Source organism: Gymnoscopelus microlampas (assembly GCF_963454915.1).
Source record: "Gymnoscopelus microlampas genome assembly, chromosome: 11".
NCBI lineage: Eukaryota > Metazoa > Chordata > Actinopteri > Myctophiformes > Myctophidae > Gymnoscopelus > Gymnoscopelus microlampas.
In genome coordinates, this window is record NC_139948.1 from 4660276 (window position 1) to 4729575 (window position 69300).

Consider the following 69300-nt stretch of genomic DNA (forward strand, 5'->3'; position numbering starts at 1 on the left):
CCTATAGTATATCTGTGGGAGAGAATATACACAGGGGAGTACACCATACAACCACACAGGCCCTGTAAACCAGGCCAAGGGGCTGTGACACTGGCATTCTCCAGTCTGATTTAATAAACTTATTGCCTAGATATATCAGGGACTAATGAAGATGTAGGCATTTCTTGTGTTATTTTACATTTTAGCCATTATACATTTTACCTGACTGGGGTTAATGTGCTGTGTAGTGGTATCTGTGTGTATTATTACACTAAATCTTACTGGGGTTAAAACAGGGACTAAGATCATTGATCTGTCTATCCCACTGTTTAAGGATTTTTCTTACAGTTAGTAGGGTTCACTGATGGCTGATCTTCCCAAGGAACCTGGATACTATCGCACCGTATTCCCAATTCTTTAGCTTTTTCGTTCATAAAATATTTCATGCTTTCAAACGCTTCCAGCTGACACCCAACTGGTGCAGGCTTTGATTCAACTTTTAGGGGTGTATATCTAATGCATAATATTCCCTTTGGACCAACCACATTCCAGTCAATACTATTCCAGTTATCCTTTTTTACCTCCTTTTTGGTTGCATTTACTTGCAGGCCCCCCTTTTTATTGGCTGTGGCATGCGTGTGTGTGCGCACACTACGACAATTTCTTAGTACATGTCCCATTTTGTGACAGTTCCAGCAGCAGATTTGTGTCTTAATTTTGGTTTGCGACATTGAATCTGTCCTTTTCCAAGATTTGCTGCACTACTACTACTTATCCAACAAGAAGGAAATGAAAACTTGTATACACACATAAAATTTACAACTGAGCACTTATGGTATTACTGTTAGCCGACTGGGCTATTAATAAAGACCTTGAAACTTTGTCTGTGCTCCCGTCTTCCCCTAGCCTGATTATCAGACTGAAGCTGCGTGGAGCTTCAGTCTGAAATTGTCTCCAGTGTCAGGGATTACAAGGGGGAGGGTATTAGAAATTCCCTAAACCAATCCTAAGGGATCCCCACGCCCACCTCCGCCTCTCATTGGACAACGCATTTTGTACCGGAGAAGTCTTAGGCTCACATTTACAACTCCAGACCAAGAGGCAGTCCTCTCAGAGAGTGGGCGGGGTCTATGGTATGGAACCAGGCTAGTCTTCCCCTCCTTTGTCCCACTCTGTCTCCAGGCTATTTTTATCTTCTTGCCTGCGTTTAAAGTGGACACCCTTGGAGAGATTTACACAAATGTATACATTACAGCCGTTAATTATTGCACCTCATCTCTTATTTCTTTTACACAGTTGGACGCCATGAATTCACACGTTGAAAAGACGTTATGTATTGTCATGATTCCATTGAACATTTGTATCTTTTTGTTAGTGTTATTGTCTGGCATTACAACCAGTTGTACCCTTCGACTATGGTTCTTCAGGGACAATTGTTGGGGGCCTACACATTGTTGGCGGTGTAACGCTTATGATGTGAACATCATTATCTTCACTGTTGTCAGCACACTGCTCGTTCCTGTTTTCATTTTGCAGAAATTCCTGAGGTTCAGGACCCTGTACAAGGTGATGGGTCCTCCAGCCTTATTGGTTTCAATGAACCTTTGCGTACAACAATACTCTGGTAGTTCAGACTCTTCCTCTTCCTCCCATGGTATATAGGCTTTATTTACGACATGTTCCCAATCGGGCGTTGCTTGATTACATTTTATTTGCGGACGTTTTCTAATTCTGCGTGATGAGCCTATTCTGTGTTTTGAACCTTTCGGGACTTTTCTTGCCCTGTCCGTAACGCGGGGCATACTTTAAATGGGGTTAAGACAGAATCTTAGAGCATCGATCTGTCGACCCCAATGAATAAAAATGTTCTTAGCAGTCAAATGGGTCCATGTAATTTGATCTGGCCCTGTTACAATTTCCCTTGCAAGTGGTGTGAGGTGACGATAGTGGCTTTGTATATGAAAATGGATCTGATCCAATGTGTTTTTAACCTCTGGTGACAATGTGTTACTGTAATTAATTACTGGGATATATATTACAGAATTAATGTAGACGTTTCTAGCCGCCCGGTGTACAGCGTCTACCTTTGCCCAAATTAGTGTGGCTGATTCGTTACGATCATGAATTCCTACTGATAAAATAACAGTCTCTGCTTGAGGATCTATTCTAGTGTTTTTTTTAGCAGTGTTGCAAGTGTCTGAAACTTTTGAATTTGTTGAATTTGTACGTTTCCAAAATCTCTCGGGGTAGGTATTTTTAAAACATTTTCATCCCCAATGATTAAATTTGGCCTGTTTTGTTTAATTTTCCAATTTGCTTCACTACTGCAACACGTCGTATCGGGTTGTGACGTGACAATTTTTCGAGGGATAGATTCCCACCTGGCTCTTGTGGGTTGTACTGGGGTATGTGTAGTATTTTTACTACATGTTTTATGAGTATGACCGTGTTTGTAACATATCCAGCACCGTACTCCTGATGTGTACTTTATTCATGGGTTTTTAGTTATTAGTGGTAAACTTCATATCTCTGCTGTCCGGCCGGAACCAGCTAACTCCAAAATGGTAATTGTTCAGGAAATGAAAAACAAAATATACATTTTTCAGAAAATGAAGAAAACCTTATATTTTTAAAACAAAGCAATACTGCCTCATCAAACTTGGTATTGTGACTTTATATATTATCAGATACTTGCATGTGTCATTATAGTATCACCACTTTACCCAAATCCAGCACAAGTGGAGTTAGGAGGTTTTGTCCATCGTTGAGTGGAGTTAGGAGGTTTTGTCCATCATTGATAAGAACAGCTGACAATGAATCTCAAAGCTCACAACACATCACAACGCATTGTGAGCTTGAAGATCAGCTATTTATGGTGTGCGCCATCCTCATATACTAAGTATAGATCAAGCTGAATACTGTACTTAAACAACTTTTATGTTAACATGCATTGGAAACATCCATGGATCTAACTGTAACCACTGTTGTTCTTCTACAGTTGAGTACAACAAACAATTCTGCCTCAATGCTCAATACTAAATGTATTTAACAAAAGCAATCATGGCACACCAACAATAAATAAATGGCATATCAATACAAAAAATACATTCATGAATAATAGAATCTGTAGCCTATCAAATCTATAGCCTACTGCACTAACAATAACAACCACAGTTGCATTTACCTATCCATCAACATTTTATTATTACACTGTTGTGTGTTGTGTGTTGCCTTAACCTTCAAGTCACTGGGTTGGTGAAAACACCCCGCAAAACGGTGACCAGAGCCGAGAGCAAATGACTGTTCACTTAAAGTCTCTGCTAAAGGTGGAGGGTAAAGCATGAATGCAGTCTGACATGAGTGATATTCAGTCACATCCTGCATATTGGTTTACCGCTGAAATTACACAGTGAAAACTGTCCAAATTTACATCTGACAATATTGGTGAAAAAAAAAGTCTGAATTACGTTTTTTTAAATCTGTAGTATTTATATTTGACAATTGGCAAAAACCCTGTATACTGTATATAGTATGCAGCAGTGGAGAGCATGAGAGGAGGGGGGGAGTTGTTTGTTTTTGACGGACAGTTTGAGGATCCAATGGAGTTGGGAGTTTTCGTCAGAGGCGCTTTTTAATACTTTTCATAGGTTATTATAAAAAAAAACTTTACACAGATGTAAAGGGGGTTCAATAGCATTGATTTATGAAAAAAAAAAAAACTGAAAATGGAGTTAGCTGGTCCCGGCTGGACACCGACGATATATAATACCAAAAGATTATTGACAATGTGAAGGTGGGAAAAAGTACTTATATACTTTTGCATGAGCGTTTTTTGTAACAAGTACGGAGAGAAGTGGACCAGTGCTTTGGCCGTGAGTTGTTCCTAAAAGGTTGAGGTTCCTAATGCACGCGGCTCTCTGTTTGTGGTGTTGGGATGGGATGAGCAGTGTTGGGTAACGTTACTATTAAAAGTTACGTTACAGGATTACTGCCATTAGAAAGTATTCCGTTACGTTACAGGATTACCTTCTGAGAAAAGTAGTTTGTTAGATTATGTTTGCGTTACCGACGATTAAAATCCCTCTGAGAGGAAGTTTGATGAACATAAAATCAAGAGTGCAGCTGCAGGACCACATTGGAAACAAATGTTTCATTATGCTTTAATGTGTTATCCTGGGTTTAAGATATATTGTGAAGGATTTTACTTGTAAATCTTTTACCAAAATCAAATCAAATCAACCAATGAAAGCTACCGGCCGGAGTGACCACCAGTGTTGCGGAGCTGTGCTGGGCTTCACCAAGGCTAATTTGCATTGACGTTCTCCTCCTTTCACCATTAATTCCAAAAATAGTGTGAATACTTTGATGACCGTACTAAAGGGCAACATCTCTGTCTTCTCTCAATCTCTGCCATGTACACAATTAATATAATGCTGTGCAAGTCTCAGTTGACAGAGACAAGTCCATTTATCAGGATTTTCCTTTTCCTTTGTGGCAACAGAAAGAACAAGGGCGGTTTTATGTACATTGAAATACAAAAATAAAACCCTAATAGACCCTGTCAAGGGACAAGGAGGGCGGGGCTATGTTTGATTCCTTGTTTACAGAGAGAAAGCTAGAGTTACTTAGTAGCCTATACATTTAATATCAGCCAAACACGAGAATGGCAAGATGACCTTGTTTGGTTTACATTTTAAGTACAGCTGAGTATCACCTCATAAGTTTAATTACAAAGATGAAAACATGGATACAGATCAGGTCACTACGATTCTGCGAGTGCTTCGTTTTTTCCTTCGTTTTTGTGCTTCGTTTTTGCCTGATTCACTGCCTTTTTTTCTTTTTTTTTCGTGTTTTATGCTTTTGCTTTTTCTTTTTTTTGCTTTATTGTTAAATTAGTTGCACTTTTACTGTAATTGTATTCTTGCTCTGTAACCCACTTTGAGCTGCATTTCGTTTCATGAAAGGTGCTATACAAATAAAGTTTATTATTATTCGTTGCCAGAACATATCTGAGAAATGTGGGGTTGAGCACCCGTGGGAACGAGCATAAATAGGTGTCTAAGGATAAGGTGCTTTTTATGCATGTACGGTCAATATTGACAATAAATACAAAACTTTACACCGGATTAATTCTTTATACTGTATATATTGATCTTTGTGATAACGAGTGCTGGACGTGTTAAGTAAATATTGTTTCATAGTGTGTGTGTTCAGCTTGGTTTCTTTGTAATGAATACTGGCTGCAATGTCAATATTTGCTCATTATTGTGCGTTCATTCAGCCTGAGAACTTCCTGCAAATATGAGTCTCTTGATAGTCCCCAGGACCTACTGTAAATTCACCTTTCTCATTAGTTTTCAATTAAAGGAAGCCATTTTCAACTTCATCTTCATCTAATTAGTCCTTACTGATGGATATTTTTTCATATCTATTTATTAATGATTGTATTGTATAAGATATATATATATTGTAGTGTGTTTAACAGTCATGTACATACATAAAAGGCCACAGAGTGATTTCTATGCCAGACTGCATACAACCCCAGTATGCAGCCATGAACTTTAAACAGTAGAATACTGTCTGGCCATGGACCTGGTTTTGACTAAACATCGATGAGAACTACATTGTTGTGGATTCCGGGAAACCTGCTATCAAGATTGCCTGAGCATTCTGGTAGTGTTTGCTTGAAAGACATTTAGTCCAGGCATTTTAGGTCAAAATGGGGGTCAACCTCCCACTAATTGCAACAAAACCAAACTCAGCTGATTTTGTATCCTCAATATGTCCTGAATCACAGAAAAAAAGTCACAAGGAATCGTATGAAGGGAAAGTTTTGAAAAATACCTGTAAGTATAACGCTTTTTGTCCCTTTCTGCTAGATTTGACTATGCTGTATTTGTTCCTTGTAGCAAAACAAGGATACAGAATCTCAGTGACAAGAATGATCACAGAATCACACAAATTATACGTAGCCTGCAAGTTAGTTCTGGCAGCATACACTCGAGATAGGTTACATGCATTGCTCATTCTATGGGGCTGGTTACAGCGTCATGCAGACCCATACAGTACATCATACTCTGACGTGGCAGTCACGCCAGTCAGCTGTCCAATCGGGCGGGTTATTTACGCCAAAATAAAATATTACATCCACACTTGTATTCTCATTCTATTATATTGCTTGAATATATTCGGTCTATAATGTTGGTTCAATCTTTCGTGAGTTATATGACAGAACTGATCAAGTACTGATCAAACAACTCAATTAAATTATGCGCACACAATATCACACTACAAAATGTCAAATAAATAGGTGAAGTCACAATTTCCCATTGACGCCCATGTTAAAAAAGAATTTGAGCATGTTTTATTGTCTAATTTCCACAAAAAAAGGTTCAATACTGCCCACTATCAACCAGAAACTGTTGGATGTAGTACACAGGGCTGCATTAAGACCCCTCAGGGCCGTGGAACACCACAAAACCAAAGGCCCCCCCAGCGGCTTAATTTCACGCACATGCACGCGCGCGCAGCGAGTGCTATTGCTGCATTGTATGCATTGGTATGAAGTAATGTTCATTTCATATACATTTTTATGTGAAGCACTTTAAGCTGCACTTCCTGTATGAAAGTGAAATAAAGTTATTATTATTATTGTTATTATTATTAATATTATTATTATGAAGTGAATTAAAAATGTTTTAGAAATCAGAACTTTTTTTTTTGTATTACTAAATCCGAAAATAGTCTGGCACTGTCTGGCACTTTGAATTCCACCTGAGGTTTCGGAGGACAATCCCTGATCGAAATATGGTGAACTTCATCATGGAGATGCTGTCAAAGCGCAGCTTCACTCTACAGACCAGTAATGGCCAGCACAGCTGGCTCAGATGACTGAGGAATGGTATTCCGTAAGGGTGTGTTCTCTCCTCAATGCTGTAACATCTACATCTATGACCTACCAAATACAACATGGGGCGGCAGTGGCTCAGGGGTAGAGTGGCCAGGGTAGAGTGAACTGGAAACCACAAGGTTCCCAGTTCGATCCCGGGCTGGGGGGCTCCCCCAGAGTTAGTGTCGAAGTGTCCTTGAGCAAGACGCTGAACCCCTGATTGCTCCCGATGAGCAGGTTGGTGCCTTGCATGGTTTCCTCCGCCATCGGTGGGGGAATGTAAATGCACAATTTATGTAAAGCGCTTTGGATAAAAGCGCTATACAAATGCACCATTTACAACATGAAAAAAATATGGTTATGTGGACGACATAGCCATTATGCTGAGATGACTAACATGGAAGCAAAGACCAACAGGATGGCCATAGCTGAATGGGTAGAGAGCCAGCCTCAGAAGCAGAAGGTCTCAAGTTCGATTCCCAGCACTGCCAAGTTGTTGATGTGTCCCGATGACAATACACTGAACACTTCTGAAACGTAATTTCTCCCACGGGATCAAATAGGTCTAATTATAATTGAAGGTGATGGAAGACGGTCTCAACCAAGACATGGGCACCATGGTAGCCTACCTCCGCAGGTGGCGTTTGTAGCTCAACATTGGCAAGACGGCGGCGGCATACCATCTTCGCAACAGAGAAGATGGTATCTTCACAACAAAATGCAGTGCTTTACATCAACAAAATCACATGCGCAGTGCTTCACATATGAAATGAACATGAAAACCGAGTGCATACAAATGCATAATGCATAACATACAGAAATGGCACTTGAAGGGTTAAGATTAGTTTCTTCTTCTTTTTTTTTAACAAGCACTGTAATGCATCCAACACAGTTTCTGGTTGATAGTGGACAGTATTGAACCTTTTGTGTGGAAATTAGACAAGGAAACATGCTTAAATCTTTTTTAACATGGGCGTCAATGGGAAATTGTGACATCAGCACATCACCTATTTAAGCATTTTTCAATATGTTCCACCAATGGGATTTCTTAGGACTTTTGATATGTTATAACTAACTATTTTTTAAAACTAATTTCATATATTTATGAAACAAAAAATGTTGAAAGAGTTTCTGTTGCAATTTGTCCTAGGTTAACCCCTTTTTATCCATAGAATGCCTATACTTAATATGCCTGTTTAGAACGGGCCACTTAATTGCAGCTTTCTTAAGAACCGCTCATCCAAACAAGTTCAAACTTGATACTGCATTTCTCTGGGTCCTCAGCAACACACCTGCCAAATGTCGACTTCATACAGTGTTCGGTTTTCAAGATATATAATTGTATGTGTAATAACAGTGTGGATGGCGGCCATTTTGAAATTTCCCTACAGGCAATTCCTTGCGACTTTTTTCCTCTCATTCAGGACATATTTAGGACACAAAATCAGTTGAGTTTGTTTTTGTTGCAATTAGTGGGAGGTCAAGTGCCAATATTACTGGACTAATTTGCCTGAGACCACGGTGGATGGTTCTCGAAATTACGACAGACGAGGTCATCCTGGCTCCTTGTGATAACAATTCAACTCCCCCTTGGTTCAGACTCTAAAACAAACCACTTTATATCATGCTTTTTGTGCTATCGAAGCCAGAAGAGACTTCTTATTATTATTTTTGATTTTTGTTTGTACAGCCTCATATCTCTTCCATATGTAGTACTGGCCCTTTAAGGAAAGTGCATTAAGAGGGGTGGCCAGGTTTGTGGCCTCCTGTCTAGCCAGAAGCCTGGCTTGAGTGTTTGTGAGAGAGACCTGGAGGCATGAGGGGTACAGACTAATTCTCGGTAAGACAATCTGAAACAAATGACAAGGTTTTTATAACTCATTGTAGCAATAGTGTATATATATAAGAGTTTAGATAGGTTGACAATATTAGGCCTGTTATCTGTATTTCCAGAAGCCTCCAGGTCCTTTGAGCAGCAGTAACCTGTGGCTGTGCAGGCCTATATCAATGGGAGCCATGAGCATATTGACTCATTGGGTATGTTTGTTATTTTTGCTGTATTTTGTCATCTTGCTATAGGGGCCTAATGTCTGGGATGAGTTGTTGGAGGGTTCTAATGCTTTATTATTTGATTTTTTTGTAGGAGCTGAACTAACCATCACTGTTTTTCCCACCGTGCCATATACAGTATACTATTTAGACTGGGTTTTTGCTATTGGACTGTGTGCAATAGGGTTGACTGAGGACAGAGCTATACTGGGCCATTAAGTAGCATTGCATGATTTTGATTTTGGTTTTGCGTATTTGTATTTTGTTTTGATTTGCTTATTTACTTTATTTGCTTTTGGTTTTGCATTATTTGGATTTGATTTGTTTAATTTTGGTATATTTAGTTTAGAGGCCCAAGTAGGCCCCGAAGCCCTTACCCTTATTGCCCCTTTGCCTCTTGGGTTTAGTCCCTTTGCAGAACTCCCAGTAATACTAACCGCTTTCTTCCTTTCTGTATTTTAACCTGACTATTTTTATACCAACTGTTTGAATAAACTTAACACATTTGATACATCAGCCTCTGGTTCTGTTCATTCTGAACCCGTGCCTTTCTGGGGAACTATAGCCCCTTTCGGGACCCTGTTTTTTGTATTTGGGAAGGCGGTATCCAGGGTCCCTTGTCGCTCAAACCACTCTCTCTCGTAGTCGTGGGTACCACTGTCTGGTCTCGGGCTAATAGCTCGTCGCTTAGAAGTTGCAGAGATTTCTCAAAGGTACCCACAAGAGCAATAGTAGCGTACCAGAAAGCTGCATTAATCCACACGGATCGGCGATGCCGTTTAACATTTTAAATAATTTAGTAAAACTTAAGCTCCTCTCTCACACTCTGCTCCACTTCCCATGTCCCGCCTCCCCGCGGTGACTGACAAGCTGCGCGTCCTACGCATACCTCTATGGTCCTACGGTAGGCTACTGCCTCTGATTGGCGAGCTCTTACATGCTTGCATGACAATCACAACGACTTTACATTTTCGCAAACCTCAAAGTGCTACAGGGTTTAAACACATTGGCATAAAAACAGTAAAGGCAACCAAACCAAAGGGTCAATTTAAAAACTAGGTTGAAATCAGTGCATAGGAAAAAAGCCTTGCTCTGAGGCCCACCAGAATGGATGGTTAATTGTGCATTTGTTGCAAAGACAGAAGTCTGATCATTGGAAGTTTATTTACAGAAATACTAATGCAGGCTTTCAATATAATTAATATATAATATAATGTCCACATTTGCCAATTTTCACTGTAGAAATCAACATTATAACAACACCTTTTAAATGATCTGTATCAGTATCAAGATAATATTAGGGGTGCAACAGTTAATCAAACAAATCAATTAATAAATCAACAATTGATTTTAATTCAAGTTATCAATTTGGGGGACATTTTTAAAGTATATTATTTGGAGATTTTTGCAAAAATAGCAGATCTGCAAGCTCAGAGCGTGTCATATTTTCAGCTTGTAGATCTTTTCTTTTCACATTTTTGAGCGGCACTGTTGCGATGAAGTACAAAATAGGACTGAAAGACGATTCACTAAGCAATTTACGACCATATTTTGATCTTACCGGCATTTAAGACAATTTTCTTCATGCAAAATATTGTCTTAAATGCCGGTAAGATCAAAATATGGTCGTACATTGCTTAGTGAATCGGGGCCAATGTCTAAAGTCACCATACCAACTTTGATGAGGCAGTATTGTGGTGTTCTACAAACCTGTTTTTTTTGTTTTTTCCTGAAAAGTACATAGCTGGTTTCTGTCCGACACCAGAGAGGTACAATTTCTCCTTTGTGTGATAGATGTAACACAGAAGGGGGCACTATATTACATATTTTCTGTAATCCGCTTACAAGACTTTGGGTCAAAGATATTTTAATCGTTGTCTAGCTAGCATTTACAAAAAATATATCATTCTCGACTCTCAAATTGCTCCTTTTGGTTGTTCATACGATATCACAGGATTCACGTCTGAAGAACAAAAGGCTTTGATGTATGAAATTGTTGCATATAAAAAAAAGTATTTTACTGGACTGGATTTCTAATGCAGAAAATACATTCTGAGAACATGGGCCCCAATTATAGATAATAGTATCTAAAAGGATTGGTGAAAGAATAGGCAAATGAATACAAGGACATACTGCATGTGTGTAAAATGTAGTGGCTGTGTACGATGTATGGCAGTGTTTGTATTATTCCCGCGTTAACTCTGTATTTGTCAGTACTTGTCCCTTTTATTCCCTGGAGATCCCTGATGTCATGAGTATATAATCAAAGTATTAACAGACTTTGGGTTATGTGTTGTACAGCAACAGTCCTTTTTACCCCCAAGGACCCCTTTCAATATATTCAATACCATATTCATTCCCAACCACCCACAATGTATGTCAAATTGCGTGTTAAATGCTGAAGAAACGAAGAAACATTTATCCATTACTAACCAGCAATGTATATAACATTGTACTTTATAGTTACATAATGGAGATATTTGATATTGGTATGAGTAATGTGACTGCATCTCGTTGAGACTTTGAGACAGGGGTTATGAGTTGGTGTCCCATTAGCTCTGTGTAGAATTACTTTCAGTAGACCAGTCCAAGTCAGTCACCTTAAGCAGGTTTAGATTGAGTAGGATAGATGAGCGTCAGGTTGCCACCTTAAGGCCAGCTTAGCTCATTTTCATTAGATTGAAAAACGAAGGCAAAAACGAAGCACTTGCAGGATCGTAGTGACCTGATCTGTATCGATGTTTTCATCTTTGTAATTAAACTTATGAGGTGATACTCAGCTGTACTTAAAATGTAAACCAAACAAGGTCATCTTACCATTCTCGTGTTTGGCTGATATTAAATGTATAGGCTACTAAGTAACTCCAGCTTTCTATTTGTAAACAAGGAATCAAACATAGCCCCCGCCCTCCTTAACTGTACAGTCAGACAGTATAGAAACATAAAGAAAGACTCAAATAGAATACGACATTATACAGTATCCTGGGTGATTAGCAATCTTTGGGCCGAGGCCCACGCAAGGTTCTCTCTCTCTCTCGCTCTCTCTCTCGCTCTCGCTCTCTCGTGTCAAACATCAGAAAATAATGTATTTCTCATGATAAATTCTAATTCCTTGTTAAAGGTTACAAGTTAGGTGTACCACTGAACTATCCGGTCCATGACGTCACTTTTATTTGACTTCCTTAAAATAACCAAGAGAATGAAAACAAGGACACCAGTAAAAGTTTCCTTTAGTCAACATAGGGAGCCAAGTCAAATCCTCTTTATTTATATACTGTAGCACATGTTGTGTTATTTTGTATGTGTGCTGAGTTTGCCCCCCCGTGTTTCGGGGGGGGAATATCTAAGATGACTTGGGAACTAATAGACCCTGTCAATCTGCAACTAACTAGCAAAGTGATATGAGACAATAACCTCATGGGTTCAACTGTAGGAAAGATATGTAAAGATATCTAGTCCTTAATATCAGCCTAAACAAACAGGAATCGCAAGATGACCTAAATAATTTAGTTTGGTTTACCTTACGGCTGATTATTATCAACCTCATAAGTTGAATTACAAAGGTAAAACATTTTTTTAATGTGTGTGTGGTTAATATTGACACATATATTTTAAACTTTACACTGGATTCATTCAATATCGTTTCTCTTTGTAATGATGAGTACTGGATGTACAAGTCCATTTATCAGGAAACAGCGCAAATGCGTCGGATGGATTTTCCTTTTCCTTTGTGGCAAACTAAAGAACAGGGCCGCCCCCTGTTTTATGTACATTGAAATTCAAAAATAAAACCCTAATAGACCCTGTCAAGGGACAAGGAGGGCGGGGCTATGTTTGATTCCTTGTTTACAGAGAGAAAGCTAGAGTTACTTAGTAGCCTATACATTTGATATCAGCCAAACACGAGAATGGCAAGTCTGACCTTGATCAGGTCACTACGATCCTGCGAGTGCTTCGTTTTTGTGCTTTGTTTTTGCCTGATTCACTGCCTTTTTTTCTCTTTTATTTTAATGTTGTTTTATGCTTTTGCTTTTTTTGCTTTATTGTTAAATTAGTTGCACTTTTTCTGTAATTGTATTCTTGCTCTGTAACGCACTTTGAGCTGCATTTCATTTCATGAAAGGTGCTATACAAATAAAGTATTATTATTCTTATTATTATTCGTTGCCCGAGCATCTCTGAGAAATGTGGGGTTGAGCACCCGTGGGCACGAGCATAAATAGGCGTCTAAGGATCAGGTTGCTTTTTATGCATGTACGGTCAATATTGACAATAAATACGAAACTTTACACCGGATTAGTTCTTGCGACCGTAGGTCGCATTTACTATAGAAACCTGCTCCAGGTGTCCGTCCGTCCGTCACTCCGTCACACACACATGTCACACACACATGTCACACTTTTGCCCCGCTCATATCTCCGCACCCGTTGCCCCGATCCATGCCAGATTTTGCACACACACTCCTTACCTGCCAAACTACACCCTCCAAGGACCCCCCGAGCTCCAGGGACCCCCAGCTGTCTCGGGGACCCCCAAGTGTAAAACATGAGCACATGTGGACAAATTACCAAATGACCACCCCAACGGGGCTGCTCACGGGGCATTCCCGGGGACCACCCACTCCTGGTGCTCCAGAACGGATGCAAAAGTGGTGGCGCCCCCAGTGGAGGACCCCCTGCCACTGCAGCTCACATAAAATGCCGTAACTCGGGCTAGGAGCGTCCGGGAGAGCCGCGGCCGGTACCTATTTGTCCGCCAAGGCAACGCGGACACCCCACCCCTAATTTCTCACATGGCCCTCTTCTAGCGCCACCTTCAGGCCGCTTTTCACAACACATTTTTGCCCACTACTCCTACAGTTTTGCCCCTAAAAACACGCAAATTGCTACACACTACAGTATGTCTACACTCATATCATCAACATGCCTGCCACCACATTTCTTAGACCACCAAACAAAACTATACATTGCCCACACAACTAGGAACCAATCGCCGTTACAGCCCTCTTCTGTATACATGTGACCTACGGTCGCTTATCTCCCGATTAGGGAGTCTTACTGGTTTATATATATTGATCTTTGTAATAACAAGTGCTGGATGTGTTAGGTAGGCTAAATATTGTTTCATAGTGTGTATTCAGCTTGAGTTGATTTATCTTTGTAATGAATACTGGCTGCAATGTCAATATTTGTTTATTATTGTGCATTCATTCAGCGCGAGTTTCTCGTTCTAAAGACTGGTGTGCTTATCCGTTATTAAGCATGCCAGGATTGACATAATGAACCAATAATTGGCATGGAACTGGAAAAGCAGCTAAGTCTGTCAATGTTTGACTAGTAAGCCAATTCATTTTTGTCCATATTGGTGAACATTGGTCACAATTCAACTAAAATAGTTGAACATTGTGACTACCCAATGAAGGGAGGAGGGTTTCCCCTAAGAACTTCCTGCAAATATCAGTCTCTTGATTCTGAGTGCCCAGGACCTACTGTAAATACACTTTTCTCATTAGTTTTCAATTAAAGGAACCCATGTTCAACTTCATCTTCATCTACTTAGTCCTTACTAATGCTCATTATTAGATCGTACATTTTCCATCGAATCACTCTGCGTCTCAATGCTATGGACAGTTCAGAAACCTGCCTACTAATGACATCATCGATGGGGATTTCAAGCTAAGTTATTGGAAAGTTACAGTCGCATACTGAAATGGAAGCCATTGCATTCATTAAAATAACAAGTTTGAAATCTTGTTTGAAAATACTGTGGTCAATTAAGGCTTAACTAGACTGCAGGTTACCAGGCCTAGCTGCTTAAAAGAAAGTGTAGAAAAGAAGAGACGTCCGGACCAGGTTCAGAATCATTCAGTTATTTATTCAGCATCAACAGCATCATAGCAACTATTCAGCATCAACAGCATCATAGCAACAGCATAGCAAAGCGTCCAAGGGCCCCTGTCAACCCCCAGCCTCACGGCGTGTGGAGACAGCACTCACAAGTCACATTTCAGTTCACCTTTACTGTAGGTAGCTCACATTAGAATACAGGCGGTGGGGGTCAGAGAATCCCCCCACCAGTTGATCAAGGAGATCAAGGAACATCTTTGAACATTTTCTCTCTAGCTGCTCCCTGCATCCTGCTCAAGGTGTGACCAGGATGGAGCCTTTCTCTGATCAAACGGTCTTCAAGTTAACAATAGAGATGTAAATCACACTTCACAGCTATGCAGACACTTCTCTTCAAACAGGTAGACAGTAAGATTTCCCTTAATTAACTCGAAGATGGCAACAGCTAGACTGGGTCACAAAACACACATGATTCTTCTTACTGTAGTATCATTTCTATCTGTTTTTTGACTTGCATACTGCGTACTGTCAATATTGTGTCATTGTGTGATCAGCTGTTGTTGGTTTCTCTTTGTAATGATGAGTACTGGATGTACTGTCAATATTGTGTCATATTGTGTGGTCAGCTTTAGTTGGGTTCGCTTTGTAATGATCAGTACTGGATGTACTGTCAATATTGTGTCATATTGTGTGGTCAGCTTTAGTTGGTTTCGCTTTGTAATGATCAGTACTGGATGTACTGTCAATATTGTGTCATATTGTAAAATATATTTTAATCGTTGTCTAGCTAGCATTTACAAAAAATCATTCTCGACTCTCAAATTGCTCTTTTTGGTTGTTCATACGATATCACAGGATTCACGTCTGAAGAACAAAAGGCTTTGATGTATGAAATTGTTGCATATTAAAAAAAAGTATTTTACTGGACTGGATTTCTAATGCAGAAAATACATTCTGAGAACATGGGCCCCAATTATAGATGATAGTATCTAAAAGGATTGGTGAAAGAATAGGCAAATGAATACAAGGACATACTGCATGTGTGTAAAATGTAGTGGCTGTGTACGATGTATGGCAGCGTTTGTATTATTCCCGCATTAACTCTGTATTTGTCAGTACTTGTCCCTTTTATTCCCTGGAGATCCCTGATGTCATGAGTAGGCCTATGTAATCAAAGTATTAACAAACTTTGGGTTTTGTGTTGTACAGCAACAGTCCTTTTTGCCCCCAAGGACCCCTTTCAATATATTCAATACCATATTCATTCCCAACCACCCAGAATGTATGTCAAATTGTGTGTTAAATGCTGAAGAAACTAAGAAACATTTATCCATTATGTAGTATATTAGAATAAGCATAGAGTCTAGAAAATACTTGAGATGAACACACATAAGGACTCACATGGCCTGACTTGAACCACACAAAGAACAGATCTAGAAACACACATCCCCCACAGGATGCCACACACTGGATGCTCCTATGGTCAATGACTAACAGTGATCTAGGGCAACACATGGTTTTGTACTTACATACATGTATCCATACATAATATCATATACCAGTATACTAATATACCAGTATCCATGTTGTAATGCACTTACACTACAATGTAACCATGCACATTATTAATGAAGGCCTACTCTGGTCAGCCTTATAACTGATATTAGCTGAGGAGGTAGAGATTCCAGATTAGTGCAGGAACCTTAAAGCCTTTTCACCAGGAATAAAGGACACATTCCATGGGGTGTCCAAGGGGTCCAGCTCTCATGGACCTTCTGACCTTAGTTGACCACTACATTTTCTTATGTACAATGGACTCACACACACCCACCTAAAGTTAATTTAGCACACACACATTTACACACCGTTTTAGTATTTGTAGGACACGCACCTACGTGCACACTGAAGTGCATCCTTGCATGCCCATACACACACATAGGATACACACTGTTTGGACATCTAGCTCTCAACACACACGCCTCGTGCACAATTCTATAGAAAACAGGGTATAACTATCAATGCTGTGTGTAACTCTGTCTCTTTCCTGTCGAAGCTGCCATGTGATGTTACCTCCTTATTTTCCTTAATAAAGTAACCAAGTAGAAGCCATGCCTGGACTCTTTCATTCATCTCAATAAGGGCAAATAGTCTCACAGATTAAATGCACTTTAATTACTAACCAACAATGTATATAACATTGTACTTTATAGTTACATAATGGAACTGGTCCATTATGTAACTGGTAGACCAGTCCAAGTCAGTCCACCTTAAGGCCAGCTTATCTCATTTCATTAGATTGTTTAGCCTACTCCGTGACATTGTGTCTAATGTTGGGTTTGAACCAAAAGCCAATAGATATCAGCATTATTGTTATCCTACTATAATTCTAGTAACCTGACGGTGGGTGGATGGGGTCCTGGGTCTCCGATCAAACTGCGCATGCGTCGTTGTGCCAGGTTTCGCGAGAGAAACAAGCAACGAGGTCTATGAAAACGAGGCCAAACCAAACGAACCCTATACCACCAACATTGGCCCTACAGCGCTTACAGTACGCCGACATGGCAACACCGAGACCCCGCCCACTCTCTGACTGTCTACAATTCTTTCTGTGGAAAGTAAACACACCAGACGGCCCCGGCGCCGCGACCGCCATTGAAATCAGCAGCTCGCTCGCTTCACACAGCTCACGCACAGTTACCTCCTAAATGCTGAAATAAGCACACATTTCGAACCAATGTGGTAATATTCTCACACAAACAAGCCCAACTTACATTTCTGTCCATTACAAATGTCACAAGACACAAAGGAGACGAGGCAGTGGCCCCGCGGAAGTCGCGGCCTAGCGCAAGCATAAGCCTCGCCTGGGAGTGGGGCCTTTACCCCAACATCGCCGCGCCGCCCGACGGATGTCGGCGCGCTGCCACCCGCGACGTCCCGCGCCATGTAAACAAACTACCGGTTGTTGCTAATACTGTCTAAAGCATGTATGTGAATGCTTATGTCCAATACTGTGTTGCCGTTAGTTGGGTTTAAGCCAACAGCTGCCTATAATGGGCCGTCAGTGTGGAGCTAAGCCACGGGTAGCGTTAGCATGCGGCTAACGTTAATGTTACACAATGCAGCTGTCGTCACTCAAACGGCTATGTTAAACATCTTATCAACAACCTGTATGAACGTTAGTGTGGTCAATGTCATCAATGCTAACTAATTAGCCCGTTGAACAGTGTTATTTTGGGGACTTTGGTGGGTTTCTGTGACACAATGTCACGATGTAGCAACTCACAGTGTTATCACACGCAATTGAATAGCTTAGCACTTCCGGTCGTTCCTTCACAATAAAGGTTGCAATCAATTGAAAATAGCCGATCTACAAGCTCTCAATGCGTCGCGATACACACAATATACACATCTTTACAAAACAGCTGATCTACAAGCTCAAAACAACTCAAGCCACACGTCCACCGTCAGGTTACTAGAATTATAGTAGGATACACACACGCCCGTGGAGAGGGGTGACCGCGGGCCGGGGGGGGGGGGGGGGAGAAACCGCGCGACAGGACGTGCATTAACCCCAAATTTGCAACTGGGTAGCGTTAGCAATTAGCATGCGCCACGCTAATGTTAACCAACGCTGCTGTCGTCACTCAAACGGCTATGTCAAACATCTTATCAACAACCTGTATGAACGTTAGTGTGGTCAATGTCATCAATGCTAACTAATTAGCCCGTTGAACAGTGTTATTTTGGTGACTTTTGTGGATTTCTGTGATACAATGTCACGAGGTAGCATCTCAGAGTGTTATGTCACAGTCCGACTGAATAGCTTAGCACTTCCAGTCGTTCCTTCACAATAAAGGTTGCAACAAACTGAAAATAGCTGATCTACAAGCTCACAACGCCTCGCGTTGCGTTGTGAAAATAGGGAGATGGGGAGAGAGAGAGAGAGAGGGACGGAGAGAATACTCAAATACCTTGAGTAAAAATACTTCAGAGTACTCAACATGAGTAAAAATACTTAAAAGTACTGAAAAGTTGAAAAAAAGAGTAAAAATACTTAAAGATTGATGAAAACACTACAAATACCTAAAAGTTGATAAAAACAGTACAAATACTTAAAAATCTGTAAAAAAAACTTTAAAGCTAATAAAGTCATTAAAAACACTTTCAAGTGAGGAATATTTTGTGTAACACACCGTGGATAAAATAACGTGGAATAAACGCAAGCCTTTAGTGGGTTTGCAGAACAAAGAGAGACTGATCCGTGGTGATAAGGTTTCTCCTAAGTCTTTATTTGTCGACCAGGAGCAGCAAAGGTAACTGCAGAGAGTCCAGAAGTAGCAGCACCCTGCCGCACACAAAGTCACAGGTTTTTATACCAAAGATTTGAAAGACGCTCTCTACCTTCAGAGCTCCTCCTCAGCCCTAATTTCAACCAATCACAGGCTGATCCGTCGTGGCCGAGCGGACAGCCAACTGCGCATTTAGAGTAGAGTCACACAGTACATGGGAATCAATTCAACAATAATCTGCTTTCAGTACAGAACCACATTTCACAATTAAGTTTCATTATGAGATTAATACTTTGCACATTATACACTTTAAAATGATACCAAGAATCATGTTCTCATTCATCTGTAAACAATAGTTACTCAATGAGGCTTCTAATAACGCAGGAATCAATTCAGAGTGGATACTTTTACTTCTCCTGGCTTCTACTTTAGTTAAAATCACACAGGCCATAGTTAGAGACTTTGTTCATTTTACTTCAGTATATGTTTTTACACAGAATTAATAACCTTTAGGAGTAACTTTGTGCTTTAAGCCAGTTGCTCAACAACCTGTAGAACTATTCGCACAGGTATGCAAAATGAATCCGAGCTCGACACTCTGAGCCCCATATGGGGTCAAGCTTCAAACAGTTAGTTCAATGGTTATTGAAATTCATTCAAATTAAGACAAAAGAATAACTTGGTCCCTTGTTTTGGGTTCACACTCAAGACCTGGGATCTCCTGTTCAAGGACAAAAGGCAGGAAAGATCTGAACACAATAGAACAAAAACTTCTTCTGTCAGTTTCTTTGGTTAATCAAATCACGGTGATTTCCTTTGTCTCCTCAAACACCCATTTTGTTACTGTGACTGTCTTTCAGAGCTGAATCAAGTTTATTGTCACAACACAGCAAATGGCCATGTCTCTTTAAGGAACATTTGTAATAATTAAATAAGTCAAGTTCTGGCCCATTTTATGTATGATTATGGCTGGAATATACTACACAAGTAAATACATTGAGTAACAATACTTACTTAACTACTACTACAAATACTCTTTTAGTACCGCCTCAATACCAGCTTCAATGCATTACTGAAATTACATTTATACGAAATACATCACAACACCCTCCTATAATATAAAAAAAAACAGCCGAAGGGGTCCGCCATGTTCCACAGGGGTGCGCGGGCCCCCAGGGGGTCCGGGGACACCCAGGAAAAAAAAAAAGAAATGTTGAATTTTTTTCTTTTTTCTTTTTCACTTTTGGAATTTTTTGTACCCCAAAATAGGGGGGCGCCACGACGGGGCGCGCGCGGGGGAGAAACCGCGCGACAGGACGTGCATTAACCCCAACTTTGCAACTACTTTCGCCTGCGCCCTTCACCGGGTATGGTCTAGTTATCATAGTCCATAGGCCTACTATATGTGTTGTCGGGGTCCCTGGAACTCCAGTTAATTTCAATAGCTGGGTGCGGGGCAGTCCGCCCTCTAGATATTATAACTCTATGACTTAACCCCGTCCGTCACTCAAATTCTACACTGAAATTCTATCCATCTAAGATGACTTGGGAACTAATAGACCCTGTCAATCTGCAACTAACTAGCAAAGTGATATGAGACAATAACCTCATGGGTTCAACTGTAGGAAAGATATGTATATATCTAGTCCTTAATATCAGCCTAAACACACAGGAATCGCAAGATGACCTTCAAGTACAGCTGATTATTACCTCATAAGTTGAATTACAAAGGTAAAAAAAAACTTTAATGTGTGTTTGGTTAATATTGACAGATTTTTTAAAAACTTTACACTGGATTCATTCAATTTGTTTCTCTTTGTAATGATGAGTACTGGATACTGTCAATATTGTGTCATATTGTGTGGTCAGCTTTAGCTGGTTTCTCTTTGTAATGTAGCTCCAATCGGAACCTCACCCTCCGCTGTATAGCTCCGAGATGAGGTTCCATATCGTTCTCTGCCGTTCGGCTGAAAAATGTCCGCACATTTGCCACTTTACATGTTTCTTACCCCTTTCTGCACATCGTATCCAAAAAGTAAAGGTATTCTGAAATGATCACAGATGTTTGAAATTTTAACTCACCATAAAATCTAACAAACGAGTTGAAAAAGGCACTTTATTCGCCTCTCTCCTCCGCCGGTTACATGTTTTTAAGACATTGCGCAAGAGTTGCGCCCATAGAGATAACATTACTGATTCCCCTACTGGTCAAATGTTGAATTGCATCTTCTAATGCATAATATTATTGAACCGGCTGAGGAGAGAGGCGAATAAAGTGCTTTTTTCAACTCGTTTGTTAGATTTTATGGTGAGTTAAAATTTCAAACATCTGTGATCATTTCAGAATACCTTTACTTTTTGGATACGATGTGCTGAAAGGGGTAAGAAACATGTAAAGTGGCAAATGTGCGGACATTTTTCAACCATACGGCACCGCTCCACGTAGGACCTCATCTCGGAGCTACATAGCGGAGGGAGAGGTACTATATGGGGCTATTTGTAATGATGAGTATGTACTGTCAATATTGTGTCATTGTGTGATCAGCTGTTGTTGGTTTCTCTTTGTAATGATGAGTACTGGATGTACTGTCAATATTGTGTCATATTGTGTGGTCAGCTTTAGTTGGTTTCGCTTTGTAATGATCAGTACTGGATGTACTGTCAATATTGTGTCATATTGTGTGGTCAGCTTTAGCTGGTTTCACTTCGTAATGATGAGCAGTGTTGGGTAACGTTACTTTTAAAAGTAACTTGTTACGTTACAGTATTACAGCCATTAAAAAGTATTCTGTTACGTTACACGATTACCTTCTGAGAAAAGTAGCTCGTTAGATTATTTTTTATATTACTGACGATTAAAATACCTTTTTGATGAACATAAAATCAAGAGTGCAGCTGCAGGACCACATTGGAAACAAATGTTTCATCATGCTTTAATGTGTTATCCTGGGTTTAAGATATATTGTGAAGGATTTTACTTATCAAAATCAAATCAAATCAACCAATCAAACCTACCGGCCGGAGTGACCACCGGTGTTGCGGAGCTGTGTGCTTCACCAAGCATTTGCATTGACGTTCTCCTCCTTTCACCATTCATTTAAAAAAATAGAGTGAATACTTCCACGACTGTACTAAAGGACAACCGGTCAGGGGGCCTACGGATAATTCCTTTTCTACTCCAGGTTCAAAAAACAAAAAAGCCATATCCGTTTTTCATTCTAAAGCAAACAAACAAAAAAGGCCTCTTTTTCCATGTTTACTCTACAAACCCAGAAACACTAAAACGACACCAAAGCGGTCCCCTTTTTCGTTTTGCCTCATTCCTTTTGCCATTCTTTGAGGTGCAACTGAAGAAGGAATAAGGTGTTGCTTTTCGCTTTTTTCATGTTGAGAACTCGGATCAAAAACGGAAGTGGCGTCATTTCACCGTTCTGCCTTACAGAATTAATAAACGCTAAATCAAGTCAAAACTGCCCGCTTTTTCATTTTTGTCTTTTGCATTCTATCATTATGTATTTTTGGACTAAAGAAGTAAAATTGGCGTCATAGTGTTTTCCTTTTCAGTTTCACAATACGAAAAACCCAAATGGATTATTTTATTTTGATTTATTATTTATTTCCTTCTCAGTAAAAACAGAGTAAATTGGCGTCATAGTGTTTTCCTTTTCAGTTTCACAATACGAAAAGCCCAAATGGATTATTTTATTTTTATTTATTATTTATTTCCTTCTCGGTAAAAAAAAAAAAAAGACAGACGTCACCGGAGAGGCGGGGCGGAGGCGGGCATGAGGGTATGGAGTGGGGTGAGGTTTGGGGTTTATGGAGGTGGAGGATTTGGGAGGTCGGGGGGGGCTTCACGTCGGAGGGGGGGGAGGGGGCACAGCTTACCGCATTTTCTTTCTTTGTTATTATTTTTCTCACTTTCCCCAATAATTGTGTTAAATTGAGCATAACGTTTCATGTCTTTAAACAGTAGGTGATTAGGCAGTCAGAGCTGACAAGTGGGAAAACAGCTCGTTTACAGTTTATTATACCACCCAATAGCTTACATTTTGATTCATTCTCTGTGGCTGCGGTTACATGGACATCATGTATTCATTCAGAATGAACTCATTCTGAATAGAGGAGTCTGTTTCACAGTTCCACTCACCTGTTTACATGGGACCTGAATAAAAGTATTCCTCGGTTACATGACCCAAAGCATTCATTCGCAATATAACTTTTGACATGCGCAAAGTGGTTGTCGCCTATACGCCCGGGCATGGACCAGGGGCCGCCCGGCTCCACTACCTGGGGCAGAGCTTCCCCTGGTGGGCATGGGAGGAGGCAATCCTCGCAACCGGATCGCCCCCCAAACACGGTGAAATAGCACGGATTGACCAACGGCAATTCCGTGCATAGATGACTAGGAACTCTGAAACTCCGTGCATAGGAGAATACTCCCCCCCCCCCCCCCCATTAACTTCAATACGAGGTGGAGGCAGTCACGTGACTTTCTCTATACGCTCTCCCCATCATCACGGTGAAATGGGATTAATTCAGACCAGTTTATTTTTTTGTATTGGTACTAGCTCTGGTTCAGAGCGTTAGTGAGTTCCCTCGTTAGAGGGAACTCACTAACGCTCTGAACCAGAGCTATATTGATACCAGACACGGTAAAACTAGCCTACATACTTGTCACATTTCTCATGTAGGTACGATGACGTCATCGCGCATTCGCACATGGTCATTATGATAATACATAATAATACATAAACACCGGACCGCTCATGGTCATTATAATAATAAATGGAGAGAGAGCAACACGTACAGTCTATGAAACAAGGCACGCTCATTTATGGCAAAAGTATTGGCATCAAAATATACTTAAAGTAGAAAGTAGGCCTATTAGGCTACTCATTATGCCAAATGTCACGTTTTTCTTGTGTTAGGCCTATTATGAAAATGCTTTGAAACATGCTGTAACTCATTCACTGTGACGAGAACCCTCTTTCTGCGCAGAGTAGGCCTAGCCTATAGCGCACGGTGCACACACGGGTTGAATGCAGGGTCTGTCGTCCTTGCAGGGATTCTTTTTAAAAACGGAGGGTGAGACCTCCGTTGGGGCCGTCAGCATCGCAGTTGGGTCCATCCACCCTGCGCCATAGGTGTTCCTCGGCACTAGTGATGCGCGGGCTGACCCGTAGCCCGCGGGTTGGACCGCGGGGCGAGCGGGAGAGTCAAGATTTCAGAGGCACTTATCGCGGGGCGGGATGGTGCGGGCTGTGCAAACACGCAAAAAAAAAAGAAAGAAAAGAAAAGCATTTGGTACCTTCTCTCTCTCCCAGTCCCATTGTTATCTCACTCTCCTCTCTCCTACTCTCCAGTTCTTTCCTCCTGGCTGGAATCATCTGGGCTTATGTTAAATGTGTTACTTATTTTAACAATGATGCGCAGCTGCCTCTAATGTAGCCTAATGATATCCCCGCTGCAACTTTATTTTATATTGGAATGAATGTCCCTTGTAGTGCTGTTGTAGTAGGATTGGACACACTCACTGTATCTATCTAGTTGTCATTTAATGTTCTCTCATGTAGCCTATGCATATCAAAGGGCAGGAAAAAAATATGAATTGTCTATCCTGAGCTAAACCGAACCTGTATGGTGTTGAATGGTTCCGTTCGCTCCGTTTCTCTCTCTCTCGTTCTCGCTCTCTCATTGATATAATTGCCCGGTATACGAAATTTAGCCTAGGATATTTATTTGGTTATTTTATTGTTTTGAGGTCTACTCTCCTCCATCAGCTATCATTGAGTATAGAAAGATAATTGACACCAGCCAGCTGACTGTGCTTAATGGTTGATATTATAAGAGTGGATGACGGTGAGAAAAAAGTAAAAATCATCACGGAACAACAAGCAGGAGAGGGGACAATCCGTTGTCATTTTATTGTAGATTTAAAAGCAGCCTATTAGACTATATTGACTGTGTGTCTTGGATTTTACATGCAATGCTCCTGAGAGGATTATGGCGTGAGTAACAACGGACTTTAACATTAGTCCGTTGTTATAACCGTTGTTATTACCGTTGTTGTGTCATAACACGCCCTCCCTCGCTCCATTACGCATGGTGCACTGTGTGCGCCCTTTCCCTCTCCATTGCATTTTATGAATCCATTACAATCAATATTGCAGCGGTTGCAATAATATAACATTCCAAATAATTAGTAACATGTAGGCTACATAGCCATGTCTGTCAAATAATCTTTTATTTCAAGGCAATACAAAGCTACAGGCCTATGCCTACAGTAGGCCTATGATACGAATGTCGGGTCCGGTGTATGTTATGATGTCTCCTCTTGCCTCAGTTCCCCGACCCCATGTCATTTCTCAAGCGATTGCTCTAATTCAAATTTGTATTTATTCTGTGAACTCTCTAGTTAATGTTCCTGTATTAGGCTACCCTAGAGTCCAAACGGGACGCCTCCCCAAGTAGCGCTCCCTTATGCATTGTACAATATTCAGCCCTTGGTAAGGAGTTTGAAAGCACAATAAACGAACATTGGTATCCTATAGCGACCGAAAATTGGCCACTACTTTCAAGGACATGCCCAGAGTTGTCTACAAACATCCTCCTAATATAAGACAAACAGTTGTCAAATCAGATCTCATCCCTAAAATGCCAATGCGCATAATGTAATTGAACCGAAAAGCCACACTTTTACGCACCACTAACGGGGAAACGTTTTGATATCAAGGGCACTATAACATGCACAACCAAAAATGCTAAAATGCCCATGCCTTCTATTATATGCTATCAATCAAAAATCATGGCTGGGGCGCACTGACGTGCCATGGACACGTCTTTATAAACTTTTGCGACAAATAGAGAACATTGTGGTTCTCTCTGGCAGCATTAGATAATTACAGGCCATATTTTAATTATATAATTTACGTTTATCACTCACACACTTCTGAGACCCAACCGGAGTGGCCATAATGTTGATTATCTTTTCTTTATTTAATTTATTTCTTTATTTTTGTCGTCGTAATGTTTTGGCGTGGCAACTTCTGTTATTACAATAACTGGGCAAAATAAATTACCATTATTTTTTTATATGTTGAAAATGTGTCTACTTTTCATGTGTTTAATGTTAAAAAAAAGAGTCTCCTTTATAAATTGTAATGGTTACTTTTCATGTGCGTTATACGGTGTTGAACGCCTAATGCGAGGCCAGTGTTGCTGCTCATATGCCCAGAGTTTAACTAAGCCTTAATCTCAACTAGATTCACCATAAAGGTTTAATTAATCAAAAGACCAAACGTAGGGAATAGTTGTAGCCTAACTGAGGAAATCTATGGTGAAATGTTGGCACTAATTTATGGAACAGTGGCCAACCATATCAAACGCGAGAAATTAACGCATTCCAACGTGTCATTGTAAATTGGCTGTGTCCGATTCTGTCGGAAGTTCCCAATGGCTGGTAGTGACGGGGCGCATCCGGTGAAAGCCGGAATTACACTCAATGTAAACAGAAAGTAAACGAGGGGGGAAATGGCGTTTGGCCAAAGACGGGATTAAAACACTTCTTTATTGAAAAACGTGGACTAATACATTGCACAAATACTTCGGACACCTAGTTAACATTTGGGGCAAGCACCTTATATTTTGCATTTGTGAGAGAGCGCCGTTCACAAACGCTAGAATGAACGCGTTTTACAATAACGTCTTAAATATTAAAAAATGCAATACAGAAGCGATATCATTTCGTTTTTTTTGGCGTTTGGGGTTTCCTTTTTTTTAAAGATACATTTTTGGCCCTTTATTGATAGGATAGTAGTTTGACATAAGATGGGGAGAGATTGGTAGTGACATGCAGCAAAGGGCGTCGGGGTCGGGACTCGAATCCGCAACATGCTGGAGCTTTGGAGCGTGTCCGGACCGCTACACCAGGGCCTGGCGTTGGGGGTTACTAGTTGTGTGTTTACGGAATTGTAATCCGTGTTATTTCACCGTGATGATGGGGAGATCGTAGAGAGAAAGTCACGTGACTGCCTCCGCCTCCTATTGAAGTTAATGGGGGGGGGGGGACCACTTTGCACATGTCAAACGTTATATTGCGAATGAATGCTTTGGGTCATGTAATCGAGGAATACTTTTATTCAGGTCCCATGTAAACAGGTGAGTGGAACTATGGAACAGATTCCTCTATTCAGAATGAGTTCATTCATTCTGAATGAATACATGATGTCCATGTAACCGCAGCCACAGAGAATAAATCAAAATGTAAACTATTGGGTGGTATAGAGTAGACCAATTAATTGTTTACTAACATTGAGACTGGATGCGCAGGTGATTGTTTCACGCAATCAATTTCCAACCTGTTGTTTCGGGGTGCGCTAGTTTCAGCACACCCCAACCCCCTCTTGTGTGTTGGCTAGTGTGGCACGTCCTGGCGAGACCTGATAGAATGGGTTTCATTTAGCGCATACTGGTTGCACGCATACTGGTTCTTATCAGTGTGACGTCGTCTGTTAAGGGGTCTATAAGAAGTAGTCCAGGGGCCAAGACATATTTTGGTACCACCTAAGGTGACCGTAAAGTTTTTGTATTTTTGTCTTCCTACATGTCTCTAGTTTATATTTTGGTATGATAACCCTTCCAATCTTGTAGCTTAATGGCAGTTATCACTACCTACCGGCTAATGTATCCGGTAGGAGACACAAAGTAGAATCTTTGTGTCTCCTACCCCCGGCATCAAATTATTGCGACAAAAAACAAAATATATCCATGTATTCAAGGCTTCATGGGGTGTGCAATTGATAACTTCTCAGATTTTTGGTGTTTGCAAAAAGACTGCTTTCCATAAGCTTGTAAAAGTTGACCCTCCTTCGGTCTGGGGTGGTCATAGCTGAATGGGTAGAGAGTCCCCCTGAAAAACTTAAAGGAGGAGTTCACCCAAAAAAATATTTATTTTCTATCAATTGCACACCCCATGAAGCCTTGAATACATGGATATATTTGTTTTTTGTCGCAATAATTTGATGCCCGGGGTAGGAGACACAAAGATTCTACTTTGTGTCTCCTACCGGATACATTAGCCGGTAGGTAGTGATAACTGCCATTAAGCTACAAGATTGGAAGGGTTATCATACCAAAATATAAACTAGAGACATGTAGGAAGACAAAAATACAAAAACTTTACGGTCACCTTAGATGGTACCAATTTGTGTTGAATATCAGTGCTGGCCCCTGGACTAAAGCTGTAAACGAGCTGTTTTCCCCCTTTCCATTTGTGAATAGTAATTATGGACTGACCATGTAGCAGAGCCAGACAGAGCCTACCTCATTATAATTATAATCATTCAATAATTTGAAGGATTTTACTTTTATTCTCATTACCCCCCCCCCCCCCCCTTCTGCCAGACGAAGGCTACAATCAGTACAATGTCACATTATTAAGCATAATTCATCAGGATCGCTTTGCAGATCCACAAGCTCACACTGCAGCGCAGATATGTTCGGGGCGCAACACCGACACTTGTCAGCTCTGACTGCCTAACCACTACGCTAATCACCTACTGTTTAAAGTCATGAAACTTTATGCTCAATTTAACACAATTATTGGGGAAAGTGAGAAAAAAAAAGAATAAAAAAAGAAAATGCATGTAAGCTGTGCCCCCCCCGCTCCGACGTGAAGCCCCCCCCCCTCCCCCCTCCCAAATCCTCCACCTCCATAAACTGTGTCCATAAACCCCAAACCTCACCCCGCCCACTCCATACCCTCATGCCCGCCTCCGCCCCACCTCTCCCGTGACGTTGTGAACTGTCTCTTTTTTTACTGAGAAGGAAATAAATAATAAATAAAAATAAAATAATCCATTTGGGCTTTTCGTATTGTGAAACTGAAAAGGAAAACACTATGACGCCAATTTACTCTCTTTTTACTGAGAAGGAAATAAATAATAAATCAAAATAAAAATAATCCATTTGGGTTTTTCGAATTGTGAAACTGAAAAGGAAAACATTATGACGCCAATTGACTTCTTTAGTCCCAAAATAGCCTACATAATGATAGAATGCAAAAGACAAAAATGAAAAAGCGGGCAGTTTTGACTTGATTTAGCGTTTATTAATTCTGTAAGGCAGAACGGTGAAATGACGCCACTTCCGTTTTGGATCCGAGTTCTCAACATGAAAAAAGCGAAAAGCAACACCTTATTCCTTCTTCAGTTGCACCTCAAAGAATGACAAAATGAATGGGCAAAAACAAAAAAAGGGACCGCTTTGGTGTCGTTTTAGTGTTTCTGGGTTTGTAGAGTAAACATGGAAAAAGAGGCCTTTTTTGTTTGTTTGCTTTAGAATGAAAAACGGATATGGCTTTTTTGTTTTTTGAACTTGGCGTAGAAAAGGAATTATCCATAGGCCCCCTGACCACAACCTCTTTGTCTTCTCTCAATCTCTGCCATGTCGCAAAATGAATGTAATAAAAGACCTGTGATACCATCAGCCATGTGTCACACTGAAAGTGGTGACCCATTGAATGGAACGATTAAGTAATCACCATAGACTGCAAGGCGTTGGCCACCGATTTTCGTGTAACATCTGTGCAAGTCTCCAGACATGTCCATTTATCAGGAAACAGCGCAAATACGTCGGATGGATTTTCCTTTTCCTTTGTGGCAACAGAAAGAAAGGGCGGTTTTATGTACATTGAAATGCAAAAATAAAACCCTAATAGACCCTGTCAAGGGACAAGGAGGGCGGGGCTATGTTTGATTCCTTGTTTACAGAGAGAAAGCTAGAGTTACCTAGTAGCCTATACATTTAATATCAGCCAAACACGAGAATGGCAAGTCTGACCTTGTTTGGTGTACATTTTAATTATAGCTAAAAAAGAGGCCACCACAATCAAACTCTGGCTCAACGAGATGACAGAATCTTTACATTTAGAAAGAATCAGATTTATACAAACTGAAAGATTTTTTTTTAAATTTGGAAGCCTTTAGTCTCCTTTCTTAAAGGTTGAATTAGGCTAATCCTTGTGGATGACACGCGTCGCACGTAATTTGGGGCAGCACTTCTGGGGAGGGGGAAGGGAGACGGGGGTCCTTTTGTTTTTTGTTTACGTTTGAGTGTATTCTTTTCATTTTACCTGTTTATTTTGTGTGTATGTCTGTTTATTTAAAAAAAAAAGGAAGCAATCCATGTATGTGAACGGAATATAATTGCTTTCATTTTAATGTTGTTTTGTGCTTTTGCTTTTTTTTTTCTTTGTTAAATTAGTTGTACTTTTTCTGTAATTGTATTCTTGCTCTGTAAAGCACTTTGAGCTGCATTTCATGTCATGAAAGGTGCTATACAAATAAAGTTTATTACTATTATTATTATTCGTTGCCCGAGCACCTCTAAGTAATGTGGGGTTGAGCATCGGTGGGCACGAGCATAATAGACCTCTAAGGATCAGGTTGCTTTTTACAGTGACGTGCTCTACCGTGTTACGCTATATACGTAGTGTGACCTGCAGAACATTTTCGTAGCCAAGCGTAGCCCTCTACTAACCATTTCATCCATTGAAAAAGCTCTAGTGCATACCCATGTCGTGCAGGGAATATTGTGTGGTCAGCTTTAGCTGGTTTCTCTTTGTAATGATGAGTACTGGATGTACTGTCAATATTGTGTCATTGTGTGATCAGCTGTTGTTGGTTTCTCTTTGTAATGATGAGTACTGGATGTACTGTCAATATTGTGTCATATTGTGTGGTCAGCTTTAGTTGGTTTCGCATTGTAATGATCAGTACTGGATGTACTGTCAATATTGTGTCATATTGTGTGGTCAGCTTTAGCTGGTTTCACTTCGTAATGATGAGTAGTGTTGGGTAACGTTACTTTTAAAAGTAACTTGTTACGTTACAGTATTACAGCCATTAAAAAGTATTCTGTTACGTTACACGATTACCTTCTGAGAAAAGTAGCTCGTTAGATTATTTTTGCATTACTGACGATTAAAATACCTTTTTGATGAACATAAAATCAAGAGTGCAGCTGCAGGACCACATTGGAAACAAATGTTTCATCATGCTTTAATGTGTTATCCTGGGTTTAAGATATATTGTGAAGGATTTTACTTATCAAAATCAAATCAAATCAAATCAACCAATCAAACCTACCGGCCGGAGTGACCACCAGTGTTGCGGAGCTGTGTGCTTCACCAAGCATTTGCATTGACGTTCTCCTCCTTTCACCATTCATTTAAAAAATAGTGTGAATACTTCCACGACTGTACTAAAGGACAACCTCTTTGTCTTCTCTCAATCTCTGCCATGTCGGAAAATGAATGTAATAAAAGACCTGTGATACCATCAGCCGTGTGTCACACCGAAAGTGGTGACCCATTGAATGGAATGATGATTAAGTAATCACCACAGACTGCAAGGCGTTGGCCACCGATTTTCGTGTAACATCTCTGCAAGTCTCCAGACATGTCCATTTATCAGGAAACAGCGCAAATGCGTCGGATGGATTTTCCTTTTCCTTTGTGGCAACAGAAAGAAAGGGTGGTTTTATGTACATTGAAATTCAAAAATAAAACCCTAATAGACCCTGTCAAGGGACAAGGAGGGCGGGGCTATGTTTGATTCCTTGTTTACAGAGAGAAAGCCAGAGTTACCTAGTAGCCTATACATTTAATATCAGCCAAACACGAGAATGGCAAGTCTGACCTTGTTTGGTTTACATTTTAATTACAGCTAAAAAAGAGGCCACCACAATCAAACTCTGGCTCAACGAGATGACAGAATCTTTACATTTAGAAAGAATCAGATTTATACAAACTGAAAGATTTTTTTAAAGATTTGGAAGCCTTTAGTCTCCTTTCTTAAAGGTTGAATTAGGCTAATCCTTGTGGATGACCCACGTCGCACGTAATTTGGGGCAGCACTTCTGGGGAGGAGGAAGGGAGACGGGGGTCCTTTTGTTTTTTGTTTACGTTTGAGTGTATTCTTTTCATTTTACCTGTTTATTTTGTGTGTATGTCTGTTTATTTTTGAAAAAAATGAAGCAATCCATGTATGTGAACGGAATATGTATAATCCTATCCTGTGCTTCACAATAAAAAATATACAAATGCTTAGCCTGATTCACTGCCTTTTCTGCTTTCATTTTAATGTTGTTTTGTGCTTTTGCTTTTCTTTTTTTCTTTATTGTTAAATTAGTTGTACTTTTTCTGTAATTGTATTCTTGCTCTGTAAAGCACTTTGAGCTGCATTTCATGTCATGAAAGGTGCTATACAAATAAAGTTTATTACTATTATTATTATTCGTTGCCCGAGCACCTCTAAGTAATGTGGGGTTGAGCATCGGTGGGCACGAGCATAATAGACCTCTAAGGATCAGGTTGCTTTTTACAGTGACGTGCTCTACCGTGTTACGCTATATACGTAGTGTGACCTGCAGAACATTTTCGTAGCCAAGCGTAGCCCTCTACTAACCATTTCATCCATTGAAAAAGCTCTAGTGCATACCCATGTCGTGCAGGGAATATTGTGTCATATTGTGTGGTCAGCTTTAGCTGGTTTCTCGTTGTAATGATGAGTACTGGATGTACTGTCAATATTGTGTCATTGTGTGATCAGCTGTTGTTGGTTTCTCTTTGTAATGATGAGTACTGGATGTACTGTCAATATTGTGTCATATTGTGTGGTCAGCTTTAGTTGGTTTCGCATTGTAATGATCAGTACTGGATGTACTGTCAATATTGTGTCATATTGTGTGGTCAGCTTTAGCTGGTTTCACTTCGTAATGATGAGTAGTGTTGGGTAACGTTACTTTAAAAGTAACTTGTTACGTTACAGTATTACAGCCATTAAAAAGTATTCCGTTACGTTACACGATTACCTTCTGAGAAAAGTAGCTCGTTAGATTATTTTTGCATTACTGACGATTAAAATACCTTTTTGATGAACATGAAATCAAGAGTGCAGCTGCAGGACCACATTGGAAACAAATGTTTCATCATGCTTTAATGTGTTATCCTGGGTTTAAGATATATTGTGAAGGATTTTACTTATCAAAATCAAATCAAATCAAATCAACCAATCAAACCTACCGGCCGGAGTGACCACGAGTGTTGCGGAGCTGTGTGCTTCACCAAGCATTTGCATTGACGTTCTCCTCCTTTCACCATTCATTTAAAAAATAGTGTGAATACTTCCACGACTGTACTAAAGGACAACCTCTTTGTCTTCTCTCAATCTCTGCCATGTCGCAAAATGAATGTAATAAAAGACCTGTGATACCATCAGCCGTGTGTCACACCGAAAGTGGTGACCCATTGAATGGAATGATTAAGTAATCACCACAGACTGCAAGGCGTTGGCCACCGATTTTCGTGTAACATCTGTGCAAGTCTCCAGACATGTCCATTTATCAGGAAAGAGCGCAAATGCGTTGGATGGATTTTCCTTTTCCTTTGTGGCAACAGAAAGAAAGGGTGGTTTTATGTACATTGAAATTCAAAAATAAAACTCTAATAGACCCTGTCAAGGGACAAGGAGGGCGGGGCTATGTTTGATTCCTTGTTTACAGAGAGAAAGCTAGAGTTACCTAGTAGCCTATACATTTAATATCAGCCAAACACGAGAATGGCAAGTCTGACCTTGTTTGGTTTACATTTTAATTACAGCTTAAAAAGAGGCCACCACAATCAAACTCTGGCTCAACGAGATGACAGAATCTTTACATTTAGAAAGAATCAGATTTATACAAACTGAAAGATTTTTTTAAAGATTTGGAAGCCTTTTGTCTCCTTTCTTAAAGGTTGAATTAGGCTAATCCTTGTGGATGATCTGCGTCGCACGTAATTTGGGGCAGCACTCCTGGGGAGGGGGAAGGGAGACGGGGGTCCTTTTGTTTTTTGTTTACGTTTGAGTGTATTCTTTTCATTTTACCTGTTTATTTTGTGTGTATGTCTGTTTATTTTTGAAAAAAAGGAAGCAATCCATGTATGTGAACGGAATATAATTGCTTTCATTTTAATGTTGTTTTGTGCTTTTGCTTTTTTTTCTTTGTTAAATTAGTTGTACTTTTTCTGTAATTGTATTATTGCTCTGTAAAGCACTTTGAGCTGCATTTCATGTCATGAAAGGTGCTATACAAATAAAGTTTATTATTATTATTCGTTGCCCGAGCACCTCTAAGTAATGTGGGGTTGAGCATCGGTGGGCACGAGCATAATAGACCTCTAAGGATCAGGTTGCTTTTTACAGTGACGTGTTCTACCGTGTTACGCTATATACGTAGTGTGACCTGCAGAACATTTTCGTAGCCAAGTGTAGCCCTCTACTAACAATTTCATCCATTGAAAAAGCTCTAGTGCATACCCATGTCGTGCAGGGAATGATTGTTGAATACCTCCGAATAAAAACACCTAGAACACACCACTGGTTTCTTATGAGTGTACGGTCAATATTGACAATAAATGCTAAACTTTACACCAGATTGATTCTTTATATACAATGATCTTTGTAATAACGAGTGCTGGAAGTGTTAAGTCAATATTGTTTCATACTGTGTTCAGCTTGAGTTGATTTCTCTTTGTAATGAATACTGTCTGCAATGTCAATATTTGTATGTAAGCTCTAAAGACTTAGTCCAGGGGCCAACACTGATATTTTCACAAATTGGTACCACCTAAGGTGACCGTGAAGTTTTTGAATTTTTGTCTTCCTACGTGTCTCTAGTTTATATTTTGGTATGATAACCTTTCCAATCTTGTAGCTTAATGGCAGTTATCACTACCTACCGGCTAATGTATCCGGTAGGAGACACAAAGTAGAATCTTTGTGTCTCCTACCGGAAATACACCCGGGCATCAAATTATTGCCACAAAAAAACAAAATATATCCATGTATTCAAGGCTTCATGGGGTGTGCAATTGATAACTTCTCAGATTTTTGGTGTTTGCAAAAAGATTGCTTTCCATAAGCTTGTAAAAGTTGACCCTCCTTCGGTCTAGGGTGGTCATAGCTGAATGGGTAGAGAGTCCCCCTGGGAAACTTAAAGGAGGAGTTCACCCAAAAAATGATTTATTTTCTATCAATTAGACACCCCATGAAGCCTTGAATACATGGATATATTTTGTTTTTTGTCGCAATAATTTTATGCCCGGGTGTATTTCCGGTAGGAGACACAAAGATTCTACTTTGTGTCTCGTACCGGATACATTAGCCGGTAGGTAGTGATAACTGCCATTAAGCTACAAGATTGGAAGGGCATACCAAAATATAAACTAGAGACATATAGGAAGACAAAAATACAAAAACTTTACGGTCACCTTAGGTGGTACCAAAATATGGCTTGGCCCCTGGACTAACTGGTGTGCTTATCCGTTATTATTAATCATGCCAGGATGGATATAATGAACCAATAATTGGCACGGCACTGGAAAAGCAGCTAAGTCCGTCAATGTTTGACTAGTAAGCCAATTCATTTTTGGTTGAACATTGTGACTACCCAATAAAGGGAGGAGGGTTTCCCCTGAGAACTTCCTGCAAATAGGAGTCTCTTGATTCTGAGTCCCCAGGACCTACTGTAAATACACTCTTCTCATTCGCTTTAGGAACCCATTTTCAACTTCATCTTCATCTAATTAGTCCTCACTAATGCTCATTATTAGATGGTACATTTTCCATCGAATCACTCTGCGTCTCAATGGTGGGCTATGAACAGTTCAGAAACCTGCCTACTAATGACATCATCGATGGGGATTCCGCTAATGGCTGTAAGAAACTTATAAAGGCTATAAGAAACTACAGCCTTTGTCTTCCTGGAAAGTTACAGTAGAATGCTGAAATGGAACCCATTGCATTCATTAAAAGTTGTTTGAAAATACCAAACTTGCGTACCGATGATGTCAACGTGTAGGGAGGTTTCTGCACTGTCCACAGTCCCTCTCTGAGACAAAAAATGTGCCATCTAAAAAACAATTATTTGAAGTTGAAAAAGTTTGAAGAAGTCCTTTATGGAGGAAACAATGACGTGGACACTTCAAAGATTCTTTATTGTTACATTCCATTCTACAAATATTATAAGACAACTTTACTATATTACTTTTAAGTACAAAAAAACCCCGACAGACTTATACAAACAAAATGCAAGAGTAGAATAGAATAGTTTAATATTCTGTATTTTTGACAGTGACATATTGAAGTCTGTCAGTCCGGAAGAGGAGATGAAGACAGTATGTGTGACCAATATATTATGTTCAATATGCAATAATATAGAGAATATCAACTTTGGGATACACAAGGTACAATAAACTGAAGAAAATATTGATACTGTACAGTACTGTACAGTATGTCAGACTATCTGAAGCGAGGTGTGAAGTATTTTTTAGGTCCTTCTACTTAAAGGGGCATTTCACTTTAAAACCCTTCTGGGTCCTTTTAATGTCTATAGGCTTTTGGGTGTACCCTCGATACTTTTTAATTTGCTTGATTCAATATATATTTTCAATATTTGACATTCATTTTACTGACAATTCTCCCTCCTTTTTAATAGTAATAATAATAATAATAATACATTTTATTTATAACATACTTTACATTTTCGCAAACCTTGAAGTGCTACAGGGTTTAAACACATTGGCATAAAAACAGTAAAGGCAACCAAACCAAAGGGTCAATTCAAAAACTAGGTAAAATCAGGGCATAGTAAAAAAGCCTTACTCTGAGGCCCACCAGTGGGGAATGGATGGTTGGGAGTGCATTTGTTGCAAAGACAGAAGTCTGATCATTGGAAGTTTATTTACAGTAATACTAATGCAGGCTTTCCATATAATTTTCTGATGTCCACATTCAACAATTTTCACTGTAGAAATCAACATTAAGAACACCTTTTAAATGATTTGTATCAGTATCAAGATAAAGGGGTGCAACAGTTAATCGAACAAATCAATTTAATAAATTGTAAAAAAAAAAAACATTTTTAAAGAATTGTAATAATTGCAAAAATAGGAGATCTAAGCTCTCATATTTTCAGCTTGTAGATCTGTTATTTTCATATTTTTTGGAGCAGCGCTGTTGTACGAGGAAGATTATAAAGTGTTAATCATACTAATCAAATTAGTCGATTATAAAAAAAGAAAAGCTTTTTTTTAAGTGCTTCTGGATTTTTTAATTAGTCAGAAAAGTAATCGACAGAATAATTACTGAGAAGATAATCGATAATTGCAGCCCTAGATACTGTACCAGCCCTGGTATTACTTGGTATCAGATTGAAAAGAAAATCAGTGGTATCGGTTATTCCCCGTTGAGATCTCCTCACATGCTCTTCAGTCTCTGGGCGAGTCTGAAGGGTCATCTTCAAAACCAGGGTTGGATTGACCATGCTGTTGTCTCCTCCGTGGGTCTGAGGCAAGGTTGTTACAATAGTTAACTAAAACTAACCTAAACATTTTAGTTAACTGAAATAAAAACAAAAACATGGCTAGACAAAGATAACTAACTTAAACTGTATTGTGTGATTACAAAACTAACAAACTATTTCAAATCATAGGCAACATGTCTTTAGTCTTTGTCAATTTATTCCATTCTTAAGCCTAGTATTTTTGGTTGTAGCCTATATAATCTATCTTCCATTTGTTTAACTGTGAATACATTTTAAATTATGTGTTTTTTTTATTACACAATACCCTTTCAGAGAATTCAGACCTTTTTAAATCTCACCCGTCTAAAAAAAACTTAAATGAAAACTAAACTGACATTAATAAACAAAGTCAAAATGAAATTAAAATGAAAAACAACCTTGGTGTGAAGGGTCATCTTCAAAAGCAGGGTTGGTCTGACCATGCTGATGTCTCCTCTGGACCTCCTCAAATATCTGCAGAACCTGCCAGTGGTGGAAAGTAACTAAATACTAGTGCTGTACTTAAAGGGGAATTTCGCCCAACGCTTTTCTTACCTTTTCTATGATGTTATGATATCCTAGGATGAGTGGTACAGTAGAACATTTTCATAACTCCAGCGCAGCTAAAAACCCACGCCTATGGGACTTGCGCTAAATCACATATTTTAGTGGCTTTTTATTTATTTAGATCTGACTTTCATAGTGACAGAACACTATGCAAAGTGATTGTCTTGAATGCGCCCTACCTTGAACAAGACACTGAACCGCTAATTGCTCCCGATGACCAGGTTGGTGCCTTGCATGGTTTCCTCCGCCATTGGTGAGTGAATGGGTGAATGTAATGCGCTTTGGATAAAATCGCTATATAAATGCACCATTTATCATAACATCATAGAAAAGGTAAGAACACCGTTGGGCGAAATTCCTCTTTAAATACAATTATTAGTTACTTTACATGAGTATGTCCATTTTTCAATACTAAACTTCTACTCCACTGTCATCAAGATGAAATATGGATTTACAAGGTTTCTACCCAACAGGGACGGTACATTTAAACAGCCTCATCATGAAGTATTCAATAAGATGGAGCATTTATAACACCTTGGATTTAGGGATGAGGCCCACTCTGAAGAAACCGATGTGTCCTGTTTCAATCTTGGTACAGTCCACCACAGTAGAGGCAATATTTTCTGGGGAGGGTCCAGCACACAGCACACCATCCACCTTAAACAAGAAAAAGAAACACATTTTGGCAAAGAAACAACAAAAAAACCTGTAGCTGTTACTCTATAAAACTGAAATATGTGTCATCGTCACCTTGTCCCCCAGCTTGGCATGAACTTGGTTGTGGTGAGTTGTGTCTGCTTCACCTGTAGGATTGGCTGAAGTCACAGCAATGGGTCCAACCTTGAAAGTGAACATTGTTTGTCAGTGAATAAGGCAGTTTGAGACTTTCGACAGGTGCGTAGGAGAAGACCACAAAAAAAAAAAAATCCTGCACACTGTCTACAAATGCAAGAAAATACTTTTTGGTGGACCAATCGGGTCACACCACAATGTAACATCACTCATTAGAGTGTCAGGTAATCTCATATGAATTAAAATACATCAAGAACAATCAATAATATAAATAGGCTTAACTAATACGTTCAGATGTATTACTGGCAAGATCAATCTAATTCTAAGGGCAAAAAGCCATAACCAGTAACAGTAACATTTCAATATAAAATTCATGACAGTATGTAAACATACATCAGGCATTTTGCCTGAATTATGCCATACAAAATACAACAATTCCACAATGCAATGTACAACTAGAAAAAGTGCTCCTCGGAGCACAAGTCTCCGCCAGGTCAGGTAGGTTATTTTGGCCTCCTGGTGGCGCTATAATAGGCCAATGGGAAAAGGGTGGCATTTCTTCCTAGGCCGTGCACGGCAATCGGACACTGCATTCATGATTTGAGGCATTTTGTTCTAAAAATGTGTTTTGCTAAATTTGACCTGCTGGTGGCGCTATAACAGGCCAATGTAAAAAGGGTGGCATGTGTTCCTCAACGTAGTGCAAATGTGCGTTCAAAGTTTCACCGCAATCGGAGGCTGCGTTCATGATTTGCGACATTTTGTTCAAAACGGGCCACTCCTGCAAACGTTAGATGTCAATCTTAGCCAATCAGGACGGAATATGAAAAATCAAACAGATCAGTCTTGATCACCTGACTATAGAGATCATGTGTACCGATTTGCGTGAAATTTGGATCAAATGTGAAGGCTTAATATCAAAAAATGTTTTACATAAGTCTGCCTCCTGGTGGCGCTATAAAAAGCAAATGTGAAAAATGCAGGGCAAAGGTTTTTCCTTGACGTCTAGAGAGTGTGCATGCAAAGTTTTACACAGATCGGGACAGTTATAGGTAAAAACACGAATTGGCCTGTTATAGCGCCACCATGAGGCTGATTTGAACATTTTCAAATGGCATTTCTTCCTCGGCCTAATGGGAATGTGTGTGAAAAAATTCACAGAAATTGCATGCTGTGTTCATGATTTGAGGCATTGTGTTTGAAACGGAGTACTCCTGCAAACTTTGGAAGCCAATTTTTGCCAATCAGGATGGAATATGAAAAATCTGAAATGAGACGTTTCTTTTAATGACTCTAGAGATACTGTGTACCGATTTGTGGGATTTTTGGCCAAAATCTGTAGGAGTACTGTCCAAAAATGTGTTTTGCACAAATCGGCCTCCTGGTGGCGCTATAAAAGGCCCATGAGAAAATTTGGGGCAGAGGTTCTGCTGTGGCATCCAGGGAGTGTGTGTGCACAGTTTCGATGCGAGCAAGCCAACGGTGCCGGAGATTAGCTGTACACAGACAAGACAGAATGACACACGGACACACGGACACACGGACGGACGGACAGGGGGTAAAACATACTCTCTCGCCATGCCTTTCGGCCTGGCGGAGACAATAATCATGACAATATGACATGTAAAAACAAGGTCTATCGCCTTCTATGTCGCATTCCAGTATATGCTGAATTTCTGTTGATGCACTTTGGTGTCAGGAAGCAAATATCCTTACACCTGAATGTTGTTATTTAACTATGGGAATGCATTGGGGGATTATATGGTGGGCCTTTATGTGTAGTGTTGTGTCATGGTGTTCATTTGGTGTTGATATATGTACTTTGGTGTAACACCATGTGTATGATGTCTATCTGTTCTGAACACACCCTTTCTTTAGTAAAAATGTGGTAGGGTTGATCCATGACACACATGTATATGCTTTGTCAGTTTCATGTTGGGAAGAATGTTTGTTTCCAGCCGGCGGCTTTTGGTTCGAAGTTTAGGATAGTCTGAGTAGTGTGTTCACGGGGGAGTCTTTTGACGTGGCCGTACCAGCGCATTCAACGCTGTGCTGCCAGACGGGACGCGGGGGGCTATGGGCAGAGTGCGTCGATGTTGGAAACCCTATCTTACCATTGTATCCCCTCTATTGAGCGCAGCGCTCTGGTGTCAAAGCCATCGATTCTGTCAGCCAGGGTCTTGTTGAGAGGCCAGGTTTCTCCTCCGTAGAGAAGGATGGAGAGGACTGAGGTGTTGTAAATCCTTAATTTGGTCTCTCTTATATATGGAGTGGTGTCTCCACAGCGGCTTCCAGAGAGTTTTCATGGCACTGGCTGCCAGGGCACGTCTCCGATTTATTTCTGGTGATATATTGCCATTGTTAGTGATGATGGACCCAAGGTACAGTAGGTAAAGGAAGTCACAAATTCAACTTCCTCTCCACTGATATGCAACGGAGGTGGGGCTGCACCTCCAATGTGCATTAGTTTTGTTTTGGCCCAGCTGACCTTTAGACCCAGTTTGTTGGCTTCCTCTTGGTAAATTTCCAAGGCTTCTTGTAACTGATCAAGAGTGGAGCAGAATAGTGTGGTGTGATCTGCATATTCCAGGTCTGTGAGGGGGTAACTGCCTAGTTTAACCCCGGGAACACGTGCACAGATCCGTTCCATAAGAATGTCGATGATGCAGTTAAATAGGTCTGGTGCAGCTACGCATTCCTGTCTCACTCCGCTGTTGATTGAGAACCACGTGGAATTCTTGCCATCGACACGCACACAGCTTTCGGCATCACTGTAGAGCTTTTGAAAGAGAGTGGTAATCTTTCTTGGGGCTCCAAGGATGGTAAGGATATTCCAAAGGGAGGCGTGGTCCACAGTGTCAAAAGCAGCCTTGAGATCGAGAAAGGCACTGTATAGGTGTCTGTCTTGACGGAACTCATGTACCTTCTCAATGATGAGGCGGAGGGCAGAGATCTGGCCGTTGTGGAGCGGTTTGGCATGAAGCCTGCTTGTTGGGGGCGTCTTTTGCTTCTAATGGCTGGGAGGGCCCGGGAGAGAAGTATACAGGTGAAGATCTTTCCTGGGATAGAAAGGAGTGTAATGCCTCTGTGGTTATTGCAGACCAGTTTATCACCCTTATGTTTCCAGAAGGGGAGAATGAAACCCCTGGTCCAGTCTTCAGGTTGGAAGTAGGTTGGAGTCTATTATTTCCAATGGAAGAGTGAACGTGAACACAGCTTCTGAACCTTTCTTTAGCCCCATGGTCACTGAACTAAATATTGGACCCAAAAGTCACAAGCCACACAATCTTCCCAAGATTTGCATACTAAAAAAGTTTCACAAATCAGGAGAAAATCAACTTTATTATCGACCTTTCATGTGCCAGCAACAAACTCTCGCGGGATTTAGCACCAGTAAACATAGGACGTTCGCAAGATCTGCCGTCGCCCACTTAATGGCTCCAGGGATGGTCTATCTTCATAAATTAACCTTCTTTAACAGGAGTGAGACAGCCACACCCTTAGCCAACCCTGACCCTGACATGACCCTGTATAAGCGATGTGATTGGTTAAAAAAAACGTTAACCTGTGTTTGATCGGCTGCTGCCACAGACAGAATTAGTATGGATGTCTCCCAACCCAGACCTTGCGGTCCACTAGGGGACGAGACAAAAAGTGCTAGGGCTGTTAGTCATTCATTTCATACTAGGTCGATGCCCGTTGGGAACACATGCCCCTGTGATTATGCAATACCCATTGTCAGGGTACCCGTTATACCCGTTGTCAGAGTACTTGGTGCATTAAGCACGGCTGGAGAGCCTATTTCAACCAATCAGATTGCTTGGTTGGAACTACCTGTTGTATAATGTAGCTTAACCTATACGCTGTTAATGCTAATTACTGTACCAGATTAATGAGATGTGTGGCCACAGCACAGTCTGGGTTTCTGATGGCGATGCTCTGGGGAGTTCCAATATGTGTGGCTGCTTCTCCTAAACCAAAGCAGTCCATCCAGGCTCCTACATGGGGAACATTATTTTACACATTTCTACTGAGACGGGGAGACTGGAAGTGTGTGCATGTGTTCTTTTTCAAAAGTATTGCAGAAATCTTTAAAAAAAAAAGAATCCATAAAGTTTAAAAAAACGTACTATAAAAAGTGGAAATAGCAGATCTACAAGCTCAGGACACGTTGTGAGCTTATAGATTTGCAATTTTCACTATTAAATCGGGCATAAGTGGCATATTCATAATGTATGTTAATGTTTGAACGTTTGGGTCCCGGGGAGACTGAATATGTTTGTGAACCCCTAATGTGGAACACCAATGGAGAGTCACAGGCCATGTACAGTATGTACTGTAATAACTTGTCCCCTGTCTTTTTTGTGCACATTCTACAAACCACAATTACATGTATTTAGTCATTTTGTTAATTAGTTTAAATATAGAAGTTCTCAACCTGGGGGTTGCAACCCCCAGAAGGGTCGCCAGATAATTTGGAAGGTTCGCCAGATATGTGCAAAAACGTTCATAATTTTCTGTTTTCTTCGTTAATATTTCAGAATAAGCACACTATAGAATTAGCAGGCAAAACGTTTCAGAGGAGGAGAAAGAGTGAGGTAGTGAGATTGTGTGTATGTGTACACACACACACACACACACACACACACACACACACACACACACACACACACACACACACACACACACACACACACACCTCTGGGTATAACCATGCTGATAGAGGAGGGCCATGCAGCCTGCATGAAGTCCAGTAGCAGAGGGCTGAGTAGGTGTCTAACAGGCTGCAACTGTTTGATGCTGGAGATCCACAGAGACATGGGTCTTTCCTGAGCCTGCTGTTTCACCCTGCAGAGACATGCATGGTAGAAGGTAGCCAAGTACATTTTAAATATACTGTAGATAAATGCTGTAATGACACAAGAGCTGCCAGAGGTGTCGTCAAGAAAAAGACTACTAAGATGAATGTTTACAGGATGACTTTCATTAATCATGAGAGTGAATAAATAAACAAATGCATGAATGGTGAAAGAGTGAAACTCGCTTATAAGCTTTGACCACAGCGTCGGGTCGGTTGCACGCAGCCACCAGTACGTAGACGGTGTCAGTCGGCATACCACATATGCCACCGTTTTTCATGATGTCTGTGGGAGTGAGAAAATACAAAAAAAACATAGTAAAAGTCACAGCTGAACAATGTAATAGGGGTGCAACAGTTAATTGAAATGTTTGGGGTAAAACGTTTTCTTGATATATAAAAAAATACAACAAATTATCAAAGATAATACACTTCTCAATTATTTGATTAATTGAAAAAGTAATGGATAGAATAACCGCTAATAAAATTATTGATAGTTGCAGCCCTACAACGCAATCACGGCTCTCTCTCTCACCTGCTATCTGCTGGACGGAGGTGGCTTTGCGGGCTGGGACGTGCGGACAGATGTCTCCACCTACCCCACCCCCGCTCAATCGCAATACAGGGTTTCCCAATGGAATCTGAGGGGCTTCGAACGTTCCATTAAAGATGTTTGCCAGGAAACAATAAAAGCTGACCAATCCGAATATGATGGTGACTGCCACGTCGTAGCCATACGACTCTGCCCCCACCGCGTCCAACAGGAAGCTGACCAGAATGAGCTGGAAGGCCAGGGAATGCACCAACCAGGCTACATTCATCAACAACGCTGCGGCCGTTAGCAAACAGTTAAACACCATAAAGCCAATGATCCCCACAGCCACACTGAAGCCCTTAGAATCCCTGTAGAGGCCCCCGTACCGAGACAGCCCCCAAATGCTCCACATCATCCCATAAAGGGTGAACGCTGTGCTCTCCAGCGTCTTCCCACGAGAGAACGCCACCGAGGCGCACAGCAGCTGAAGCACACCGCCAGAGACCACCGCCCAGGGCAGCACCAGCACCGAAAGCGGGCCCTCGTCGCCCACGGCGGCGGTGATGGCGAACGTTGCCAGCACGCTGCAGGCGTGGCCCAGGACCTCACCGTCGGAATATTTGGAGTAGCCCAAGTAGGGAGCGTGCAGGTCTTTATCGCGAGGTTTGAGAGCGAAGCCGTTCGTCCTGGTCACCAGAGCTTTGAATAAACCCCGCCCCATGGGAATCTGCGAAGTAGACACCGCGTTAAACACGGTGACGAAAAGCAGGCCGGCGGTGGCTACAAAAATGGCCGCCTGAACACCTTGAGTCCCTCCTTGAAAGAAGCCCTGGGGTTGGGATGCGATAGAGATGCAGTATGCCACGAAGAACAGCTGGTAGACTCCTTCCAGAATACTCCTCTGACAGCTAAACACAGCCAGGTTGAAGAACAGCACCGAAAAGACAACAGGAAATGGAACGGGCGAAAACGGCTGGACGGAGTAGAAGCTTAAGAGAGCGCTGTAGCCTTCGGCGAACCTCAACAGAGCCGTGAAGCCGTAGAAGGTGGCGGACAGCGTATCCATGGCGCGGTAACACAGGACGCACACGCCGAGCTGGAAGACACCGGCTGTCCACAGCCAGGGGACGTGGCCGGTGGACAAGCGTGGGACGACCCCCAGGAGGGGACAGGCTAACACGCAGGCAGACAGCAGGTTCAGGACCAGGCCAACGGATACCACGTTGCTGCTGCTTTCCCCGTTCTGTGCTGTCCACGGACTAGTGCTGTAATGATCATGACATGTACATATAATTGTGATTGATAATTTGACTGTATTTTTGGCATTGAACTCTGTAACATTTTTTTTTTAATATTTTAGTTTTTAGGCTTTGTAAACATTACGCAGGGCAAATATGACAAATATGACAAATATCTAAGAATACACTAAGAAATGACCAGTACGAATAATCAAAAATAAATAATGTAGTATGGGCGGCCAAAACAGCAAATGCTGTTTTTTTTTTTTTTTATATATATATTTTTACATTTCATACAAAAAAGTTAAGTAGTGGAGATCTGCTATTTCCTCAATTTCTGAAAATGTTTGAAAAGGCATGACAATTTTTCAACAGATGAATTTATATAGATGGACGGGAATGATTCTGACAATTATAATAATTGCAAAATAATTGCGATTAGGTGATTATGTAATAATTGTCACAGGCCTACCTCAGAACAATCTTTGACTTCAGGCGAGTGCCTGGCGGTTCCACCTCCCCCCCGGTGATAAAAGACAGCAGGCGTCCAACGCCAAAATAAAGCCCCACCAGGCAGACAAACAGGTAGTTGGCGGCCGCAGCCGATTGGCCGAACCCGGCAGCCGACAGTCCGGCGATCTGGTGGGCGCAGGCTAAACTAATGCTAATGGCTATGATAGACAGGACCACTTTCGTTACCAAGACGGCTACGGCGCCTATAAGGAACAGTGCCAGGCTGAACGCAGCCAGCCCCGGAACCAATGAGGATCTTAGCTCAGCGGGATGAAGCACACCTTGTCCCACCAGGATGTACACAAGACCAGAGCCGCACCATAATGAGGATACAGTCAAACACAGAGTAGAAAACAGCTGGGAGGGGGACAGACTGCGACACACGCCTAGGAGAGATGGAGAGGAGAGGATGTTTACTTTTAGGAATTGTACAAATACTGCACCTCAGTTGAGCTTCTATGATATGATGACCCATTCATTTAAACAGAGAAAAGTGTGTGCCGGAGTATACCGTTCTTTTTTCAGTGGTGGCAGAAAACTGTAATATGTAGAAATACTAAGTAAAAGTAATGCATTGAATTCCCAAGTACCCATTTCACAAGTTTTATTTTTTTATATTTTATTATCAGCTTTCAAAATGTGTCAAACATCTATAAGATTGTAGATTGGCTATTTTCAAATAAAAGTATAAAATAGGTCTTAAAGGTTTCATGACATTCAGTTTTACAAAACATTAAAAGTCTTTGTCATGGTTCTTCAAACGTGTATACAAAGTTTTAACTGAAAATTCCACTCCAGTGAGCCATTGCAGGTGTTTTTCTCTCACACCTCAAAAGCCTTTTCAACTGCAATGTAATCTTGCCTGCGGGTGTCGCTGTTGATGGATTTTGCCTGTCAATCACCGCCTCTGCCCCCCCCCCCCAAAGGAAAGGGCGACATCAAACTTCAAGGGGCCAATCCCTGATTACTTTTCAGCCTAATTATTAAAAGAAAACAGACCACAGAAAATTCACTGAATGTTCAAAGTTCAGTTTTTTTTTGTGTAATTGAGGTCATAAACCCCCCCAAAAAAACATTACAATTTTAAAAAGTGAAAATGAATGTCATAGGACCTTTAAGTGGTACATACATTTTGTATTAATAATCTAAATCTGCATAGTAACTGGTAACTAAAGTTACCAGATGTATAGTGAATTAGAAGTAGGCTACTAAGTATTGAAAAAGTGAAAATACTCAAGTAAAGTGTCCTCAAAATTGTACAATACTTTATTGTATATGTACGGTATGTACTTACTGCACCACTAGGACCATGAAGTTAGACAAGCAGAAAAAAATGTGTGCTGGAGAATGCATTTTTTCATGAATGTTTTTTCCTTGCATGAATGGAAACAAACCTGCATATGCTAACAGGGCAGCAATGATGAGTAACACAATGCCCAGGGCATTATGGGGGATGAAGTCTCCAGATGAACTGCCGTAGTCATTTATAAGAAGCAGGAGAGAGCCTATAATTAAACCAAACACCCATTATCATGGTGTCTTAAAGGTGCTCCAAGTGATATGTTTTGCTTAAAACATTTTTGTTGGTTAAAAAGTAAAAGCTCTATATTCTCATAATAATAATAGTAATCATTGCTATAGAATTCTTGTTCAGTAAAACAAGGGTCTCCCTGTCTCTCAAGAATATTCTATATATCCTAAGCCAATAATTTCTTGCCTTTCTAATGCGACAAAAACTAAAAATAACCATGAATTCTCCATGTGGTGACTAATCAATAGATTTTTTGTTTTGTTTTTTGGGTGAACTATCCCTTTAATAAACAGAAATACATGTTTAGGTGGGTTGCCAATTTAATCCAATCAGGATAGAGCACCAATGTATCAGCTTCAATTTCATAGTTTATTATAATTTTGTCTGCATTTTTTTCTTCTTTTTGTTTTCATCACTTCCAATTTCACTTGTTTATACAATATCCTGTACGAGTGCTCTCTCCTTTGGTGTCCCAACTTGAAAATGCATGCATCTACCTGTCGCTGCAGCAAGAGCTGGAGAGATAGGGAGACCCATGTTACTGGGGAAGAAAAAAGAAAATAAAAAACACTGCAAAAATTGTAGCAATGATTACTATCATACTATAGACCAAAACAAAATATTACAGCATTTAAAGGGATACTAGGTAACTTCGCAGATCTGTGTTTGTACACACACACACACACACACACACACACACACACACACACACACACACACACACACACACACACACACACACACACACACACACACACACACACACACACACACACACACGCACGCACACACACACACACACACACTCCCCCGTCCCCTCTTTGACAGGTATCAAAGTGATTGCTGTCTTTGATGCATTCATTGATTAAAGATTTGAAGTTCAAAAGGATCACTAAAGAGCTCCGGCCAAGCCCCCCCTCTACCCCACAGACTTTTCAGTCCCTGCAAGGGATGAATGTCAATATAAACATAAACAGTGAACAAAACCAAAATACAGCCAGAGGGATGTGTCTTTCTGCAGGAAAACACACCTGCATAATTATATAGTGGCTGATAGCTGGAAAAAATGCAAAATAAATAAATATATATATATATATATATATATATATATATATATATATATATATATATATATATATATATATATATATATATATATATATATATATATATATATATATATATATATATATATATATATATGTTCTTTTTAAATTTAGGCTCAAAGTTACCTAGCCTTAGCCTGGTAAACCCTCCCTCCAGAAATCTCATTTCCATTTGAAATGGAAATGAGATTTCTGGAGGGAGGGTTTACCCGGCTAACCTAGCCTCCCTTTAAAGAACTATTGAGAATTCAAAGTCAGTGTGATGTTGTGCCCTCTTATTGTAATACACTGCAAGTCCATCAGCTACTTCATTCAATCAGTTTCTTTCCTCACAGCCACACATGTTTTTACATAATTATACTATACAAACTTCATTAACAAACATCCAAATATTTACAGCTGAATGCGTTGATATTTATTTAACTTTTATATGATATAGTATTTCAATATATTTCTGATATGAATGCATTATTTCCCCCTACATCTAAGTACAATACTTAGATAAGTACCATCATGTAAAAATACTGTATTTAATAATGTATTACAAGTAAAGGTTGTACTTGAGTAAAAGTACTAAAGTATTATTGGCATCAAAGTATATTTAAAGTAACACAAATAAAACTACTCATTATGCAGAATGCCCCATTTCACCTTTTTTATTCCATCCCAAAGGGAAATTTGTCCAAATCTTTAGAAAATAGATCTGTAAGCTCAAAACACGTTTAGAACTTTATTAATTGCGGTTATTGTATGTTTTGTAATAATCTAAATCTGCAAAGTAACTCGTTTTCAAATAAGTGTAGTGGAATAGGAAGTACAATAATTTTCCTCTGAGATGTAGGAGTACTTTGAAATGTACTTAGTTACTTTCCTCCACTGCCTACAATATATTTAACCAAGACGTAGCTTATCTTACCACCAGAGATGCCCAGAATCCCCAGGGAGAAATGCAGCGACTGGTGCTGAGCCATGATTACACTGACACACCCTGGAGCACTAGATTTATACACTATTGCAACCCATAGCCCGGAGGAAAACCAATCACAAGACGACTGGGCTGACGTCACCACCTACCTACTGGGAAACCCCCCAACCCATAAGAAAAGCACTATTTCCATTACAAAGTGTTGTAGGTGCAGATTGATTTATGATCACATTTATTCATAATTTTTCTTACTTAAATAAAAGTAGCAATTAGTAAACTTGTTGCATTAAAAGCTCTACTTCAGTAAAAGGACAAAAGTAGTGGTATTACAAATATACTATTCGGCCTATGCATAATTACCCACATTATTCACACTTTTGATCTGTTTCCATTATTGAAACATGGTTATTTAAGGTTCATAATATTTGCTGCAGTACAATCTTGAAGAGTAATTATTAGTGATATTGTTTTGTTAAAACAAAATGTTTTTTAGTTTTGTTACAAAGTAAAAGCTCTATTCTGTTAGTAATCATTGCCATGCAGTTTGTTTAGAAACAGGGGTCTCCCGACCCCATCTCTCCAGCTCCTTAATAAACAGAAAATATATAAGGTGGGTTGCCAATTTCAGCCAATCAAGAGAGAGTACCCATTTATAGTGTTACAGTTTGTCTGCTCACTTCTTTGTTTCATTCTTCCAATTTCAATTGTTAATCCTGGATCCCATTTGAGTTGTCTCTCCTGATAGATTGACATTGGTATCCCGACCTGAAAATAAATGTTCTGTTATTCATTATGGCACCTTTATTACCAACGTATTTGTTGTTGCTGCCATTTTAGAAAACAGGCTTACAAGGTAAAAAAAAATAGGCCATGGAAAAAAGTCTAAATTTGATATTTTCTCTTACTACATCTCCATAATTGCTGCACCTATAAACATTAATACAATGTTGAATGAAAGTGCTGTTGGTTGTGTTAAATTAGATGTAATGGTGTGAATGACTCAGCAGTTCAGACACCAAGGTGTCCTGTTTCCAAGTAACACGGGTTGTGGGCAGGGACAGGAGATTGTGGGAGTGGACAGAAAGTATAAAATCCTGTGCTTCAATGCTCAGTCTACCACATCTCATCTGAACACAGCAACAAGGCTGAAGGCTCACACTCCAGCTCACACTGCTTTAGTTCTTCAAGGTGAGAGACTATATTTTATTTACTACCACCTACTTAGCTACTTTCCACCTGCCATCCCTGTTTTGGGCATGTCATTAGGTTATTGGCAAAGAAATTCAACATTTTCTATAATGTTTCTAAAAAATTTCCAGAAAGTTTTCCAAAAATATTATCATCATTATTATTATTATTATTATTATTATTATTATTACCCTTATTATTATTATTATTATTATTGGCTTAGAGAGAAATATGTTGGGGGGGGAAAAGATCAAACTCAAATAATAAAACCAAATGCCAGGGCAAAATGCATGTTTTGTAAACTTTGGGTGTTTTTCAAGCTGATTTCATTTTTACATCTGTTAACACACCATGAAGAGGGTAATCTTTATTTTACACCAAATTGACACTTGAGTTTAAATTGGGCTTTAGTTAAATCATACTTGCTTGCCATAAATGAAACGTTATTTTCAGCGAGCGACGTGGTGGTACTATCTATTATTACAATTTGCATGTTTCGCGCATTCGCGCGGCTGTTCGTCTGGGGTCTGGGTGGGGTAGGGTAGCTCGACAGTTACACCAGTGTACGGGTCTCCGGTTGTTGGCACATTCGTGAAAAACAGGCGGACTATCATCCGGTTGTTGCCATATCCGAGAAAAACAAGCAGAGAGAGAGAGAGAGAGAGAGAGAGAGAGAGAGAGAGAGAGAGAGAGAGAGAGAGAGAGAGAGAGAGAGAGAGAGAGAGAGAATAAAGCCCAATAGAATAGACGGAGACACCAGTGTGTACGTGCAGGTATGTGTGTGCCCCCTTTTGTACTGCGTCATACGACAGTGTTACTCGCCAAAACGAACAGACCTACAAGCTTCTGGGGGGGCAAGCGACACCTCTTAATGAAAGAGAGGGGTAGAGAGGGAGAGAGACACACCAGTGTGTACGTGCAGGTATGTGTGCCACCTTTAACGTGCATGAATGTAAATAGCCCAAGGGACAAGGACTGACAGACACACAGATCTCCATTTGATTGATTGATTGAGTGATTGATTACTTTATTAAGAAGTTTGCAGAACAAAGCACAAGAAAGTACAGTTTAAATACAAGGCATATCTGTCATACATGGCCTTATCTGTCACATCGGCAGTGGCACGTAGACGTAGGTGTCGAACTCCAAGCAGCTTGAATTTCTAGTGAAGTACAAATGAGCCATTAGAGCACAAAACGATCAATCTTCCTTCTTTTTACAGGAGGGTGTGTCCTCTGTCACCTTCCTGTTTAAATAATAATGAGACTGTACCACAGGGCGTGTCCTCTGTCACCTGTGTTTAAATATGTAATGAGCCTGGGGCTTGTTTATGAAACATGCCTAGTAATATTTTATTTAGTCTTCAGATTTTAACTTTGATGTTTTATCGATGGTTATTGTTTATAGTGCTGCTTTTACTTATCTTCTTTTTGTTTACCTTGTTTTGTAAAGCGCTTTGTAACTCTGTTTGGAAAAGTAATAAAGTTCATTATCATCATTATTAGCAGTGGTGGAAAAAGTACTCAAATTCTTTACTTAAGTAAAAGTACCAATACTAGAATATAAAAATACTCTGTAAGGGCGCGCTCCCACCGCACTTTTATTTTACCTCTGGGGCAGAATCTGCCAATGCTTTGTCAATGCAAATGCGTGGATTCCTGGTTTTGCAGATTTTTTCCAAGAATCCACTCATTTGCATTGACAAAGCATTGGCAGATTCTGCCCCAGAGGTAAAATAAAAGTGCGGTGGGAGCGCGCTCCCTTAGGGCGCGCTCCCACCGCACTTTTATTTTACCTCTGGGGCAGAATCTGCCAATGCTTTGTCAATGCAAATGCGTGGATTCACGCAAGAGCAGATTTTTCCGCTTGTCGCGCAGACCTTGCGTTTATCCGCTCTACACGAAGAAGCATAAAACTGCTGGAGGCAGGAGCTGATTTTCCCCCTCTGTCCAATCGGGTGAGTCGAAGGCGGACCGTCCCAAGACTCAGGAAGCAACATGGTGCTTTCAGTGGACCAACTGGTTGTAGCTGTTGCATCTCACCCAGTACTTTATAATTTGTGCACTTGGGGTTCGTACATCTACATACACATTCAGATTTAAAATATAAAGTACTTACCCCATGGCCACGGATTTTACAATCATTTACGGGCCCTCATAAGTACCCGTATCTTCCGTATTGTTCCATTAAAAGCATTTTAATCCGATTGGTGGCCATTTTATAATGTACCAACAGTGCAATACACCTCTTAACCGCTAGGGTCACGCAGTTGAAAGCATACGGAGAAAATGACCACTGATTGGATTAAAATGCTTTTTATTGAACAATACGGAAGATACGGATACTTATGAGGGTCCGTACATGATTGTAACATCCGTGGCCATGGGGTAAGTACTTTATATTTTAAATCTGAATGTGTATGTAGATGTACGAACCCCAAGTGTGAAAGTGCAAAGACATTTTTTTTGTCTAGTGGCGGTGCGGGCTACGGGGACGGTCTTGAATGTGAGTGACAGGTGCGTCACAGCGTTTTTCTAGAATCCGCTGGCTGCAAAAAACTGTGGCCGCGCACAACCTGCGTTTAACAGCGGCCAGCCAACTTTTGGTGAGAGCGCGCCCTTACAAGTAAAAGTCCAGAATTAAAAATGTACTTGAGTAGAAGTACAAAAGTATTGGCATCAAAATGTACTTAAAGTACCAAAAGTAAAAGTACTAAATATTTGAAAATAGCCGATCTACAAGCTCACAACGCGTCGCGATGCAACGCGTTGTGAGCTTGTAGATCTGCTATTTTCAAATAGCCTAGGTTTAAAATAGGTTTGAAGTGGTTATAGTGTATGTTTCATTATATCATAATTTATATCTGAAAAGTAACTAGTAACTAAAGTTTTCAAATAATTGTAGTGGAGTAAAAATACAATATTTGCCTCTGAGATGTAGTGGAGTAGAAGTAAAAGTATTGGAAATTGGAAATACTCAAGTAAAGTACAAATACCTCACAATTGTACTTAAGTACAGTACTTAAGTAAATGTACTTAGTTACTTTCCACCACTGATTATTAGTCATTGTCTCATATTTTATTCAGAGGTGACAGTGATAGGGAAGAGCATCTGGTGCCATGAGGTCCTTTGAAAGGAAATAAATAAGATCCACAATGATATAAATAAAAAAATTCAATGATATAAATAAAAAATGCAATTAAATAAATAAATGTATTTATGTATTGCATTGTGTTTAATTTCATTGCGTTCTTTTTTTTTTTTCATTTCATAAAAAAAAAAAAAAAAAGGAGATGCATTTTCATGGTCACTTTTAATTGATTCCATAAGTTACCTTATGAAATAAAAAACAATGATATAAATGAAAAAATACATTGAATGAAATAAATAAAATGTCAATCAACACAAACGGGGCGGGACCATATAGGGCAGGACCTATTTGCTGATTGGGTAATCCCTTGCTCTTGATTACTTTTACTTTGGTCTGTCTGTAAGCATATGGGCCCTCATTTATCAACGAAGCGTATAAACCGGCTTATATTTTTCCATATATTCGGCCGTACACCAACGTCGAAGTCACATTTATCAACGAATCCTATACAGGCAATCCTAGCGTACATTGGGTCGCAGCCTTGATAAATGTCACGGCTGAAACCGAGCGTCATTTAAATAACACGCCCTTAAATATTCTCGAAACGCCCTGATTTTACGACATGGAAAACCAGAAAGAGAAGAGTTTTGCCGGCTCGCCTCGCTGTCTGTCAAATCACACACACGCACACGCCTCTCTCTCTCTCTCTCTCTCTCACACACACACACACACACACACACACACACACACACACACACACACACACACGCACACACACACACACGCACACACACACACACACACACACGCACACACACATGCCCAACTGTGTCTTTCATGTAATCCGTAGCGGTACAATCTTTGTCACGTAGGCTTGTAGCCTACATGAATGACATATTATGATACCAATCACATCGCCATGAATGGGGTTTGTATATTAATTTATTTAACCCATACCGAGCAGTGCACAAGCAGTCATGTAGGATATTCCCCGTGAGACTCAGACGGGCGGCAGTGATCCCGTACTGCCACGTTAATAAGAGATTCGATCGTCGGGTTTATATCCTTAACCCAGCCAGGTTGTGTAGCCTATAACTCTCTATGACATAACTCCATAACATAGGACAAGCTACTGTAAGTTTGTAGACCTCACTGTCCATGAAAAGATGGTCGGGGCTCCCGAAAATTCTCTGGCAGAAGCGCTCGTATATTTTGAAAATAGCATATCTACAAGCTCACAATGTTGTGAGCTTGTAGATCTGCTACTTTCAAATAGCCAATGCAGCCAGATCTGCAAGCTTAACCGAATGACTGTTAAAGCAGTTTGTTTCAATTACTTTATAAAATGTTATATTTTCACAGGGTATTAATTAGTGTAGATATACATTTAGGAGTGGATTATGTGTCCAGATGCCTGTCAGACAGTCAGACAATGCTGCTCCGCAGGTCTAGGATGGAATAAACGGGCGCAGCCAAAGTCAACAACTGCTATCGACCAGACGTGAGATTTTAGCGTGCGGTGGGATGAAGCCAACGTCAGGATATATTGATAAATGCCGAAAGTTGCGGTGATCTCGCCGTGCGCCCATTATTTGGTCTGCGCCGTGTTGATAAATGAGGGCCATGGAGCCTATGGCCAGCTCCGGCATTTTAAATGGTTAGGATTGCATGGATATTTGGTTCCTACTTGGAACCAAATTTCAACACCCAACACAAACTAGAGATTCCCATGCACACTGTTGTTCTTGGAAAGACTCCAGACATTGTGTTACTGTGTGTGTGTGTGTGTGTGTGTGTGTGTGTGTGTGTGTGTGTGTGTGTGTGTGTGTGTGTGTGTGTGTGTGTGTGACAGGAGCCATGGTAAAGCGTGTGGCAGTCATTCTCTCTGGATGTGGAGTGTATGATGGCACTGAGATCCACGAGGCCTCCGCTGTTCTGGTGCACCTGAGCCGCGCCGGAGCCAAGGTACTGTGGTACATGGCCAAATGTGGTATAAGTGATATTTTGGGTTAAACCAAAAGGTTTCTTGTTAAAAAGTCTTTGTTCAGTAGCAGGGTCTCCGTCTCTCCAGCTTTTTTTAACCCATTAGGATCTGAGGCCGATTCTATAAATGCCTTAGATCAGTGGTTCTCTAACGTTTTCGTGGCAAGGACCCCCAAAAAATATGTATTTGGGCGCGGACCCAAATACCTTCCCTGCTTGCTCTCAACAAAGGCGGTCGCACTTTTCTTTCCTCCTGACCCGTATCTCTCCACTCCTCCACCTCGCTTCTCTACACTGTACCCACAAACAATCCCGGGTGTAAAACATGGAAATTCTTAACTGGTCGTTATACGCCATAGACCAAATTTTCTCAACTCATTTTGTCTATCGAGGACATTGAAGATGTTTATAATTTCGTCTTTATGATAACAGGTTTTTTGCTGATTGGAGCGGGCATTGCACTTGTGTATCGGAAAATTGGCAAGACAGCTGCCCTGGATGGAGCCCCCAGGCTGCCTGTAATGATAATGGAGATTGGCAGAGTGCTGACAACTCAGGCGGGTGTGACCGCTGAACTGAAACGCGACACGAATAACATCGTGGACAACATCACCGAACTGAGGCGCGACACGGATAACATCGTCAACGAGAGAGTCCACAAGCTGGACATCAAGCTGGACACCATCCTGGCATCGATCTTGGAGAGAGAGTCCAAGCTAGACACCAAGCTGGCGTCTCTCTCTGAGAAAGAACACATGTGGGACAACATCAAGACATCAATCTCAGACCTGAAACGCGTTGTGGACGACATCTCGGCCAGTGGCCGCACAACGGAGATCGTCGCTGACCTGAAACGTGTTGTGGACGTCATCTCAGCCAGTGGCCGCACAATGGAGATCATCGCTGAGAGAGTTACTGCTCTGCGGGGCGATATGAACATGGTTAGAACCAGGCTGGATGAGCCAGGATGGGAGTAGATAAATTGTCTGCTCGGGATGACTATGGATTATGGATTATTGGACCCCCCCCCCCCGGTTCTTCCTCCGGTGGCTACAATGTGGAGAAGACTCCCCCCCCCCCCCCCCCCCCGCCCCCCCCCCACCCACCCACCCCACACTCTCACTTCGAGCAAGAAAGGGAACTTCTGGCGGCGCCGACGTTACTTGTAATGTATATGGCTGCAGCTGCGTAGGCTTTAGTATTTGTAGTTTTTCTACTGCAATGATGAACCTGCACAATCAAGAATGTCACCCACCTTACTTGTAATGTGATGTGACAATAAAGTTTGATTTGATTTGATTTGGACCCCCATCTGAATTTGTTTGTGCCAGGGTCCCCTAGAAGAGAAGATTTTGTGTAAAAAAGATAGTCACAAAGTGACGCGCTGTGAGCTTGTATATCTGCTATTTTTGAAAACCACTGTTCTAAATCCTATGAGCTTTCTGAAAAACTTATGTTGCTATATATCTATATATCTAAAATGGCACAGATGCTTTCACAGTTTTAACGGGTGAATAAACAAACATTTTCAGGTCAGGATAACAATTTCATCCAATCAGGACAGAGAACTCATACAGGATACAGGATAAACAAGTGAAATTGGAAGTGATGAGACAAACAAATGAGCAGACAAATTTGGAGTTGGAACACAAGCTTGTAAATGATCTTTGTGGGATTCTCTCTCCTGATTGGATGGCATTTGTAACCCAAATTAAAATGTAATTTTTCTGTTCACTAAAGAGCTGGAGAGACGGGAGACCCGGCCCTGTTACTGAACAAACTATCTATAGCACTGATTACTATTAGAGTAATCAGTGCTATAGCTAGCACTGATTAGCAGTCACTACGTTGAAAAACCTTTTGTTTTAACCGAAAGGATCTCTCTTACAGCACCTTTTAAAGGTCCAGTGCAATTACATTTTCGGTCATTTTATTTTGAAGTTTCAGTCTGAAACGGCCTCGCAACTAATCAGAAGGTTCCATCAGGCTGAGGCTGAGGCTGGCACGGTAGAACCTCACTCACGTGGTGTGCAGTGTTATTATTTGTAGCCTGCAGGAGCAATTAACACATCGGGTGCCAAACACGGTCTGAACCGTGTGTTTACATAGTGGCGGTTCCGAAGCTTCGGTGCCGTTCACGGTCTGAACCGTGATTTCAGTCTTTTTGTTTTTTTCGTTTTTCTCCGCGCGGGCGGGGCTAGAGCAGCTCTGGGAGCACCCATTGTAATCCTGCGAAGGAAGTGCCAGATCGCTCACCGGAAACACTTTTTTTCCCCCCATCCGGTTCCTGTCTATTTCCTACTTTGAAACGCCTATATCTCCGAATCCGTTTCCTGTGGGGAAAAAAAACGGTCCATTCCCCCCCCGTTGTAACCCGCGAGGGGAATGTTATGGTTCCAGCCTGTAGCCAGGCTCATGGCAGAACATGAATCGATGCTTTTTTTTGCGTGGATTTGCTTGTAACGCACGCGGAAACAACAAACAGCAAAGCGCAGTCAATGGGAGAATGCTGGCACCCACGGTAAGTTGTTATGAAAATACGCTGGCACCCGATGTGTTAAGATTGGCTTTTGAGGGACTTTTGATATAAGATTTTTTTTTTTTGCATCTAATGTTTAGTATGCCCATATGATGACTATAAATGGGCTCTAAAATTGTGAAAAAAAATATTTTTCATTTCACCAGACCATTAAGTAGGCTACCTCTAAAATGTGGGTATGGATGAACGTTGCAGGTGCAGATGTTTGCTCCTAACATCAATCAGATGCATGTTGTGAACCACTGCGAAGGAAACCCCACAGAGGAGAAACGCAACGTGCTACAGGAAAGCGCTCGTATCGCCCGGGGTGATGTGTTGGACCTGGACAAAATAGACGTTGCAGCCTTTGATGCTGTCATCATCCCAGGTGAGACCGTCTCAATTACCCTAACAATGTCTCTCAAAGTGGGGCCCGGGGACCCCCAGTGTTCCTTCAGGGGGTTCCAGGGGAGTCCTCAGCAAAATGAGTAACAGTTTAACCATTTTAACCCTATTTTATAATTTAACTATTCAAAAATAGCCGATCTGTACACTGTACAAGCTCACTCGAGTTTGCAGATTTCCTATTTCTGAAACATTTTAGAAATTTGTAATGATTTAGAATGTTCTTAACAGCACTAATCTTCTTTTATGGCGGTCTCTGGAACAAAATATTTTCAGATGGGGGTCTGTAGCCAAATATATCAATTTGGGGGTCCTAGACATGAAAATGTATACAAATGTTGAATACAGGCCTTTTACTTCTAACAGGGCATTTCTAGATTGTGGTATTGCTACTTCTACTTAGGTAAAAAATGTGAAGTACTATATATGGCCACTGGTTAACAGGCTGCTTCTGTGTGATGTTGCACAGGGGGCTTTGGTGTGGCTAAGAACCTCAGTGACTGGGCAGTGAAAGGGAAGGATTACACCATCCAACCCCAAGTGGAAAAGCTCATCCATGCGTTCCACCGGGCTGGCAAGCCCCAGGGCATGTGCTGCATCTCCCCTGTCCTCGCTGCCAAAGCTCTGCCCGGATGTGAGCTCACCGTGGGACAGGACAAGCAGTGTGAACGGTCTGTACTCTCTAAACTTTTTCAATTTCAAGTACCCTCAGTTTGGTATTCATTATTAGACCACGGACCCCCATAATTCTGGGATCCAACTTGTTTCCTATCGGTCATCATGCTGGGGACCCCTTAGAACCGCTGTACGGACCCCTGGAGGTCCCCCGGACACCACTTTGAGAACCACTGCTGTGATCAATAAAGTATCGTCCAAAACCGTTACTATTCAGGATATTGAAAAAAAGCTGTGTTCCAATGTAGTTAATCACAAGCTCTTGTTCATACAATTGGTTCAATATTTAAAAATCCCACAGACAGAACAAAGCACTTTCACTTTCATTTTTTTCTGGCATCACAACGCAACGTGTTGTGAGCTTGTAGATCTGCTATTTTCACTGTGCGACATCAGCGCACAACAAAGTATATGGGCACAGTCACACATACGACAAAAAGGCATCCTGTTCATTTCCATTCTATGTGAGTGAAGGGGTGGAACTATTGGTTGTGGCTTTTTGGCGTGTCACATGCCGTTGGGTGGAGTTCAACACACATGAGGGTGAGGTGCCAATGCGGTCCAACCAGAAACAACCATAAACTCCACCCATTCGCTCACATTTAATTGGTTATAAAATATAATCGAAAAGCGATAATTTAAGAAACTAATCGATTAGTAATCGATCCCTATTTTGGGCATGTCATTAAAGGCAAAAATGTGTAATTCTTTTTTTCAAAAATAGTGAAAATAGTAGCTCAACGATTATATGTATGTTTATAAGATTAATTGAAAAAGTAATCAAAAGAATAATCACTAAGAGAATCTTGCAGCCCTAGTTCTAACCCCACCTGCCTTGTTTGCCCCCCTCAGATGGCCCTATGCGCAGACAGCCAGTGTGCTGAAGGAGATGGGCTGCAAACATGTGAATAAAAATGTGGACGAAGCACACGTGGACGTGAAAAACAAGCTGGTGACGTGCAGCGCGTTCATGTGCAACGCTCCCATTCATGAGGTGTTTGACGGGGTGGGGGTCATGGTCACAGAGCTGCTGAAGCTGGCTTAGCAGGAGAACAAATACATCATGGTACATCATACTGTACATCATCGTGGAATAATTCAATGTTTATTCCTTCTTCTTGTAACCATTTCAATAATAAAAGTTGTATTGCTCCATCCCAATAAAAATGTGTTTCTTTTAAATTGAACTTAATTTAATTATTATTGGTCATCAACACAAACCATGTTCCTATAATATACAGTTTTAGAACACAGCAATGTGTACTGGGATTTAGCAAGGTCATTGGTATTTTTGCTAAAGGGCAGTTGGCTCTCAAACATTTGAATCTCTCAAATGGGTTCAGTCCTAGTATAGGCCACATTATCTCTTTAATGGTGTAATAATGACATTGTGAAATTTCACACACACATTCCCACTAAGCCGAGGAAGAAATGCCACTTGAACATTTTCCAATCAGCCTCATGGTGGCGCTATAACAGGCCGATTTGCGTTTTTAACTATAACTGCACCGATCTGCATCAAACTTTGCATGCACACTCCCTAGAAGCCAAGGAAAAACATCTGGCCTGCACTTTTCACTTTTGCCTTTTATAGCGCCAACAGCATTATGTATAACACATTTTTGGATATTATGCCTTCAGATTTTATCCACATCTCACGCACATCGGTACACATGATCTCTATATAGTCATGTGATCAAGATGGATCCGTTTGATTTTTCATATTCTATCCTCATTGGCTAACGTTGACATCTAAAGTTTGCAGGAGTGGCCCCTTTTCAACAAAATGCCGCAAATCATGAACGCTGTCAAGGGTGTCTCGTCATTGGGGCCAACGGGGCCATGGCCCGGTCTGTAAAACCCTGCTCCCCCAGGGGGAAAAAAACAAAAAATCAACATAACAACATTAGCATCCCCTCACCCTATTCTGTTGTAGCCTGTTGTAGCCAACCACAGAAATGTGTTTGCTTTGTTTTCAAATCGGGCTTATTTGCATTCGGCCGAATTGTTAATGGGTGGCCATTAAAAAACGGTTTCCCGTCAAACCGGTTCTCTTGCCAGGTAAACAGTGTTGTAAAGTACATTTATGATTATTCATTATGCCTGCAGAGGGAGCTGTTAACCATGAATTCCAGTATCACAGGTTTGGGGGTTAAAAGGATTTACTTCCGGTTCTACCGGCAGATAGGAAATGTAGCCGCTAGCATGTAGCTATGCTTGTTACCACCACAGTGTTCTGTACATGTATTGTCACATACGAGTCTTGAGATAAAGAGAATCAAAGATATCAAAGCGTGAGTGTGTTCCTTCTTGGAGTGAAGTTACCACATATTTTTGGCGACGAGGTGAACTGGATTACTACGTGCTCAAGTTGGACTACTATGAGCAGCAGTAGCAGTGACAGCGACGCGACACAGAACGGAGACGTGGAGAACGGTGACGACAACGTGGAATTGCCGGTGAATGCGGCCGGTGGACAACGTGTTCAGATGACGACGTTTGGGACAATCAGTGAGTTTGTGGAGGGAAACGAGGACTGGACGGAGTACGAGGAAAGGTTGGGACACTTTTTCGCTGCAAATGACATTACTGAGGAGGCTAAAAAGCGCTCTATTCTCCTGAGTGTGTGTGGGGCAAAGACTTATAAGCTGATAAGGAACTTGGCCACTCCACGGAAACCAGGAGATATTGCATATGATGATCTTGTCCAGCTCGTGGGAAACCACCACAACCCAAAACCCTCTGTTATTGTCCAACGGTTTAAATTCCACAGTCAGTTCAAAAGACAAGGTCAGTCTGTGGCTAATTTTGTAGCCGAGCTACGGCAGCTATCTGAACATTGTGATTTTGGGGCAGTGTTAGATGACATGCTCCGTGACCGATTAGTATGCGGCATTAATGAAAACGCCATTCAGCGCCGCTTGCTGGGAGAAACGCCACCATTGACTTTTCAGAAAGCCTTGGACATTTCACTAGGCATGGAAATGGCTGCAAGTGATGCTAAGGATATCCAAAAAGGGAATGGATCACAGTCAGTGGCAGTGTACCAAGTCAGGAAGGAGACTGGTAAGCAAGAAAGGCGGGTGGAATGTTTTAGGTGTGGGGGGTCACACTATGCTAATGACTGCAAGTTTAAGGATGCTATCTGTCATGCATGTAACAAAAAGGGCCACTTATCTAAAAAGTGCAGGAGCTCTAAGGGGAGAGTTAAGCCTGGGGGGAGGAGACCTCAGCAGTTTCAGGCAGCCACACACCATCTAGAAGAGGAGGATGGGGAGGCCACATGTTCATATAATATGTTTGGGGTGGAAACAGATGAGGAGCCACCTGAGCCTTATTGTGCCACAGTTACTGTTAATGGGCAGGACATTAAGTTTGAGATTGATTCAGGGGCTACGGCCTCAGTCATAAGTGAGGAGACCTACAGAGGATCATGGGGGCGTAGTCTGCCTCCTATCAAGCCCTCAAAACTCAAGCTCAGGACTTACACAGGACAGCCCATACCTCATTTAGGGGTGATATATGTGGACATTGCAGCTGAAGGTCAGAGAGACACAGCCAGGCTGGTGATAGCCACAGGGAGCGGGCCTAGTCTGTTGGGCCGCGATTGGCTTCGCAAACTCCGCCTAAATTGGCATGAAATTAAATATGCCCGTACACACACTGTGGAGGACATTCTGCAGAACTACAGTGAGGTGTTCAAGGATGAGCTGGGCACACTGAAGGGCGTGTCTGTGAAGCTACATATGGACTTGGATGCCAAGCCACGGTTCTTTAAGCCCAGGCCAGTGCCTTATGCGATGAAAAGTATTGTGGAGGAGGAGCTGAACCGTTTACAGAAAATGTGTATCATAGAGCCTGTACAGTTCTCAAGGTGGGCGGCTCCTATTGTTCCAGTACTAAAGGAGGACAAAACGGCGAGGATATGTGGCGACTACAAGCTGACAGTGAACCAGTGCTCGACGCTGGAGGAGTATCCGTTGCCACGGGTGGATGACCTGTTCGCGACCCTGTCAGGGGGGAAGCTCTTCACAAAACTGGACATGAGCCATGCCTACCAACAACTGCTGCTTGACGAGGAGTCGAGAGAGTTTGTCACAATCAACACACACAAGGGGTTATTCAAGTACAACCGCCTAGTGTTTGGAGTGGCGTCCAGCCCCGCCATTTTCCAAAGAACAATGGACACCTTGCTGCAGGGAATTCCTCACGTGGCAGTGTATCTGGATGACATCTTGATCACAGGGGCCACGGAGGAGGAGCATCTGGCTAACCTAGAGCAGGTGCTGAAGAAGATGTCTGACGCAGGACTGCGTTTGAAACGGCGCAAGTGCGTATTCATGGCGCCCAGTGTAACGTACCTGGGTCACAAGATCACAGCAGAGGGGCTCTGGCCCTTGGAGGACAAAGTGCGAGCCATCAAAGAGGCACCAAGTCCCAAGAGTGTACCTGAACTCAGATCGTTTCTAGGTCTGGTAAATTATTATGGCAAGTTCTTACATGACCTTTCACAGGTCCTGGCCCCACTGTACAAGTTGCTGTGCATGGACACTAAGTGGCAGTGGGGTGAAGAGCAGGAGAGAGCATTCAAGGCAGTGAAAGAGCTCCTCCACTCAACAAAGTTGCTTGTTCATTATGACCCAGCTAGAGAGATCACGCTAGCCTGTGATGCCTCGCCCTATGGCGTGGGGGCAGTCCTTTCTCATATAATGGAGGATGGCTCTGAGAAGCCTATTGGTTTCTCTTCCCGCACCCTGAACGCCGCCGAGAGGGGGTACTCACAGTTGGATAAGGAGGGGCTGGCCATTGTGTTTGCTGTAAAACGGTTTCACCAGTACCTGTATGGCCGTCCATTTACCATTCATACGGACCATAAACCTCTGATGAGCCTGTTCAGCGAAACTAAATGCATCCCACCGCTGGCCTCAGCCAGAATACAGCGTTGGGCCCTCACCTTGTCCGCCTACCAGTATACTATTGTGTACAGAGCAGGTAAAGATAATTCAAATGCTGATGCACTGAGTCGACTGCCTTTACCTGATACACCTGCTACTACTTATGTGCCGCCCGAGACTGTGTTTTCCTTGCAGAGAGTGGCAGAGACACCTGTGAAGGCAACACAGATCCGGCAGTGGACAGAGAGAGATCCAACCCTGTCCCAAGTTAAGACTTTCTTGTTGCAAGGGTGGCCCAGTGAGGTGGAAGGTGAGGACCTTAAACCCTATGCAAAACACAAGACAGAACTGAGTTTGCAAGATGGATGCATTCTCTGGGGCACGAGAGTGGTCGTACCGCCCCCGGCTCGTCCACGGATTGTGGAGGAGATTCACGAGACTCATCCAGGTGTGTCTCGAATGAAAAGCTTTGCAAGATCCTATGTCTGGTGGCCGAAAATGGATCTGGAGTTGGAGTACAAGGTGAAATCATGCACACAATGCCAGATCAACCAGAACATGTCGCCACCAGCACCACTGCACCCATGGGAGTGGCCAGACCGTCCATGGTCTAGGCTACATGTGGACTTTGCAGGCCCGTTTATGGGACATATGTTCTTTATAATGGTAGATGCTCATTCCAAGTGGATAGAGGCCCACATCATGAGCAACATTACCGCCCCCATGACCATAGACAAACTAAGACAAGTGTTTTCAGTTCACGGTTTGCCTGATTCTCTCGTGAGCGATAATGGCCCCACGTTCACCAGTGAGCTGTTCAGTGAGTTCATGCAGCAGAATGGCATTCATCACATCCGGACGGCTCCTTTCCATCCTGCTTCAAATGGCCTAGCCGAGCGGGCTGTTCAGACAGTGAAGGAGGGCCTGAAGCGATTGACAGGAGGCTCTGTTAGCACACGACTATCACGTTTCCTGTTTAATTATCGCCTCACTCCTCAGACTACAACTGGACGCACACCAGCCGAGATGTTGATGGGCCGTCGGCCCAAGTCAAAATTGGACCTGCTGCGTCCCGACCTAAAGGCAAAGGTGGAGAGAAAACAGGAGAAAATGAAGGAAGGACATGATCAACATGCACGAGAGAGACAGTTAAAGCAAGGTGACAATGTCTATGTGAAGGATTTCAGTCATAACAACAACCAGAAATGGCTGCCTGGGGTTATTCTTAGGCAGAGTGGTCCAGTCTCACATGTTGTCAAGCTGAGGGACGGACGGGAGTTCCGCAGACATCAGGACCATGTGCGCCTGCGTTATGATGCAGGTCCAGACACAGAGACAGTCACACCGTTGCCGTTGAGTTACCCTATTGAGGGAACAGGTGCCACTGTGCCTGTACCCGAGCGAGAGACACTGGCAGAGGTGTCTGTGCCCCCTGAACAGGATGAACATTCTCCCACACACGCACAGACCCCTCTCATGTCCCCAGCACCAGACCCTCTCAAATCACCATCACCAGTGGTGACTGCGGAAACACCCGGGGTGGTGCGCAGGTCACAGCGTGCCCGTAGACCTCCTGACAGATTTGGGTTTTGATATATAAAAAAAAAAAGGACTCTAATGATGCACTGGTGTAATCTGTAAAAAAAAAAAAAAAAAAGAAAATGAAGAGAAATGTTTTTGCTTTTTCAGATGTATTTAATATTTATGGGAAAGTTGAAATCTAAGGGGAGAGAGGTGTTGTAAAGTACATTTATGATTATTCATTATGCCTGCAGAGGGAGCTGTTAACCATGAATTCCAGTATCACAGGTTTGGGGGTTAAAAGGATTTACTTCCGGTTCTACCGGCAGATAGGAAATGTAGCCGCTAGCATGTAGCTATGCTTGTTACCACCACAGTGTTCTGTACATGTATTGTCACATACGAGTCTTGAGATAAAGAGAATCAAAGATATCAAAGCGTGAGTGTGTTCCTTCTTGGAGTGAAGTTACCACAAACAGTATAAAGAGGGGCCAGAAATAGCTCCACATTTCATTATTGTTGTGACTTGTGACTACTCTACTACTCTACAACATGAAGAAGCCACCAACCAAAAAACGATTCGTCCAGATCAGCATGCTACTACACTTCGCCGCCAGCTCCAGCAAGACGCCAGCAAAGGAGGACAGCAGCAGTGTCCGATTGCGGTGGAACTTTGCACGCAGATTCGCACTACGTTGAAGAACAAATGCCACCCTTTTAACATTGCCCTATTATAACGCCACAAGGAGGCCGATTATTTAAACATTTTTCTTTTTTATATTACTCCTACACATTTTGTCCAAACAGTCAAGTGAGCAAGATGGTTCTGTCCGCTTTTTTATATTCCATCCTGATTGGCAAAATCGCTCAATAAACTTATACAGTGTACACATTGAAAAGCAACACAGCAGAAGACAATGTGTGATATGTCTTCTTTTATTTTCCAAAAGCAATTACTTTACAACGGTCTCAGTCATTCAGAAATATATTTTGTTCATGAGCTGGTCCAACGGGCTCTCATTAACTCCAATGCATTCCACCGAACTCAAGGCTGCAGTCTGGCTCCCGACGTATCTGCCAGCTGGAATTGCATGATAGCGAAAATGACGTATATGACCGCAGCTTCTTTTCTATATACCTTGTTTACAGGGTCTTTAAACTGTGCTTAGGGGGAGACCGGGGACAAAAGTAACAGGGGGCAAAAGTAACACACTCAATAACTCTAATTAGAAATAAGCGGGGGGTGGGGTGAGACTTCTTGTGCACATGCTCAGTAGGGTGCTCTCTCTGCCTATGGAAGGATAGAATGATCATTTCATCTCAGCAGAGGTTTTCAACAAAAAACTGATTTTGAGGTGTAAATGTACATTTTTGAGTGTACGGTATTTTCCTTCTGCTGTCTAAAGATAAGATGTCAGCTAATTTAAACTTGGATGAATTGTATCTCTATGTTATTGGTCACAAATTAACGCCAGCAGCCTACAGTATGTTAGTAGAGGTGTTTCTAGCTAGAATATGGGATTTTATCATGGTTGCCCCATCGGGGTCAATTGTAACAAAGTGACCGGGGTCAATTGTAACAATGTGTTTTCAATGCAAGCAGATTTTTTTGTCTGTTATGTTAGTAAATTAACATATTTCACTAAATGTCACTACATTTCAAAGTAGAAATACATTTAAATAAAAAATAGACAAACATTTGAAAAAAATAAATTGAAAAATAAATAATTTGAATAAAAATACAAAATAATTGTAATTACGTATATAAAACATTCGTAAGTAAAAATGTTAAATTATAGAAAATACATAGTGGTGTTACTTTTGTCCCTGGTCTCCCTACCCACTAGGGTTAGTGACATTTACTCTGATCCTGCACTTTGTAAGTTGCTCTGGAGCGTCTGCTAAATGCCTAAATTATGAGTAATTATTTTATCAAGCCACTTTATGTTCACTTCAGACTGGAGTGTGCTAGTTTGTTCAGGTTTGGGAGTGCTCATGGTTTTTGTTATATGGTGGGTTTACTAGGCATGTTATTGATTGTTATTAGGGGGCCTGGACAGGAGGGGGCACAAGTACACCAGACTAGGAGAAAAGGCAGCCAGTAGGAAGTATCCGCCCACTGGGGCAGTACATGTATGTTGGCACGCGTTCTCCCTGTGTTCCGTGCTTGGCAATAAACAAAGCAGACTGTTGATAACGTATCCATTGTGTGGCGTCTTCAATATTCAATATACTACAGTTTTAATGTCCCCAGGGAAAAGGACCCACTACAAATGTGGACTCCAGTGGCAAATCAGAATCGGAAGAATTTGCATAATATTATGTTCTAAGTAAACCAGGAACTTTCGGTTCCATGACACTTGTGACAGACGAGCGTCATGTGAACCATGGCTAATCACTGTACTGCAATAGTAATGAATTAGCTTTCCCCCCCTGTTTAAATGTTTAAAAAAATATTCAATCTTGATTTTTCAAGATTTTCTTTTGAAAATAGCAGATCTACAACTCATGTGGCCTAATAGTTGCTACTTTTGGCCTTGTTTTCGTAGACCTGTTTTTTTTATTGATGTACTTTATTTAGTAAGACATTAGGTCTACCAAACTGGATGACTTATTAAGCACTGAGCTTGTTTAAGATGAGATCCCCATGCACACAAATCATGATGACATATAAGAGACATATATATACACTACTATACAGAACGTCATACAGGTTACTGGTATGGTTGCTTATTTCTCTCGCAGAATCTGGCAACACTGGGCAGTGCGTCTACGTGGCTGACGATCCTCCTCTACGTTCCAAGGAGGAGGGATCAGGATCAGGGAATTCCAGCAGTTTTATGGACACTTAATAATCCATAGTTTATGGTCAGCAGTAGGCCTAGTGTTAATAATAATACTTGTTTGTAAGGCTACTATGAGTTTATTTGTGAGCTGTGCGTCTTATTTTAGGGAGCGAAGAATAATACTAGTTGACTAGAAGTTTTTTCCCCCCCCCACACTGAGATCTTTGAGGAGAGAAAGAAAAGTAACCGGAACGCTCGCCCCAAAAAACGCTCACCCCCATTTTCTTTTCTTTTTTTCGCGGACTGCTCGCCCCCAGCGGTTCTCTGTATTTGCTTTACTCTGAAGTTTCGAGGCCTATCAGGCTCTCGAAGCCTTATTGCATCTCTTGGCTTTCACTATTCTTTTTTTTTTTTTGCAGTTCTGGCCTAACTGTGTGGTCACTTTTTACGAAACTCGGCAATATGGTAGAGGGCTATGTCAAACGGCGAAGACCCGAAACTCAAAACCATCGGCCAAAGGGTGGCGCTGTAGCAATCAATTGAAAAATGCCAACTTTGAACAGGTACCACTCATGCCCTGTTTGACCTACAACCATGACACTTCGATACACACATGCGTCTCCTCATGCCTAACAACTTTCACTGTTTGACTTTTGACCTCTGACCTTTAGATCTCCCACCATTTCGAATTCTATGAAAAGCAGTAAAAAGCTGTAAAAATGACTCTCCTCCTGGGA

General features: G+C 41.3%; 2 protein-coding genes across 2 annotated transcripts; one reads left to right on the forward strand and one right to left on the reverse strand.

Moving 5' to 3' along the window:
• Positions 1–37336: 37336 nt before the first annotated feature.
• On the reverse strand, positions 37337–49547 carry LOC311054509 (uncharacterized protein; the record flags this gene model as incomplete). The annotated part of the gene is made up of 11 exons (XM_084070524.1): positions 37337–37439; positions 37835–37919; positions 38538–38660; positions 38754–38843; positions 42681–42793; positions 43495–43643; positions 43840–43939; positions 44189–45453; positions 45899–46325; positions 47334–47444; positions 49493–49547. The coding sequence occupies 11 exons, from the start codon at positions 49545–49547 to the stop codon at positions 37363–37365; spliced, it is 2595 nt and encodes an 864-aa protein (XP_083926650.1). The 3' UTR covers positions 37337–37362.
• Positions 49548–50632: 1085 nt separating this feature from the next.
• LOC311055175 (glutamine amidotransferase-like class 1 domain-containing protein 3, mitochondrial) lies at positions 50633–60543 on the forward strand. The gene is made up of 5 exons (XM_084071267.1): positions 50633–50689; positions 55633–55745; positions 58498–58669; positions 59156–59357; positions 60214–60543. Exons 2-5 carry the CDS (start codon positions 55638–55640, stop codon positions 60404–60406), a joined length of 675 nt encoding a protein of 224 aa, XP_083927393.1. The 5' UTR covers positions 50633–50689; positions 55633–55637; the 3' UTR covers positions 60407–60543.
• Positions 60544–69300: the final 8757 nt, after the last annotated feature.

Excerpts from the sequence above, each read along its gene's own strand:
- LOC311055175 (XM_084071267.1), top strand. The coding sequence starts at position 55,638 with ATGGTAAAGCGTGTGGCAGTCATTCTCTCTGGATGTGGAGTGTATGAT. Across the intron at positions 55,746-58,497 it reads TGAGCCGCGCCGGAGCCAAG|GTGCAGATGTTTGCTCCTAA; the intron begins GTACTGTGGTAC and ends TGAACGTTGCAG. Across the intron at positions 58,670-59,155 it reads TGATGCTGTCATCATCCCAG|GGGGCTTTGGTGTGGCTAAG; the intron begins GTGAGACCGTCT and ends GATGTTGCACAG.